At 35.9% G+C, this 72,089-nt stretch overlaps 2 protein-coding genes, 1 long non-coding RNA gene and 1 other non-coding gene across 5 annotated transcripts in view; 2 read left to right on the forward strand and 2 right to left on the reverse strand.

Annotated features, from left to right (window-relative positions):
* The first annotated feature begins 22,253 nt into the window (after positions 1–22,253).
* Positions 22,254–22,360, forward strand: LOC128282966 (small nucleolar RNA R71). Its single transcript, XR_008273313.1, has one exon. It is a non-coding gene; the product is annotated as a small nucleolar RNA R71 (small nucleolar RNA).
* Positions 22,361–29,114: 6,754 nt separating this feature from the next.
* On the reverse strand, positions 29,115–48,821 carry LOC128281689 (LEAF RUST 10 DISEASE-RESISTANCE LOCUS RECEPTOR-LIKE PROTEIN KINASE-like 1.2). 2 transcript variants are annotated; one of them, XM_053019843.1, is made up of 4 exons: positions 47,935–48,816; positions 33,843–33,878; positions 33,542–33,701; positions 29,115–29,352 (listed from the first exon to the last, which is right to left on the reverse strand). In XM_053019843.1, the coding sequence occupies exons 1-4, from the start codon at positions 48,668–48,670 to the stop codon at positions 29,295–29,297; spliced, it is 990 nt and encodes a 329-aa protein (XP_052875803.1). In that variant the 5' UTR covers positions 48,671–48,816; the 3' UTR covers positions 29,115–29,294. The 2 variants fall into 2 exon arrangements, with proteins under 2 accessions (XP_052875803.1, XP_052875802.1); XM_053019842.1 differs by lacking the exon at positions 29,115–29,352 and having other exon boundaries at positions 33,049–33,701; positions 47,935–48,821.
* A 255-nt stretch (positions 48,822–49,076) lies between these two features.
* LOC108473250 (uncharacterized) lies at positions 49,077–49,640 on the forward strand. Its single transcript, XM_017774771.1, has one exon. The coding sequence runs from the start codon at positions 49,077–49,079 to the stop codon at positions 49,638–49,640; it is 564 nt and encodes a 187-aa protein (XP_017630260.1).
* Positions 49,641–71,417: 21,777 nt separating this feature from the next.
* The window catches only part of LOC108454784 (uncharacterized), a 16,621-nt gene continuing 15,949 nt past the window's right edge, over positions 71,418–72,089 (reverse strand). The window contains exon 5 of the long non-coding RNA XR_008271715.1: positions 71,418–71,620. This is a non-coding gene — a long non-coding RNA (uncharacterized LOC108454784). The remainder of the gene's footprint in view (positions 71,621–72,089) is intronic.

Raw genomic sequence — 72,089 nt, forward strand, 5'->3', positions numbered from 1 at the left:
CCAAAATCATATTTGTGTTCTAGTTATTTCTGAGTTAAAAGATTTGATTCTTCGAGAAGCACATGATAGCACATTTGATTTACACCCCAAAGGAACAAAAATGTACCAGAATTTGCGGAAGTTGTACTGGTGGCTAGGGATGAAAATAGATATAGTTGAGTATGTTAGTAAGTGTTTGACTTGTCAACGGGTAAAGGCAGAGCATCAGGTTCCTGTTGGATTATTACAACCTATTAATATTCCCAAGTGGAAATAGGACTGTATTACGATGGAATTTGTGACGAGGCTACCATTATCAGTAAGTAAGAAAAATGCCATTTGGGTGATTGTTGATCGGCTTACAAAGTTGGCTCATTTTATAGCAGTTAGGACTGATTGGTCACTTCAGAAGCTTGCTAAGGTTTATATTTGAGAGATTGTGAGATTACATGGTATTCTTTTATCTATAATTTCTGATCAGGATCCACGGTTCACATCGAGGTTTTGGAAACAGCTACATGAGTCTTTGGATACTTGACTTAATTTTAGTATAACTTTCCATCTGCAAACTGACGAACAGTCTGAACGGGTGATTCAGATTCTAGAAGACATGCTACGAGCTTATATCATTGATTTTGAATCAGGTTGGGAATGTTATTTACCGTTGGAAAAGTTTTTCTATAATAATAGTTTCCAATCAAGTATTCAAATTGTAAAACCCCTCACCAGTATCCGACGCTGGGATAGGGCTCGAGGTGTTACCGAGATTTTTCATTCATAAACATATTAAATCAAGTCTCTAAGTTGCGCTCTAATTTAAAAATTTTCAAATATATATATCTTTTCCCTTAAACAGGCTTACGAGACCTACAACATGTCTAGAGGCGGCGCAAGACAAAACCGAGAACGTTTGATAAACTTTGGGCACCTTGGAAAATTTTCCTTATCTTAAAGTGTTACACGCCCGTGTAGATGGGTCAGGTGGACTCACACGCCCCTGTGACTTAGGGCACACCCATGTCCTTCGACCGTGTGCAACACTGACTTATCAACACGATCGCGACACAAGCTCGTGCTGCCTTCCCGTGGGCAACACTTCTTTTAGACACGGCAAGGACACACGCCCGTGTGGCCTACTCGTGTGCATTTTTTATTTAAAATTTTAAGTGCAAGGGACACACGGCCATAGCCCACACCCATGGGATGGAACTGTGTGTCACACACGGCCTAGACACATGCCCGTATGTTCGACCATGTAAACCCTAATAGGCTATTTTCCAAGCCTTAAGTCACCTCTTCCTACGCCTTATACCTAGTGGTTACCAAGTTCTAAGGAAAACATAATTATACACTTGTAAATAATCTTGATAAAACTAGTTATATGGAAACCTCATATCATTGGTTTCATACATGAAAGGATTATTTCCCAATTAGTGTTTATGGGTTTCCATGTCACTATAATTTGTCCAAAATTGGCTCGTTCATGTAACTCATTGCCAATTGGTAACAACCCATCACTTGTAAATAAAACCATACAAAAATTCGTAGGTCATAGCTTGCTTCAATTAAGAAAATTTTCATGGCCATATACAAAAAGATAAACATATTTTTACATGCCTTCATTTGGCAAATCAAATGACACATATAACAAAATACAAAAAAATCCTATACATGCCATTGAACAAAATAAAAATGTCTTTTTACCAAAGCTTGACTAATTGATAGTGTGTCGACTCTCCAATCGTCTTCATGTACTTATGAGTCCTCGAGCTCTGTGAGACAGGGAAAAAAAAAGGGGTAACCATTTACATGCTTAGTAAGCTCGAGTAATTATCATACATCCATATTTAATGGGACATCTGTTGGCGGCGGGAGTCAACCATCCGAGCGAGAGTTCAGAGTAAACTTACCGAGTAATTATCATACATCCATATTTAAATCATGAAATCATCAATTATGAAATGATTCCCTATCACATGTACTCAATCAATGAGTTAGTCACATAACAAAGCATCATGTAATTTGTGTAGATGAACTCATCATTCATCATCTTATTGACATACATCATATTAATCACGTTGAGTTTCTAGGAAATCTCGATGGAACACCCACTATCTGTCAATTCTTACGAATGATCATCTCACATATATGTACTCCCGCGAACCCACATCTTATGGCAGGATTACCAGTCCAAGGTAAATCCCCCATATCATGAACTCATAAGGTGATGTCGGGATTACCAGTCCAGGATAAATCCCTTTTAGACATACACCGTTACTGAGCTTAGATCTTAATTACCAGTCCAGGCTAAATTCAAACCCTAATTGGATTACCCATCCGGGCTAAATCCATAATGCACACATATTCTTCAAGACGCTCGATCATTCAAGGAACACCCCTCGAGCTAGATCCTTTTCATAATTGAGATCAACGGATTACTTGTCCAGGCTAAATCCTTACTGCAACACATGCAGGATCTCAAATCACATGTAATTACGGGTTACCATCGAATTCCCTTTGTCAACCTCAACAGAGACATTTTTCGCATGTTACCATCAAATATGCATTTCTATGATATTTCATGCCAATAATAAATGCAATCATCACGCATTCATAAATCATACAATTATGCATATTAGGGGTTTACTTTAAGTTATCTGAACTTACCTTGTATTTGTTTCGGAGTTGTGTTTCAATTATTCCGAAACTTTGCGTTTACCTCAATCGACCTCCGAAATCTGTTCCTCGGGGTCTATAACAACAAAATCATATCATTAATACCCCACATTATACATCACAAGTCTAATTCTCACCCTCGGCCCAAATGACCATTTTGCCCCTAACATTTGATATTTTTACGATTTAGTCCTTAAGCTCGTATAATGAAACACATGCAGTTTCTACCTTACCCAAGCCTATCCGAACACTTTTCCTTCTTATGGTAGCCCTCATTTTCCATTATTTTCACACTTCTACCACACATTTTGCAACCTTTGCAAAATGGTCCCTACAAGGGTTTTTCATGAAAATCACCTAGGAAAAGATGTTTAACACATATTCATTTTTCATTTTCCTCTGTAATCCATCAAAATACAAGTGACTCATACATGGGTAAATTTTTAAACATGAACCTTAGCATGAAATATGGGTACATATGGAGAGAGCAAGCTACTGAGATTTCAAAAATACAAAGAACATTAAAAACGAGGCTTGGGAGCACTTACTATTGAGCTTGGAAAGCTTGAAAACCCTAGCTATGGAAACCCTAGAAATTTTGACAGCATGAAGAAGGAGAATGGCTGATTTTTGGTTCATTTTTCCTATTTTATTTCACTTAAATGCCAAATGACCAAAATGCCCTTAAGCCCTTTCTTTGAAATTTCATCCATGCAAGCCCATTTTGTCCAAAAATTTAGAAATTGGGTAAATTTCTCCCCAAGACCTTCTATTTTGTAATCTAAAGCAATTTCATGCAAATTTATTTTAGAATTCAAGTTTTGCAATTTATTCAATTTAGTCCCTAATTTTCCAATTGGGCACTTACTCAAAGAATTCCTTCATGAAACTTTAACACATGCATATACTCATATTATAGGCCTTATAATAATCATAAAATAAATATTTTGATGTCAGATTTGTGGTTTCGAAACCACTATTCTGACTAGGCCCTATTTCGGGATGTTACATTTCTTCCCCGTTAAGAACTTTCGTCCTTAAAAGTCTTACCAGTAAACAGGTTCGGATCTTGGCTTCTCATGGTTTCTTCCGATTCCCATGTAGCCTCTTCTACACCATGTCGATGCCACAAAACTTTTACTAAGGTCACATCTTTATTCCTCAACTGTTTAACCTTACGAGCCAATATCTTAACCGGTTCCTCTCCATAAGTCATGTCCGATTAAATTTCAATCTCAGTCTGAAAAATCACATGAGAGGGGTCTGATCGGTATCACCTTGACATAGATACATGGAACACATCGTGAATCCTTTCCAGTTCAGGTGGCAATGCCAAGCAATAGGCTAACGATCCAACTTTTTCAATGATCTCGTACGATCCGATAAATCACGGACTCAGTTTGCCTTTCCGGCCAAATCTCAACACCTTTTTACATGGAGACACTTTCAAGAAACTCTATCTCCAACTTGAAACTCAATTTCCTTTCTTTTCAGATCAGCATATGACTTTTGCCTATCCTACGCCGCTTTTAAACAGTCTTGTATCACTTTAACTTTCTCTTCAATTTCCTTAATCAAATCAACTCCATGAATCTGATTTTCCTTAAGTTTCATCTAGTACAATGGAGTTCGACACTTTCTACCATAAAAGGCATCTTAAGGCACCATCTTCAAACTTGTTTGAAAATTATTGTCGTAGGCAAATTCTACCAACGGTAAGTATTTTTCCCAGCTACCCTAAAATTCAAGGATGTAACATCGCAACATATCCTCGAGAATCTGAATCATCCGCTCAGACTGACCATCAGTCTGAGGGTGAAAAGTTGTGCTAAAACTCAACTTTGTACCCAAGGCTTCTTGTAATTTCTTCCAGAATCTTGAAGTGAACCTCGGGTCTCTGATCGCGTGATTTCGTGATAGGTTTTAAATATTTATGTTTAATCGTTCTTGAAACTAACTATTATCGCGATGTAGGCAAGTGTACCTATCGAACAGTAGTATAGTTTTAGCAAGACTGGATTGTCGAACCCAAAGGAGCTAAAAGTACTAGTAATGACTGTATTTTTATTATCTAGCCTAAGAATAAAGAGGTTTTTTTTTTTTAACTAACTAATTATCTAAACTAAGAATTCACAGAGAATGGAATTGGGGAATTGCTTTTGAGAAAATTGATTGAATTAAGACAATACCTAAGGAAAAATCCACCTAGACTGTACTCGTTATTCTGGCTCCGAATCGGATGATTTATTCATTTAACTTATTCCGTAGAGATCCCTAAGTTATGTTATTATCCCTATTCAAGACTAATAACGTCTAATCCCTAGATTGAATAATTGAGACCTTTCTCTAATTAACACCCTAGGGTTGCATTAACTTGATCTATGGATCCCCTTACTAGGTTTCACCCTAATCCGGCAAAATCTTGTCACCCTATGTCTAGGAACGCAAACAACTCTGCTTAATTATGACAAATGTACTCTTAGACAGGGTCTATTCCTCCTCTGAATAAAAGCTTATCTTGAATCAGTATCCTGGGATATCAAAACAAGAATTAAGAACACATAATTAAGAAGAAGTTAAATATTTATCATACAATTCAAAAAATAAAAACAAGATTCGTCTTAGGTTTCATTCCCCTTAGGTATTTAGGGATTTTAGTTCATAACTAAATAAGAAAACATCTCATAATAATAAAGAATACAAAACATAAAGAAAACCCAAAACTCCTGAGGGGGAAATTGAGGAGAGATCTTCAGTCTTGATGGTGAATTCGGCTTTTGCGATGGATCAATCGGCTTTCATGGAGTAATTTCTTACTCCCTATTCTGAGCCTCCTTTTTCATCCTCCTCTAGGGTGTATTTATAGGCTTTGGAATGCCTAAGAGCCCTCAAAATTAGCCTTTTCTGAATTGGACTCAACTTGGGCTCGCCAGGGACACGCCCGTGTGAATCGTGCTTCAAAACTACCAAATTGACACGGCCGTGTGATTTTCCCGTGTGAGGAGGTCTAGGCCGTATTGATTTTGTACTTTGGCCCATTTTCTCAGTTTTTGGCACGTTTCTCATTCCTTTTGCTCTCCTATGCTCTCCTAAGTATAAAACATGAAATTAAAGCATTAGGAGCATCGAATTCACCAATTCTAATAGAAAATCATCCATAAAATGCATTAACCATGGGGTAAAAATATGTATAAATTACGATTTATCAAATACCCCCACACTTAAGCATTTGCTTGTCCTCAAGAAAAATCCTCAACTCATAATCAAAATAAATTCTTCTTAACTTATAATTTCTATCGATAATATCTCAAAATAATCTATAGGTAATCATACATTGAGAATTCAACTAAAAGAACATAAAAGTTTCAAACATTCCAAGTTGAGTATTTAATCATGCAAACATAGGTGTCTCCCTTCATCTAAGTAATTACCTTTGATTTAGAATATCACAGAGTTTCACATCCTCACTAAAGATTCACTCAAATCACTCGAGGTGTTTAAGGACAATAAATGAAGCACTCAATAGTCAATAATGAAAAATCATTACCATAGGCTTGCATGAAAATCAAATCTCCACCACTATAATTTAAGATGATACATCAATCAAAAGGTCTTTAAAGGGTTGTAATGAGGCTTGGTTAGGGGGTGTGGTCCCAAGCTGAAAGAAAGGGCTAGAACCGAGATTGAATTGAAAAATTATCTAACTAGAAAAAAAGTTAATCATCACTTGCGTGCAACAGAGCTTTTTCTCAGAATATGGAATTACTAATGTGTATACATGGTTTTTTTTTTAAGAACAAGTTAAATAACATAGACTAACTATTAAGAACAAGACATAGCTAAGCAATTTATTCAACTCAAATCTTGACAAAAATAGGGATTAATTTAAGAGATTTCAAAAATAATGGGTTAAGGGTTAATATTAAGGGTAATATAAGAAATAGTGTTAGGCTCAAGGGGGTTTACTAGGGGTTAATCGTGGAAGTAGGCTTTTCATGGCATTAGTGGGTTAATCCTAAGTGCCTTAATCATTTTGACATATCAAATCAAATGGTGTGGTCTTGACATGCATAATCAAGAAAGTTCTAGAATAACAGTTCAATACTGACGCACTCAAAGCAATAATAAAAGTGAGCATGAAAGAATTAATAGATGCTCAAAAGGCTCAAAAATCTCACAAAAATTATGGCTTTTTGATGTTTAAAACTTTGTGAATTCCACCTCAAAGTAATACCTAAACTTTGGAGAAACAACCTAAGATTTTAAATTCTTAAAAATCAACTTATCATGCTTGATTCTCTAATGTCTTTAAAGTTTAAACAATCAATGCATAAATGCCTATGTTTTAACTCAAGATATATCAATTAAAATCATAAATCAAACAAAATTTATCCTAAATATGATATGAGAGCTTTCCAAGAGAATAAGGCAGTCATTCAGGGATTTTTCTGATAATGAAATAAATACCCGCCCACACTTAAGATGTACATTGCCCTCAACGTACAAGGATAGATATTAGAGTATAAAAATAAGATAGAGGGAGAAGTGAAACTTCCTGTATGATGAAATCCTCGAACTGGAGTTTTGGAGAGTAATTGGTTTGAGAGTGGAGGAGGATACTTGTAACACCCCGTACCCGAGACCGTCGCCGGAGTCGGACACGAGGGGTTAACGGGCTTAATCCACTTACTTGCACAGTTCATTTTAAAAATTTCCAGACAGCCGGCTAACTGTGTCACTGTCACCTTAAAAATCATATCTTGAGTTCCACAACTCAAAAATCAGTTTTGTGATTTTTTCCTGAAACTAGACTCATATATGCATCTACAAATTTTTTTCTAGAATTTTTGGTTCGGCCAATTAGTACAGTTTATTAGTTAAATTCCCCCATGTTACAGGGATCGACTACACTGACCTTTGCGCATTACAACTTGGATATCTCCCTGTACAGGGATTCAATACTGATGTCGTTTGTTTCTACAGAAACTAGACTCAAAAAGGAATCTGTACATATATGGAATTACTTCTAATTATCTCTGGTAAATTTATAATGAATTTCTAAATTCGGAACAGGGACTCCAGAAGCCGTTCTGGCCCTGTCTCACGAAATCTTAAATATCTCTTAACATACTATTCATATGATCATTTCGTTACTTTCCTATGAAAATAGACTCGTCAAGGTTCGTTTACATAATTTATTCACTATTTAATTCCATTCCTACTATTTTTAGTGATTTTTCACATCCACATCACTGCAGCTGTCAGCATCTGTCTTTAAGGTAGGCTTTACCTATTTCATAGTTTCCATGATTCAACTAGCCCTTTAACATAAATAGCACAAAATATGATCATGATTAACCATCCCAATGGCTAATCGTTTCCAAACATTTCCATACCTCTTAATGAACAACATACAATGATTATAATACCATGCCCAAAGTATACTTAAGCCATTTTCGCATGGCTATCCAAATTTACACAAAACCGAAAGGTACATGACCTACAACAAAAGGGTAGTCCTATACATGCCATTTCAAAGTCCAACCAAAAATATACTGAAAGGAGCTTTGATAGTGTGGGCGACTTCGACTTCAAAATCCGAGTCCGATAGCTGAAGAACCAAAATCTATAAAACAGAGAATCAAAGAAACGGAGTAAGCATTTAATGCTTAGTAAGTTTGAGTCATGAATTTAGATACAACCAAAGTATAGCATTCATGTAGCTAAACAGATAATTTCATATGCACAAATTCTCAATATCGACTTACTTCACATTACCAACCCTTATATTCATACACAAAGATCAACTTAGCTAAAGGCCGGTAGCTCATTTATCAACCGGCGAATACTTATTTGTAAGGGCTCAACTAATTCAAAGCACATATGAAACATACCTCATTGTTGGGATTTCACAAGCGTATTAACTGAAATTTTTACAGCAAGATCATTCATTTCGAATCACGTACCTTCTGAGTTTAACCGATATAGCTACTCGTTCAAATGCCTTCGGACATAGCCCGGTTATAGTAACTCGCACAAATGCCTTCGGACTTAACCCGGATTTAGTAACTCGCACAAATGCCTTGGATCTTAGTCCGGATTTAGTAACTCGCATACGAATGCCTTGGATCTTAGTCCGGATATAGTCACTTAGCACAAAGCCTTCGGGACTTAGCCCGGACATCATTCGAATAACCATGCACATTTATCAATAAATCATGACACATTCGTATTTCATTTTCATTAGCAAAACTCAAACACAAGGCACTTATCACACTTGCAATTTCGGCTCAATAGCCACACACAAAGATCATGATTTTGATTTGCTTAAAACATGATCTAATCAAATCATAATCTAAGTTCCATTACTCGAAAACTTACCTCGGATGTTGTCGAACGGCTTCAACGGCTATTCGATCACTTTTTCCTTTCCCTTATCCAACTGTGGTCCTCTAAGCTCTTGAGCTAATTCAAACAAATTTAACTTATTAAAGTCTCATTTTGCTAGCTTATGGCCGAATATGACAAGGAGTTTGATAGGTCATATGGCCACCTTTTAGCTCAAATACACAATGATCATACGCATTTTTAATCACATCAAGCAATTTAATACAATTCATTCGAACATCAAAAGAGAAGCTCAAGGTACTTAGCCCATATATACATTAGACATTAGAGTCACATATGTACGAAATCACGAATCGAATTCAACATACTAGCTAATATTTCCCTTAGCGAATTTTCTAAGTCAAGCTAAAGCCATCAATAAGCTACCTATGGCGAACATACCCATCAACTCATGTACTCATTCATGTGGCCGAACATACACATCTATGCTAAGGCCGATTGCAACACTTAATACATTCTACAAGTATGGTCACTTGTATTGACTAAACACCATTTGTTTCAAGTTCAAAACTTGGCTAATACACATATATACACTATTAAAGCATCCTCTCCTTTACATTAATTCAACACATACATTACCCATAATATACAAAATTATATTCGCCTTAGCACACAACTTGCTAGCCGATTCTTCTCCATCTAGCAACTAATGCACATACGAGCTCATTTGCTAGACTCTACTTCATCTAACAACAACCTTATTTCTCTTCTATTTCCTACCATGGCGAATGCATCACAACACCATATCATTTCGATTTTGGTCATGGTTAAACAAAGAACTTAATGTCTCATTCAAGGATGCTAAAAGGAGATTCAAGAGTCATCAATCCACCATCACATGCATCATTACAAGCTTCACTTTTAGCATGCAATTAACATCAACACAAATCCACCTTAGCGAATATCATCTCCATGACATAGTAAAGATTTGAACCATGGGCTAGTTAGAACTCAAGCTAACAAAAAAACATGCATGAATCTCATGGCACAACATCAAACTTACCTTCACCTAGCTACAAGCATGGTCGAATCTCTTCAACATTTCCTCCTTCTTTCCTTTGAATTTTCGGTCAAGAAGAATGAAAAAGGATGGACACATTTTTTTTTCTTTTTCTTTCTTCTATTCACGGCAATGGAGGGGGGGCAACCACACACATTTTTTTTCCTTTTTCCATTTCTTTATTACCCATACTCATTATTTTATTGTTCCTAACATACATCACTACATAACATGTTTGTGACATGTTTCCACTCATAGAATGGCCGGCCATTAGCTCAAATATTGGGCAATTTGACATGCAAACCCACCATTTCTACAACATGCATTATTAGGCCACTTTACATTTGCCTAGCACATTTCTAAATTTTCTCACATAAGTCCTTTTGACTAAATTCGCATGCAATTTACTAAATCGAAGCCTAAAACTTTCACACATTCATAATCACATATTTTAGACAATAAATATCATGTTCAAATAATTTGGTGACTCGGTTTAGCGGTCCCGAATCCGCTTCCCGACTAGGGTCACTTTAGGGCTGTCACAATACTCCGATGGTCATAAAGGTTCATTAGTCCATAAGTCCTGTGCCAAAAGAATATTATATCTAGTGGTAGCTATGGTCGTGGTTGATCAGGACATGGCAGTCGTGAAGAACCTTTTCGGGTGGAGTTGTTAGTTCCTATGCAATGATGAGCTTAAGAGCTCTATATAACTATGATAAAATCAGGAACTTTTTATGGGATATTAGGAGGAATAATTACTCATAAAGAAATAACCGAAATTGATAATTAAAAATAAAATTCTAAAATCTAATAAAAATAAAAAGTAGTTTTAATAAAAATTAAAAACATAAAATACTAAATAAATGTTTTTAAACATCTTCATCACTGGATGGTTCGCGAGGTGGGACTGGCGATGAGATGTGGAGGTGCTGACAAATCTGCTGTAGATTAGCATTAATGTTGTCAAATCATTGAAAACACTGTTGCTCGAATCGAGTGAGGTGCTCAGAGATGTCAGCATATGAAGCCGTCGCATGAACTGGACGAGAGGGTGGTGGTGGCTGAGTCGGTGGGTCCTCGTGGTGTGGAGGCACATCATCAGGAATGTCCTTATAGGCCTCCTCCTCGGTAGATTGGGCGAGACGATATTGGGGAGGGTAGATTCCTCAGAACCTCTCGATCATCCTCATGCTAAGCATGCTCAAGATGCCTTATGGAGACATCTGGCCGATGAGGTTAAGGGATGATTCTTAGGCCGCAGTGCTAAGGAGCCTGAAGTGTCGAGCCAACCGAGTAACATAGGGGCCAATGGAGATGACCCCCTTCCTATGCCGCTCCGTTTGGTGCTGAATCGTGAGGGCGATGAAATAGGCAAGGTCGATGACGTGCCTGTGCGACATGCACCATAAGAAGTAGGCATCGTGAGTGTTGACGATGCCAGTGCTCTCTCGCCTCCCTGTAATCGTGTGAGCCAAAATGGCTTGTAGGTACCTTAGGGATGGTGGGAGAACTGATTCCTTGGAGTGGCTAGGATTATAGGAGGCTGCGCTAGGGGCCAAAGTGTGCCAGCACTTCGAGGGAGAGAAATGTATGTGGCGAGTGAGAGCATGTAGTTCATTCTCCTCCTTGAACTCCTCCGTATATAAGCCCAATGCAGCACTGAACTCTGGACGGTTAGCTGGCGGATTAATCCTGTAACGCCCCGTGCCCGAGACCATTGTCGGAGTCGAACACGAGGTGTTAATAGACTTAATTCATTACTTAAACAGCTCATACAATTCATTTTAAAATTTCCAGACAAGCTGGCTAACTGCATCACAGTAGCTTTAAAAATCATATCTCGAGTTACGAAACTCGAAATCCAATTCCGTAAATTTTTCCTGAAACTAGACTCATATATCTATCTACTAATTTGTTTCTAGAATTTTTGGTCAGGCCAATTAGTACAGTTTATTAGTTAAAGTCTCCCCTGTTTCAGGGTTCGACTACTCTGCCCTCTGTGTATTACGAATCAGATATCTCCATCTACAGAGCTTCAATGACTATGATGTTTGTCTATAATAAAACTAGACTCAATAAGGAATCTGTACATATAAAGAATGACTTCTAATTATCTTTGTAAAATTTATGGTGAATTTACAAAGTTAGAACAAGGGATCCAGAAATAGCTCTGACCCTGTTTCACAAAAATTTAAACATCTCATAAAATATAACTCATATACCTGTTTTATTCCATCCATATGAAAATAGACTCATAATTATTCAATTCCATATATTATTCATCATATAATTGTATCTTTACTATTTTTAGTGATTTTTCAAACTCACGTCACTGCTGCTGTCTGAATCTATTTTATGGTAAATTTTACCTATTTCATGGTTTCCATGGATTAGCTAGCAATTTAGCATACATAACACCAAATATGATCATGATTAGCCATTCCAATGGCTAATCATTACCAAGCATTTCCATACCACTCAATAACCATATCATAAGACCATATATACAAAATGATTATAATGCTATACATGCCATACTCAAAATATACAAGCCATTATGCCAAGATGGTATACGGATAGTGTGAGCGAGCCTCCGACCGTTCCCGATTTCTGAGCTGTCTTGTCAAAACTACAAGGAATAAAAAGGAGGGAGTAAGCATAAATGCTTAGTAAGCTTACATGCAAATAGCAAGTAACATAACTATATAAGCAAACATAAAACATCATTTGCATAATCATCACCGAGACATTCATATCACATTTTCATTTATCATCTTACCATATTGTTGTTATATCGAGTTTTCAACCCGAGGGTTAAGTACATACCTGTTCAAAGTATCCATTCCACAACACTTACCAATACGTCCCTTTCATCTCGAGTATTCCTCCATTTGAGTAGAACTTTACCCATTGAACACATCGGAATATAATTCGGATACATGGAAAGTTTGCACATAAGTGCCACATATGTAGCCAAGCTACCATGTAACCCGCCCATAAGTGAACTCAGACTCAACTCAACGAGCTCGGGCGTTCGCATCCATAAGTGAACTCGGACTCAACTCAACGAGCTCGGATGCCTAGTTACATCTCTCGAACTCGGACTCAACTCAACGAGTTCGACATTCGCATCCATAAGTAAACTCGGACTCAACTCAACGAGTTCGGATGCTCAACCATCCTAGTGACATGTCACTTGTATCCTAATCTATTCCTAAGGTTCAAACGGGCTTTTTTCTCGATCTCACATCTTTTCCGTCTTCCACGGAATATCGGAACCGATACTCGGTGATAGTTCATACTCATCAAGTAATTCACATAATTACATATTATTCAACAATAACCACAAAACATAACGTTTCATGATAATAATAAGCATCATATCATATAAACAACATTAAATTCCTTAAAACAACAATTATGTTACTACATTTACACATGAACTTACCTCGTATGCGAAAATGGCTACTTTTACCATTTCGTCCACAACTTGGTATTTTCCCCATTTTAGCCCGAATTTCAGTTTTCCTTGGTAATCGAGCTTGGAAGCTTGAAAAACCCTAGCCATGGTTTCTCCTTGCTATATTCGGCCATGGGGTTGAAGATGAGCAAAATTGGCTTTTAATTTTGTATTTTAATTCATTTTACCCCTAAATGACCAAAATGCCCTTACTACTAAACTTTCCAAAAATTCCTTCCATGTCCTAATTTTGTCCATGAACTTAAAATTGGTCAAATTTCTATTTAAGACCTCCTCATTAATATTCCAAAACAATTTCATACTAGAAACTTCTAGAATGCAAGTTTTGCAAATTATTCGATTTAGTCCCTAATTTCAATTTAAGCACTTTATGCATAAAATTTCTTCACGAAATTTTCACACAATCATGCAATCATATCATAGACCTTAAAATAATCTTAAAATAATTATTTCTATCTCAGATTTTGTGGTCATGAAACTACTATTCCGACTAGGCCCAAAATCAGGATATTACAACTCTCCCCCCTTTAGGGATTTTCGTCCCCGAAAATCTTACCAGAAAAGTGGTCTTCACTTTTAATCTCATATTCGGTGCCAAAGAACTTTCACTTAGACTGTACCTCCAATACATCTCTTTAATTTCTCATATGATCTGAAAGCTTACAGTCTCAACTCTCAACTGTTCTTAAATTTTCAACCCTTCTCAGCTTCCCATGATATCATGACATAAAACCCGGATCTCAACTTGATTTAATGGAGACCGAATTCCAAGAAATCCAGCAATCAAAGAGACCGAAATTCCATGAATCTGATGAGTAGGAATTCATTCAATACAGATATGATTTATAGATCTCGCCAAACATTTAACAATAGAATACATCACATTTTCCTCTTTCCGCCATATAAATAATTCTGATATGGCCTCAAGAATAATCCTTCTCATTTCCATCCCAATATCAACACTGACAAGGATAATTTTGATAGATCCCAATGCTCGGCTTTAACCCCTTTAACAACTCCGATTTTATGTAACATCAGATGCTCTAAACTATCACATTACCTCACTGTCTTGAAACACATCACAATTCATACAACAATACATTACTGAAAGTCAGGAAGTCTTTACTCAATGTAGACTAGTCTAGTTCAGACGCTTCGGTTACCAATATTCTCATCTATCCGAACTCTGTCAACATGTAATAAACTTTTCAGCTTTCACAAGATGGAAATCTTATCATTCGTAGTGACTTAAACTAATATCCAACTCTTTCTAATAAATATACACTTCTCGTTCAAACTATTTACTCTTTTATCCGTACAAAATGAAATTCTATTATCAGACTTGGGAAAAATAATCCTGACATAATTGTCACATGAAATCTTTCAAATAAATAATTTACCATACTGACTGAAACTCGCACTTTTATCACCTATGCCTTTAATGATGTCAAATCCTTACACAGAAATTAGAAAAAATCCCAATACTAAAATCACCACATTACTAAGATCAAATTATAAGTATAGTCATATTTGACATGATTATCATGAGCTGAAGAACGCACTTCGAACACGAGTCATAATTGACAAATTATGGAACAAAGATAACAAGGAAACCGAATAAAGAAATCCAAGATAGAGAAATCCAGAATAAAAAAATCTAGAATAAAGAAACCCAAGATACGATACTATGCCGGAGAATCAAAAACCAAACTCATAGAGAAAATACAAAATACCCCGATAATTCTTCAAAGAAAGAAAATCCAGAAGAAAACATCATTTGATCCCACTGAAATCAAATATAACAAGATCAATATATCTTCCCATACATATATATCAGATGAAGCATCAAGTAGAAGAAACAGAATCATAATATCATACGTATTCTCTCATCAATTCTTATAAGACGAAATGAAATAGAATACCCGATGAAATAGAGCAATATAAATTATAAACCAGTCAGACTACCAATGCTTTCATCCAACACCGAATTAGAAGACATTCCCATATAACAAGAATTTCTTCAAGATCAATAGCCATAGAAATATTTCGAGAACGGGTAAACACATAGAACATCTCAAAAGAGATCGCTAATCTGTCCGGTCCATAATCGTCACACTCAGATAGTTCACATTTCAATTATCATTTCCCCAACTAGTTCTGCCGTCACCAATTTCATATTAAACGATTCACTAAAGAAGGCCAGTTCTGAATAAATTTCGATTTACACTTTTCTCGACCTTGCACCTGATTAATTCGGTTTGCCAAGGAGAATTCCTTTTCTAACTGGGACAGTGCATAACTCTAATCATTTTTACGTCAATCCGATACTTTACTAGCTCTGACTTTACTTATCAGCTCATTTTCAATCTCTAATCATACTTATAATTATTCTATCACTGTACTCTTTGGGTTCTCAACCGGAAACTTATTCAATACAAATCTCATGAAATTCCATTATAAGTACCACTTCGGTAAGGGGGGGTTGTAGGACCTCTGACTCGACTTTCTTATACATACACATATGACACAACTTCCATCATCATAGTAACATCATCAAAATCATGTCATTCATTCATGTTGGCTTACACCAATTTTCCTATTGTCCCATTTAGACAATATACTATGCATACATTCTATGTTTTCTAGACAGCTTTACTTATCCATTCATTTAATTAAATTAATTCATGCTCATGACATTATATAAGGCCAAACAAACATAGATATTTGCATCACAATCACAACTTTCATTTCGTGCATCATCATGTACATATCATTACAATCATATAATTCAGTCCAACAATTTAACATAGATAAGTTTATTTCATTATAATCCTTTATCTCATAAAAATTATATATCATTAACATTTATCAACATTCGACGTCCAAATCAAGACAAGGACATTTTCACTCGTATCATAATATTATGACCTTTATTCATACCTCTACTACTTTCTATTTATTCCGTTCATCTTATCAAGTAAGCCACATACACTACATCATATGAGCATTAAGCAAATATGAATATTTATCACAACATGAACTTTCATCTCACTTATTATCACATATGTATCATAAACCTTTATTCATACTTTTCTGAACCGAGACTTATCATAATTATAATTTTACTCAAATACCTTCACTTAACATTGAACATGGTCGGCGCAGCTCGGTTGGAGAGTACCCTATCTAAATAAGACGATACTCTACTCATACGCGTCAGAAGACATCACACTATCACAGATCAGTGGTATGTATAGCTAAACTTTTACACATGCTAGGTTAGTCCGAGAACCGACTAAACCTGCTCTGATACCACTAAATGTAACGCCCCGTACCCGAGACCATTGTCGGAGTCGAACACGAGGTGTTAATAGACTTAATTCATTACTTAAACAGCTCATACAATTCATTTTAAAATTTCCAGACAAGCTGGCTAACTGCATCACAGTCGCTTTAAAAATCATATCTCGAGTTACGAAACTCGAAATCCAATTCCGTAAATTTTTCCTGAAACTAGACTCATATATCTATCTACTAATTTGTTTCTAGAATTTTTGGTCAGGCCAATTAGTACAGTTTATTAGATAAAGTCTCCCCTGTTTTAGGGTTCGACTACTCTGACCTCTGTGTATTACGAATCAGATATCTCCATCTACAGAGCTTCAATGACTATGAAGTTTGTCTCTAATAAAACTAGACTCAATAAGGAATCTGTACATATAAAGAATGACTTCTAATTATCTTTTTAAAATTTATGGTGAATTTACAAAGTCAAAACAGGGGATCCAGAAATAGCTCTGACCCTGTTTCACAAAAATTTAAACATCTCATAAAATATAACTCATATACCTGTATTATTCCATCCATATGAAAATAGACTCATAATTCTTCAATTCCATATATTATTCATCATCTAATTGTATCTTTACTATTTTTAGTGATTTTTCAAACTCACGTCACTGCTGCTGTCTGAATCTATTTTATGGTAAATTTTACCTATTTCATGGTTTCCATGGATTAGCTAGCAATTTAGCATACATAACACCAAATATGATCATGATTAGCCATTCCAATGGCTAATCATTACCAAGCATTTCCATACCACTCAATAACCATATCATAAAACCATATATACAAAATGATTATAATGCTATACATGCCATACTCAAAATATACAAGCCATTATGCCAAGATGGTATACGGATAGTGTGAGCGAGCCTCCGACCGTTCCCGATTTCCGAGCTGGCTTGTCAAAACTACAAGGAATGAAAAGGAGGGAGTAAGCATAAATGCTTAGTAAGCTCACATGCAAATAGCAAGTAACATAACTATATAAGCAAACATAAAACATCATTTGCATAATCATCACCGAGACATTCATATCACATTTTCATTTATCATCTTACCATATTGTTGTTATATCGAGTTTTCAACCCGAGGGTTAAGTACATACCTGTTCAAAGTATCCATTTCACAACACTTACCAATACGTCCCTTTCATCTCGAGTATTCCTCCATTTGAGTAGAACTTTACCCGTTGAACACATCGAAATATAATTCGGATACATGGAAAGTTTGCACATAAGTGCCACATATGTAGCCAAGCTACCATGTAACCCGCCCATAAGTGAACCCGGACTCAACTCAACGAGCTCGGGCGTTCGCATCCATAAGTAAACTCGGACTCAACTCAACGAGCTCGGATGCCTAGTTACATCTCTCGAACTCGGACTCAACTCAACGAGTTTGACATTCGCATCCATAAGTGAACTCGGACTCAACTCAACGAGTTCGGATGCTCAACCATCCTAGTGACATGTCACTTGTATCCTAATCTATTCCTAAGGTTCAAACGGGCTTTTTTCCTCGATCTCACATCTTTTCCGTCTTCCACGGAATATCGGAACCGATACTCAGTGATAGTTCATACTCATCAAGTAATTCACATAATTACATATTATTCAAAAATAACCACAAAACATAACGTTTCATGATAATAATAAGCATCATATCATATAAACAACATTAAATTCCTTAAAACAACAATTATGTTACTACATTTACACATGAACTTACCTCGTATGCGAAAATGGCTACTTTTACCATTTCGTCCACAACTTGGTATTTTCCCATTTTAGCCCGAATTTCGCTTTTCCTTGGTAATCGAGCTTGGAAGCTTGAAAACCCTAGCCATGGTTTCTCCTTGCTATATTCGCCATGGGGTTGAAGATGAGCAAAATTGGCTTTTAATTTTGTATTTTAATTCATTTTACCCTAAATGACCAAAATGCCCTTACTACTAAACTTTCCAAAATTCCTTCCATGTCCTAATTTTGTCCATGAACTTAAAATTGGTCAAATTTCTATTTAAGACCTCCTCATTAATATTCCAAAACAATTTCATACTAGAAACTTCTAGAATGCAAGTTTTGCAAATTATTCGATTTAGTCCCTAATTTCAATTTAAGCACTTTATGCATAAAATTTCTTCACGAAATTTTCACACAATCATGCAATCATATCATAGACCTTAAAATAATCATAAAATAATTATTTCTATCTCAGATTTTGTGGTCATGAAACTACTATTCCGACTAGGCCCAAAATCAGGATATTACAAATCCACTTAGGCAAAATTGGACCGTGCCGGGATCATCATAGTTCGTCATTACGGTTTGAAGATGGAATGTTGAGCATAGTTCCATCGTGAGCTCGAGGTACGTTGGTTCGATGATCCCAAAGAACAGCTTCTAAGGGTCGGCGGTTAGGAGGGTCCGAATCGCATCAGCTAACTGAACTTGTTCTACAGCAGCCCAGTCGATGCAGCGACCCGCAATTAAAGGTCGGGCGCGAAGGACTTGGAAAAGTTCTTCTTGGGGCCCACAGGGGAACTGCATGAGAGGGTGACGAATTTTTGTGGTTGGACCCGTGGAAGATGACGCTCCCTTCCTCTTCTTCGAAGCAGGGACAGTGGCCTTCTTTTCTCGTGAAGACGACATTATAAACGCTAAGGGAGAGAGATTAAGCATCAAAAATGGAGTGGGTAGCGGTGCACGGGCATGGCAAGGAGGGCATGTGGACTTGCAGCGGCTAGAGTTAGGGTTTTTGAATGGGGAAAAAAGTGAATAGTGCAGGGTATTTATAGATTTTGGGGTGCACGGCCAGGTAACATGCCCGTGTTCCCCAATTTCAGCTTGTGTGATTCACGAATTTTGAATTTGGGCGCATCTGACATTTAGTACACACCTGTGTTCCTTGGGCGTATGGGTGCACACGGCCGTGTCGCACATCCGTGTCTAGCGTTGTTCGCTTCTACCACGCCCATTTATGAAAGCCTCATGCCATGTTAATTTGACAGGTTCGACCACGGGTGTTAGACACAGACGTGTTGTACGCTCGTGCTGTTTTAACAGGTTTGCCCACGGTTCTTCCACACTGGCATGTTGCACACCCGTGTTGTTTTGGTAGGCTTGACCACGGCCATGTCGCACGGCCGTGGCGTTTTATCACAGCCCGTGTTTGGGGAAATCTTAGCCCTATTTTCACAGGGCTCTAAGTACGCCCGTGCTCTTGGCCGTGTCCCTGTGGAAAACCTGTATTCAAGTGCTCCGTTAGTACGTTAGATGTTGAAGACTAAATTTTAAAGAAGTTATACAGTTAGTGCTCGGGTTGCCTCCCAAGAAGCGCTTATTTATATTCTAAGCTCGACTTACCTCTCTGTTGAATGATCATGGTGGTTTGGTGAGTTTATACTCCTCATTCCTGCTATTAATCTCATCAAAATAAGGTTTTAAACGGGTGTTGTTTACCTTAAAAGTGCCGAACTTGGGATGACTCACCTTAACTGTACCGAATGGGAAAATGCTGGGTACTATAAGAGGGATTTCTTCATTCGATGTAGTAGCGACAATGTGGGGATCTGCGGCATCTAATAAGACTCTATCTCCAACCTTAAGTTGATTTGGAAGGGGATTGAGCTCGTTCTGTCATAAATTCAGTTTGTCAGGTGTTCTCGGTTTTTGTGTCCGCCATTCATCTAGCTCCTCGATTTGTAGCCTTGGATCTTCATGAATGGGTCCTCTACTATTGCTTGAGAATGGTTCATGTACTTCCCTTAGACTCATTTCCTGTAAAGAAGGTTGCACCATATTGTCAGCTTTAGTAGAATGGTTTCGACGATCACCTTCAATTTCCATTGTGTTGCTAGAATTGCGAGCTTGAAGGGTGATTGTTTCATCTCCCACACGGAGTGTGAGTTCACCTGTGCCAACATCAATAATTGTTTTAGCATTTGCTGAAAAGGGCCTTCCTAGAATTAAAGGAGTGTTGCTATCCTCCTCTATGTCTAGAACAATGAAGTCAATGGGAAATATAAATTTATCAATTTTAACTAGCACATCTTCAATAATACCCCTAGGAAATCTTATAGTTTTATCTGCTAATTGAATGCTCATCCTAGTCTGTTTGGGTTTCCTAAGACCTAATTGCTTAAACATTTTGTAAGGCATGACGTTGATACTAGCCCCTAAATCAGCTAATGCGTTATTAACATCTAAACTACCAATTAAGCAAGGAATCGTAAAAATCCCTGGATCTTTTAGTTTGTTGGGTAGTTTATTTTGGAGAATAGCTGAGCAAACTACGTTTAGCTCCACATGCGATGTCTCGTCCAACTTTCGCTTATTTGCTAAAAGCTCCTTTAAAAATTTCATTGTGTTTGGCATCTGCGATGGAGCGTCAATAAACGTTAAGTTAATGTGTAATATTTTTAAGAGTTCAAGGAATTTACCAAATTGTTCATCTGAGCGGTCTTTCCTTATCGCATTAGGGTATGGCACACGAGGTTTATATTCGACATTCACTATTTTGTTTTTATTGTGATCTACCTCACCTTGACATTTGCTTACCACAATTTCTTGCCTCGGTTCTGGTTCAGGCTCAACAACTCCTTCTTCATCTTGAACATTAATCGCGTTGAGCTATTCGCTTGGGTTAGGTTCGGTATTACTTGGCAAACTACCTTGTGATCGTTCAGAGATTAGTTTAGAAAGCTGGCCTATCTGAGTTTTGAGCCCTTGGATCGACGCTTGTTGATTTTTAAGTGCTATCTCAGTGTTCTGGAAACGAGTTTTTGACACCGATATAAACTTTGAAAGCATCCCTTCAAGGTTCGGCTTCTTTTCCTATGGGTGGGGTGGTTGTTGGTAGCCTAGAGGTGGTTGTGGTCTTTGATTTCCTTGACTGCCCTACGAGAAATTGGGGTAGTTCCTCCAACCTGCATTGTAAGTGTTACTATATGGATTGTTTTGAGGTCTTGGATTATTACCCATGTAATTTAATTGCTCGTTATCCATGTTGTGGCCATAAGGTAGGTATTCCGAATGGCTTGTTCCACCTCCACTTGCTTCGTACTACATTACTTGGTGAACTTGTGAAGAACTAAGAAAACCATTAATTTTCTTATTCAAGAGTTCTACCTGATTAGAGAGCATGGTGACCGAATCGACGTTATAAACGCCGGCTATTTTCGTTGGCTTTGCCCTCATGACTTGCCATTGATAGTTATTCAGTGGCATCTCCTCTATAAACTCATAAGCATCTTTAGGTGTTTTATTATTGATGGTTCCGCTAGTAGCTGCGTCAACCATTTGTAGAGTCGAAGGATTCAGACCATTATGGAACATTTGAACCTGTAGCCAAAGCTGTAAACCATGGTGAGGGCACCTTTTCAAAAGGTCCTTGAATCTCTCACATGCATCGTAGAGTGTTTCTAAATCCATCTGCACAAAAGAAGAGATATCATTACGTAATTTAGCCATTTTAGCCGGCAGAAAATATTTTAGTAAAAAATTTTCGGTTATTTGTTCCCAAGTAGTAATTGACCTTCGCGGTAACGAGTTCAACCACTGTTTAGCTTTGTTTCTTAATGAAAAAAGAAACAACTGAATATGTATAGCATCATCAGAAACGCCATTTATTTTGAATGTATCGCAGAATTCTAGGAAGTTTGCTAAGTGAGCATTGGGATCCTCATCCTGCAAAACATCAAACTGAACAAATTGTTGTATCATTTGAATAGTGTTAGGTTTTAGTTCAAAAGTATTTGCAGCTACAGTAGGTCTAACTATTCTCGATTCAGTTCCTGTTAAAGAAGGTTTAGCATAATCATACATTGTGCGTGGAGCAGGATTTTGATTAACTGCAATTACAAGAGGTAGCTGATTGTCTTGGTTGTCAGCCATCTCATCGGTTGAGGGTTGAGTATCGTCCTCTTGCTCGTTCTCTGTGTATCTTAAGCTTCATCTTATTTCTCTTTGGTTTCTGCGAACTGTGTGATTGATTTCTTCCTCAAAAAGTAGTGGTCCTGACGGGTTTCTTCTAGTCATAAACTAAAAAAACCTGCCAAGAGAAGGAAAAAGTAAATTAATAAGTAATAATAATAATAAAATTAAATTGCAAGAAAATAAATGGCTAAAGTAATAAAAATTAAGCGTTCCTAATATCTTAGTTCCCCGGAAATGGAACCAAAAACTGGATCACGTGATTTCGTGATAGGTTTTAAATATTTATGCTTAATCGTTCTTAAAACTAACTATTATCGCGATGTAGGCAAGTGTACCTATCGAACAGTAGTATAGTTTTAGCAAGACCAGATTATTGAACCCAAAAGAACTAAAAATACTAGTAATAACTGTCTTTTTATTATCTAGCCTAAGAATAAAGAGGTTTTTGTTTTAACTAACTAATTGTCTAAACTAAGAATTCACAGAGAATGAAATTGGGGAATTGCTTTTGGGAAATTCGATTGAATTAAGACAATACCTAAGGAAAAATCCACCTAGACTGTACTCGTTATTCTGGCTCCGAATCGGATGATTTATTCATTTAACTTGTTCCGTAGAGATCCCTAAGTTATGTTATTATCCCTAATCAAGACTAATAACATTTAATCCCTAGATTGAATAATTGAGACCTTTCTCTAATTAACACCTTAGGGTTGCATTAACTTGATCTATGGATCCCCTTATTAGGTTTCACCCTAATCTGGCAAAATCTTGTCACCCTATGTCTAGGTGTGCAAACAACTCCGCTTAATTATGACAAATGTACTCTTAGAAAGGGTCTATTCCTCCTCTGAATAAAAGCTTATCTTGAATCAGTATCCTGGGATATCAAAACAAGAATTAAGAACACATAATTAATAATAAGTTAAATATTTATCATACAATTCAGAAAATAATAACAAGTTTCATCTTAGGTTTCATTCCCCTTAGGTATTTAGCGGTTTTAGTTTATAACTAAATAAGAAAACATCTCAGAATAATAAAGAATACAAAACATAAAGAAAACTCAAAACTCCTGAAGGGGAAATTAAGGAGAGATCTTCAGTCTTGATGGTGAATCCAGCTTCTGAGATGGATCAATCGGCTTTCTTGGAGTAATTCCTTACTCCTTATTCTGAGCCTCATTTTTCTTCCTTCTCTGGAATGTATTTATAGGCTTTAAAATGTCTAAGAGCCCTCAAAATTAGCCTTTTCCAAATTAGACTCAACTTGGGCTCGGCAGAGACACGCCCATGTGAATCATGCTTCGAAACTTCCAAATTGACATGGCCGTGTTATTTGCCCTTGTGAGGAGGTCCAAGCCGTGTTGATTTCGTACTTTGACCCATTTTCTCCATTTTTGGCCCGTTTCTCGTTCTTTTTACTGTCCTATGCTCTCCTAAGTATAAAACATAAAATTAAAGCATTAGGAGCATCGAATTCACCACTTCTAATAGAAAATCATCCATAAAATGCATTAAGCATGGGGTAAAAATATGTATAAATTACGGTTTGTCAGTCTCTGTCTGAAATAATCGACAGTGGTACCTCATATAATCTTACAATCTCAAAAATGTACAAGTCGGCCAATCTATCGAGGCAGTAATCTGCCCTCACTAGAATGAAATAAGCCGACTTCGTCAACTTATCCACTACAACCCATACCGCATCTTTCTTCTTCGAAGTTAATAGCAATCCTGTCACGAAATCCATAGTAACTCTATCCCACTTCCATTCGGGGACCTTCACAGGTTGTAGCAAACATGAAGACACTTGATGTTCAGCTTTAACTTGCTTACATACAAGGCAGTTTGATACAAATTCAGAAACATCTCTTTTCATGTTGTTCCACCAATACATCTTCTTTAAATCGTTGTACATCTTGGTGCTTCCCGGGTGAATTGACAAACGGCTATTATGTGCTTCTTGCAAAATTTTCCGAATAAGTTCATTGTTTTTGGGTACACAAACCCTATCTTTGAACATCAAGCATCCATCAGGACTGATTCAGAAATCTGACTCAACACCAGACTCACATTGAGTTCTTTTAGATTGCAAGTCATCATCATTATTTTAAGCATCATAGATTTCCTGAAGGAATGTCAGCCTAGCCTCTAGCTCAGCCAAGACTGAACCATCATCAAGTAATGTCAAACGAGCATCCATGGCCCTTAATGCAAACAAGGATTTTTTGCTCAATGAGTCAGCGACCACATTTGCCTTTCCCGGGTGATAGTCAATGATCAGTTCGTAATCCTTGATTAACTCTAGCCACCTCCGCTGCCTCAAATTTAATTCTTTTTGATTCATCAAATACTTCAAACTTTTGTGGTCAGTGAATATGCGGCAAGTCTCACCATATAAAAATGCGTCCAAATTTTCAAAGCAAAAATGATGGTGGTAAGTTCTAGGTCATGTGTAGGATAGTTCTTCTCATACGGCTTCAACTGTCGTGAAGCAAAGGCTATTACCTTTCCATCTTGCATAAGTACACAACCCAGTCCATTTGAGGATGCATTACTGTAGACTACAAATTCTTTTCTCGACTCAGGCAATACTAAAACAGGAGCTTCAGCTAACAATGTCTTTAAGTTAACAATGTCTTTAACTTCTCAAAACTTTGCTGACACTTCTTTGTCCATTCAAACTTAACGTCTTTCTATAGTAACTTCATCATCGAAGTTGCTGTCATAGAAAATCCTTTCACAAACCTCCGATAGTAATCAGCTAACCCAAAAACCTCCTAACCTCGGTTACATTCTTAGGTGGTTTCCATTCGACGATAGCAGAAATCTTACTTGGGTGGACTTGGATGCCTTCACCTGAAATAATATGACCCAAAAATCCAACTTCCTGAAGCCAAAATTCACTCTTTCTAAACTTAGCATACAACTGTTTTTCCCGCAAAGTCTGCAGCACAATTCTCAAGTGCTTTGCATGTTCTAACTCATCTTTGGAATAAATCAAGATGTCGTCAATGAACACAACGACAAACTTATCCAAATATGGCCAGAAGATCCTATTCATTAGATCCATAAATACGGCTGGTGCATTCGTTAATCCAAACAGCATGACGAGAAATTCATAATGACCGTACCTCATTTGAAAGCTATCTTAGGCACATCTGATTCTTTAACTCGCAGCTGATAATAGCCAGACCTCAAGTCTATCTTAGAGAACACGGTGGCTCCTCTTAACTGGTCAAACAAGTCATCTATCATTGGTAAAGGATACTTATTCTTGATAGTTATCTTGTTTAGTTGCCGATAATCAATACATAACATCATCAATCCATATTTCTTCTTTACAAACAATACGAGGGCACCCCAAGGTGAAAAACTTGGCCTTACGAATCCTTTATCTGTCAGCTCTTGCAGCTGTGCCTTCAACTCTTTCAGCTCAGTTGGTTCCATTCTGTACGGAGCAATAGAAATGGGAGCTATCCTTGGCATCAGCTCAATACCAAATTCTATTTCCCTATCAAGAGGTAATCCGGGTAATTCTTCTGGAAACACATCTGGTTACTCACATACTATACGCACAGACTCAATCTTCAACTCTGTTTCCTTAGTGTTCAATACAAATGCAAGATAGGCTTCATACCCTTTTTCTCATATATCTCTGAGCAACCATTGCCGTGATCAGAACTGTAGGCGTATCCAACTCTCTTGAATCAACCCGTAGAATCTCACCATCCGGGCATTTCAATTTAATATACTTACTACCATAATTTACAATTACATCATGCAGTGCTACCTAATCCATACCAAGTATTACATCAAATTCATCAAATGGTAACAACATAAGATTAGCCAGAAAACAATGATCCTGAATCGTCAAAGGACAATTCTTACAGACTTTATCAAACATGATTGATCTTCCTAGTGGATTCGACACTTTAATAATAAATTTCGTAGGCTCAATGAGTACGTTTATTCTAGATACCAAGCTCATGAAAATGTATGAATGCGTCGACCTGGGTCAATTAAAGCAATAACACTTGTATTAAAAAGGGAAAAAGTACCCGTAATAACATCAGGAACAGAGGCTTCCTCTCGAGCGTGTATCATATACGTTCTTGCCGGGGCTCGAACCTCTGATTTTGTAGCATCTTTAGTCACAACTCGACTGCCACTAGCACTCTCAAGGTATCTCGGAGGTCTACCTCAAGGAATAGGAGTACTCGATTTTGGAGTTACATCCACTTCTTTTTCGACTCATTTCGGGCAGTCTCTAAGAAAGTGATCAAAAGAACCACATTTAAAACATGCGCCACTCTCTGAAATGAAGTTTGTTGCAAATCTTACACTTCGGCTTTTGATCATCTACACTCCCCACACTAGTTACCATCGGGGAGGAAGACTTTTGACCTCGTCGTTTAGAGCTTCTCGCTCTACCTGAATGTCCCACTGATGAAGTGGAGTGTTCATGTTGGCTTCTGGCTTTCTTTATAGAGAGCGAGAGTGTTTTACCGCTAGACCTCTCTTTTAGCTTGTTTTCTTTCATTATTAAGTTCTTCGGCCTTCTTGGCTTGCTCGGCCAATGCGGCAAACTCCTATTTTTCCAAGATCCCAATCAACAACTTGATGTCCTCATTCAAGCCTTCCTCAAAGCGTTTACACATTTTCGATTCCATTTGGACCCATTCAGTTACGTACTGACTTAGTTGTACGAACTCTCTCTCGTATTTCGCTACAATCTTGTTCCCTTGTTTGAGTTCCAAGAACTTCTTTCGCTTCGAGTCCAAAAACCGCTAGCTAATATATTTCTTCCTAAACTCTGCTTGGAAGAAATCCCAAGTGATATTTTCCTTTGGCACTACTGAGGATATAGTCTTCCACCAATGATATGCAGTATCCTTCAAGAAGGATACGACACACTTTAAACACTCCTCAGGTGTGCACGATAAATCATCTAACACCCGTGTAGTGTTCTCAAGCCAAAAATTGTCTCTTTCAGCATCATCATCAACTTTAGCTCTGAATTCCTCAGCTCCATACTTCCTAAGCTTATCAATAGGGGCTTTACCAATTCTTACCGGTGCCATACCTCGTGGCACATCCTCATCAGGTTAGATAGGGGGCGAGGGAGGTCTTGGTATGTTGGGGCGATTTCTCAGGTAATCCCCAAACCATTTATCCATCACATCAAATAAGGCAGCTAGGGCCTCTTTCCGGCCTTCTGACATAAGCCTTCTACTACTACTAGATACAGCTCATTGTACAGAAGCTAGAGCATGGCTCTGGGCTCCCTTAGACTCATCTTGTGCTCAATTGGAAGACATTTACTATATTTAAAACAATTTGAACAGTTAGGAGACGTCACACTATCAATATTTGAATAATGGCATGTATAGCAAACCTCAATACTCTATACGGTAGTCCTAGAATCGACTAAACCATAGCTTTGATACCACTAAATGTAATACCCCTCACCCATATTCGATGCCAGGATAGGGCTTGAGGCGTTACCGGGATTTTTCGTTCATAAACATATTAAATCAAGTCTCTAAGTTACGCTCTAATTTAAGACTTTTCAAATATATATATATCCTTTCCCTTAAACAGGCTTATGAAACCTAACACATGTCTAGAGGCACCGCGGGACAAACCGAGAATGTTTGATAAACTTTGGGCACCTTGGAAAATTTTCCTTATCTTAAAGTGTTACACGCCTATGTAGATGGGTCGTGTGGACTCACACGCCCGTGTGACCTAGGACATGCCCATGTCCTTCGACCGTGTGCAACACTAACTTATCAACACGGTAGTGGCACACGCCCGTGCTGCCTTCCCGTGGGCAACACTGTCTTTTAGACACGGCAAGGACACACGTCCGTGTGGCCTATTCATATGCGTTTTTTATTTAAAATTTTAAGTGCAGGGGACACACAGCCATAGCCCACACCCATGGGATGGAACCGTGTGCCACACGCGGCCTCGACACACGCCTATGTGTCCGACTATGTGGACCCTATTAGGCTATTTTCCAAGCCTTAAGTCACCCCTTCCTACCCCTTATACCTAGTGGTTACCAAGTCCGAAGGAAAACATGATTATACACTTGTAATTTATCTTGATAAAACCAATAATATGGAAACCTCTTATCGTTGGTTTCATACATGAAAGGATTATTTCCCATTTAGTGTTTATGGGTTTCTATGTCACTATAATTCGTCCGAAATTGGCTCGTTCATGTAACTCATTGCCAATTGGTAACAACCCATCACTTGTAAATAGAACCATACAAAAATTCGTAGGTCATAGCCTACTTCAATTAAGCAAATTTTCATGGTCATATACAAAAAGATAAACATATTTTTACATGCCTTCATTGGCAAATCAAATGAAACATATAACAAAATACACAAAAATCCTATACATGCCATTGAACAAAATAAAAATGTCTTTTTACCAAAGCTTGACTAATTGATAGTGTGTCGACTCTCCAATCGTCTTCCAGTACTTATGAGTCCTCGAGCTCTGTGAAACAGGGAAAAAGAGAGGGATAAGCATTTACATGCTTAGTAAGCGCGAGTAATTGGAAAGTAAACTTACCAAGTAATTATCATACATCTATATTTAAATCATGAAATCATCAATTATGAAATGATTCCCTATCACATGTACTCAATCAATGAGTTATTCACATAACAAAGCACCATGTAATTTGTGTAGATGAACTCATCATTCATCATCTTATTGACATACATCATATTAATCCCATTGAGTTTCTAGGAAATCTCGATGGAACACCCATTATCCATCAATTCCTACGAATGATCATCTCACATATATGTACTCCCGTGAACCTCACATCTTATGGTAGGATAACCAGTCTTGGCTAAATCCCCCATATCATGAAGTCATAAGGTGATGTCGGGATTACCAGTCTAGGCTAAATCCCTTTTAGACATACACCTTTACTGAGCTCGGATCTGAATTACCAGTCCAGGCTAAATTCAGACCTTAATCGGATTACCTGTCCGGGCTAAACCTATAATGCTCACATATTCTTCGGGAGGCTCGATCATTCAAGGAAAACCCGTCCGGGATAGATCCTTTTCATAATTGAGATCAACGGATCACCCGTCCAGGTTAAATCCTTACTGCAACACATGCAGGATCTCAAATCACATATAATTACGGGTTACCATTGTGACAGCCCAAAATTGACCCTAGTCGGGATGTGGTTTCGGGACCACAAAACCGAGGCATAAAAATAATTTATAATTTATTTTGATGCCTATAATATGTGTTAATTCATGTGTGACATTTTTGATGTTTCGATTTAGAGTTATAAATGTGAATTTCACTAGAAAGGACCTAGTAGTAAACTTTGAAAGTATGATGGGGAAATGTGTGATGACTAGTTGATAATGCATGCAAAAATAAGGGATTTGCATGTCAAATTCCCCCCTAACATGAAGTGGCCGGCCATGACAAGAGAGTATGGGCTAAACATGTCATGAAACATGTTTTGTTGGTGCATTAGGGTGAAATAATAAACAAAGGTGTATGGGTGATAAAAGAATGAAAAAAAATGTGTGTGAGTGTGGTATTCCCCCCCTTGCCGTGAGTTGAGAAAGAAGGAAGAAAAAAATTGTTGTGTTCATCCTTTCTCATCTTTTTGGCCGAAAATCATAAGGAGGAAGAAAGGGATTTTTGCTCCATTTTTGGTTTAGAAGAGAACTAGAAGGAGATTTGGCCATACTTGTACCAAGATTAAGGTATGTATGAGGTTGTGTCATGAGATTCATGCATGTTTTAGTTGCTAACTTGATGTTCATGTTAGCCCATGGTTCAAATCCTTGTTGTGCCATGGAAATGGTATTTGGCCAAGGTTGATATTGTGTTAAAGCCATTGCATGCTAAATGTGAAGCTTGTTGATGATGCATGCAATGAGGGATTGACTACTCTTGAAATTTCTTTTAGCATTCTTGAGTAAGACATTGAATTCTTTGTTTAACCATGACCGAAGTTGAAAGGGTATGGTTGTGATGTATTCGCCATGGTGCATTCATGAGCATGATTTATGCTTGTTATATGATTGGTAAAATTTGTGTTTTGGATGGTTATGAGCACCTTGAGATTGACCTTGCACCTATATGTATAGATATGTTTGCACATGATGTATTGGTATGACATATATGCTATCTCAAATTATATATTTTCTTGTGATGATGTTTCGATTATAAAGTAAACGATAGATGTGTATTGAGCTACAATATGTAATGCATTAGCTACTAAATGTGTGCCATTCATGTGTGGTATTAAACATGTAGTTGGCCTCGACATCAACATGCATAATCGGCCCATGAAAGAGTACCTAAGATGTTGTGTATATTCGGCCATAGCTAAGCATGTTGATGGCTTTACATCGACTTAGAACAATCGGCCACATGAGTAAAATGAGTACTTGATGCTATATTATAATTATTGAGCTTAAGTATGTGGATGTAAGTGTGTGCGGTCTTATAAAGGCTAAGTACCTTGGATTCCCCTTTTGATATTCAAAACGATTAAATCAATTTATTTGTTAACATAAAGCTCAAGAGCAAAGGGGAACTAGCTCCAATAAAGGAAAGGAAAAGGTGATTGAATAGCCGTTGGAAGCGCTCGACAACCTCCAAGGTAAGTTTTCGAGTATCGGAACTTAGATTTTGATTCGATTGGATGAAGTAATAAGCAATCGAAATTGTGCCCTTGTATGTGGCCATTGAGCCGAAATGATATTTCTTATTAAGTGTTGTGCATAAAAGTTTTGTTATGAAATTGAAACAAAGATGTGTATGAATGTGCGAATTGTGATATCCGGGCTAAGCCCGAAGGCAAATGTGCAAATTGTGATATCCGGGCTAAGCCCGAAGGCAATTGTGCGAGTTATGATATCCGGGCTAAGCCCGAAGGCAATTGTGCGAGTTGTGATACCCGGGTTAAGTCCAGAAGGCATTTGTGCGGGTTACCATAACCGGGCTATGTCCCAAGGCGTTTGAACAGTAGCTATATCCGGTTAAACTCGAAGGTATGTGATTTGAGAATTATGAACTTGCTGTAAAATTTTCAGTTAATACGCTTGTGAAATTCCCAACAACAAGGTGCGTTTAGTGTGTGCTTTGCACATTGTGAGTAAGTGTGTATGAGTAATCGCTCCAATGATAAATGAGCTATCGGCCTTGACTAAGCCGTTATTTGTGTATGAATATAAGAGTTGGGATTGTGAAGTAAGCATGTCATTGAGAAATTGTGCATATGAATTATTGTTTAGCTACTTGAATGCTATGCTTTGGTTGTGTGTAAATTTGTGGCTCGAAACTTACTAAGCATAAATTGCTTACTCCGTTTCTTTGTTTCTCTGTCTTATAGATTTTGCTCGTTAGCGATCGGATTCGGGATCATTGAAGTGAAGTCATCCACACTATCAAAACCCCTTTTTGGTACTCTTTTAGTCGAACCTTGGATATGGCATGTATAGGACTACCCTTGGTTGTTTTCAAGTATCTTTGTGATGTATATGTGTACGGCCATGCGAAAATGGCTCGTAAAAGTGGAGTATGGCATTAGACCATTTGAAGTCGTGCTTATTGTAAATATATATATGGTTTCATGATGTGATTATGAATTGGAATGGGAGTGTTGGTCACATGATCAGCCATTGGAATGGCTAAATATGATCACATGTGGACCTATGTATGACAAGACTATAGTTGGACCATGGAAACCACAAAATAGGTAAAGTTTACCTTGAAAACAGATGCTGCCAGCTACAGTGACGTGGATGTGTAAAATCACTAAAAATAGTAGGAATGGTATTAAATAGTTAATAAATTATGTAATCGAACCTTGATGAATCTACTTTCATATGAAAGTAACGAAACGATCATATGAATAGTATACTAAGAGATATTAAAGTTCTCGTGAGATAGGGCCAGAACTGTTTCTGGATCCCCTGTCTCGACTTTGGAAATTTACCATAAATTACCCAGAAGGAATTAGAGGTCATGCCTTATATGTGCAGATTTCCTTTTGAGTCTAGTTTCATTAGAAACAAACAACATCAGTATTGAAGCCCTGTACAGAGAGATATTCAAGTTGTAACGTGTGAAGGTCAGTGTAGTCGACCCCTGCAACATGGGTGACTTTAACTAATAAAATGTACCAATTGGCCTGACCAAAAATTCTAGAAATAAATCCATGGATGGATATATGAGTCTAAATTCAGGGAAAATTTACAGAATCAGTTTCCGAGTTTTGAAACTCGAGATATGCTTTTTAAGGCGACAGTGATGTAGTTCTCCAGCCTGTCTGGAAATGTCAAATTGGTCGGTGCTATAAGTGGTTTTGGCTCGTTAACCCCTCGTGACCGACACCGGCAACGGTCTCGGGTTTGGGGTGTTACAATTTTATTGGTATCAGAGCCACGGTTTAGTCGATTCTAGGACTACCGTGATATGTTTGGTCGATTCTAGGACTATGTTGACATGGGAGGTTCTACTAATGCTTGATACCTCGTTCATAAAATCTTCCCCATTACTTTTCGATTTATTCAAAATCTTCACTGCTACATGTTGTCCATCAAGTAGTTTCCCTTTGTAAACATCTCCATAGCCACCTTTACCTAATTTATCTCGAAATGAATTGGTCATGCTCTTCACATCTGAATATTTATACCTTTTTGGAGTTAAGAATTCATGGCGGTTTAAGAATGCTTCAATCTTTTTATCTCCTTCTACTTTAATCTGCCAAATAAATCTTCTAACATTGAATGAGAATGTTCTTATAAAGCAAGCCAGGAGAATAATCAACACTACTGTCCCAGCAATAGAATACCCTACATTCAAAGAAAAGGTATATTTAAACTCTAGTGTACGTATCATAAGAGTGATACATATGAGTCAAAAGTTAAACCAAAAGTCAAATTTCATGTAAAATATTTTTATCACTAATCAAGAAAAAGCTTCTTGTACATTACCTACTACAAGTTTTATATGGGCGTGTGAATTTTTTCCTGCATCATGAACACAAAAATATAAATGAATATATTGTACAAATTGAAATATACTTAATTGGATACCGCAGATGATATTATTTTTAAGAATTTGAAATTATTTTATATTAAATTAGTATTAAAAATATGAAAATTGGTTAATAAATATATGTATTTGGTTTAATGTCTAAGGTTAAAAGTTTAATTCCCATTAGAAGATGTTATTAGCTTGAAAAAACCAAGTCTTTTCCTAATAAGATATCAGTGTGTTATATTGTCCATGGCTTTCTAAATTCTCTCTATTCTCTAAATCTTCTTCTTCTCAGAAGTCTAGTAAATGAGTTAACAATGAATTGCAATATAGTATGCTCTGTGCTTTCCATATAATGGATCCTGCACAACAGAAATATAGAAATTCTGATCAATGATAACAATATTGCTGAGGATAGCATATGCCTCTTGAATTAAGCATTTGTAGCTAAAAGGCAGTGCCTGTTTGAATAACCTAAGAGGAGAGGTCTGTGTTTTGGCATAGCATACTTACTACAAATTCTTCTTTCTTGCAGTCCCTATGTTTATCCTCACCCGTATTGGTATCACAGCCAGTAAGGTTATACAACTCATTTATTGAACTTTGTTAAAATAGTAAGATTTAGAGAAAATTCTCTTAATGGCTGATAAAATCTTATCGAGACCCTCAACTTCTTCTACTACTATTTGAATGCCTAATTTCCCTTTAAAATCTCATTCAACTAAAAAGATTTCATCTCTATATGAGATAGAATATCTTGATGAAAGAGATAAAGTTCAACCCACTGATCTCCCCACTGTAAATCCCTATGCAGCACACAAAAAGGCTCCGTTTTCCCCTATCAGGACTATTAGAACCTTGATACAGGGTTATTCTAAACAAGTAAGGGAATATATTCAAGACTCTAGGTTTGATAATTATCCCATAATTGTAGCTTCACCTGAACAGTTTGTTACTCTAGAGATCCCTGCAGAATTTCCAAGGGAGTGGACTCGAGCAGGATATACTCACATCCATTTTGGAGCTATTCGTCTAGCCTTAAACTATCATGGTACAGTTGGAAAAATTGTAGTAGTGAGAATAGCATTACTAGATTCTAGATATTTGGAATATCAAAATGCTTGTATTACTACTATTGAAGCAACTTTAAATTCAAGACTTGTGATGGTCACGCTTTTCCCAAATTTTACCATGGCATTAGCAAATCCCAACCTGACCACAGCTTTAAAAGTACAGATTCAGATTGCAGGAGCACCACAAGTGGCATCAGCTATAGCTGCTACTCTTCATTATCAAATTGTTTATAGGATTCAAGATCATGCCTTTAACCTATCAAGACATGGAACAAAAGACTCTTTGTTGATCTCTATGAACACAAATGACCAACCTCATTGTGTTCATGTTCCAAGAAAGATTCAAAGAAATGAACTTATTAAAATTCTCCCCAAAAAATGGGTTACTAGCTATGAACAACTGCTTGAACATAGCCAACCAATCCAATTGGAAAAAACCAAGATCATATCAAAGGGAGATAGAAGAACAGAGATAAAGTTTGATCATAGTCATTTTCACAGTCCTAAAGATTCCAATATTTTTCCTACACAATTAATGATGCAGCCAGTGGTAAGTCTAGCGAAAGAACATAATCGAGAAGATCTAGATTGTTGCTGTCCATTATGTGAACCTGGTCTAGAAAGAAATCTAATACAAAGCTTTTCTGGAGATGGAAAACCTTTGTATATGTTTAAAGAAGAAAAACTGGACATTGTCCTTGGGATCTTAGCTGCTCATGTGAATTATGTGTTGATGACAGAATGAGTGCCTGGATTGATGGTATGGACAATACTGCTTCAAAGCCAGGAAAGAAAAAGAACAAAAAATATACTCAATCTGAGTTCTACAGAAGATGGACAGAAGGAGATCCAGATATTGGTCCACTTGGTGAAGATAATGGTAAATTCATTTACCTTGTAGATTATTCAGCTGATAAATCTTTACCAAACAAAAAAGTTCCTCAGAACCTTGTAATTCTTCTCTTCCTCCTACAAAACCATCCTCTTCACCTCCTCCACAAAATCCAAATTTTTCAAGAAAACAAAAACCTTTTTCACAGCCTTATTACAAGAAAATTAATAAATGGATTAGAAAAAATCCTTTCCCTGAACAATCAGAAATTCCTACTGTCTATAAGATGCAATCTTCTTCAAAAGCATCATATGACAAAAAATTTCCACCTCTTGAAGAATATTCTGAGAAAAACTATACTCATGCACCAAAAATCCCTTCAAAAATCCAAACGGATATCTCAGGTGCACCAACAAAGATAGGTGTTGCAGAAGCTACACTTAATTGGGAGACAGAAAATGCCATTGCTCAAAATCATGCCTTGAAAAAGATTGATTCAAAGATCTCAGCTATTGAAGCAAAAGTAGATGACAACACCAGAATGGTCAGAGATCTTATTCATCTTTTACAAAAAAGACTAGATGTAGTGGCAAAAGAACTAGCAGCACCAAGACAAGATTTCTTTTCTCATCTTGCCCAGAGAGAAAAGGAAATCCAAAATTTAAAAGACCAAATCAGAATTCTTCAAGAAATAGAGAAAATTCCTGAGCCAGTTCAAAGCACAGAAACAATTAAGTTGTTTTCCTCCATAAGACAAAAATGCTCACTTCTAGCAGAATGACTATGAATTACTTTTCCAGAATTTCTAAAACGTACTAAGCCTAGTACGTATGAGATCTTTTTGGAAATTAAAAAGTAAGAAGTTGAGAAAAAGAAGAAAAAGGCTACTTAAGTAGCTAGTGAAAGTGAAGCATACCAGGCGGAAAAGAAACTTGGTAAGAGACCAGTTTTAAAAGAACCTCCACCAAAATCACCTCCTCCAAAGCAAGTTTCAAAGTCCTTGATGATTCAAGATGGACGTCAAAATCCTTTAACAACCTTTTTAAAGGATTACAAAAATTCTATAATCCTAAGAATCTCAGCCTTACAAAATCAAGAACAAGAATCAAGCACTGAAACTGATTCGTGGGAAAATTCAAGTACATTAGAAGAATCTGAATCCTCATCAGAAAGACAAACAGAAACAGAAGATGAAATTCTCCAAAAGGCCTTCCAAACAACTAAAGTGGAGGAACCAAGTGATGAAGAAATGCCAGAATCATCTTCTACACCACAAAGACATTATTCCACGCAAAAGACTTCCATTGGAAAAACCATTTTCACTCTTGATGATTTACCTCCAGAAAATTGGCCAGATAGAATCCATGAGTTCCATTGTTGGTTAGAAACTCGCAAGCTTACTAAAGATAAAAACTACAATATTCTTATGGAATTTGTTTCCAGATTTACTAGAATGTTGCGAGATTGGTGGGATGATATTGATCAGCAAAATCAAATGCAGTTTCTAGTCCTTTAAGATCTGGCTCAGCAAATCAAAATCATACATCAACATTTTGTAGCAAACCCTGAAGATTTGTTGACACTGAAAAGAAGAGAATTCTACAAGAGAAAGTGTTGTTCATATAGCAAAAAAGATTAAGCAAAGCACTTCAAAGTAATGACCAAATTATTTTGTGCTTTCGACTTAAATTCAAACCTTAAGCCAGTTATTCTTTCATCTCTTCCTGATCCACTTCAAGTTGCAGTTAACCAAGCCCTCCAGCGACAAAATAAATACATTCTCCAATTAACAGTTGGAGAACTTCAACAAGAAGTCTTTATTGCTCTAGAAGACATCTACAACAAAAGAAAGATAGTCAATGACTATCTCCATTGCAACGAACCCCATCTGAAGTACAAATGTGCAAAAGACAAATTATGTAACTGCCACACTAAGAAAAAGAAACATTTCAAAAAACATTCTTTTTCAAAAAATACTTCAAGATGGAAAGGAAAGAAATGGCCCCAATGGAGATATCTCAAGAAAAAGCGAAGGACAACAACAAAATTTGATCGATGTTACATTTGCAATCAAAAAGGACATTTCTCAAAAGATTGTCCAAAGAATAAAAAGAAGGCTAAAAAGTTTGCACAAATGGTTCGACAATCAAGAATCAAGTTGCGGGAAGAAGATGATATAGAGTCTGTTTGCTCTATTGAAGATGAACCTTCAGACAGAACAATTTACGCTATTCCTGCTTATCTTGATGAATTCTTAGAACCAGAATCAGATTATTTAGACATTCAAATGATGCAGGCTCAAGTTTAAAGAACATCAAGTGATATAGTTCCAGTTCCTCAGGTACCAGTCAAAATCTATTTAGACAAGTATAGTAAACTCATTACTATAATTGCCTTTATAGATACTGGACCAGCTGAAACCATTATGAATTCAGATGTTTTACCTTTAGAATGGTGGAAACCTCATGTAAGGTACTTCAACTCTACTGCTGATCATCCTTTTACTGCCCATCTGATTAGTAAGCCTATTACTATTAGTTCTTCCTAGGCTATTGTGTCAAAACTACGGTACTGGGTTCAAAACTACCAGGAAAAGATATTGTAGTAGGTTTTGACCTCTACATAAAAGCCCAACATTTGAGAATACTCCCTAAAGGAATCAGATTTAAAAATCTTTTCCAACCTTTTGTGAAAATACCTAAACTTTTTTCCATTCAATCTGAAAAAATCCTTCAAAACATTCAGGAATTAAAAACCCGATTATGCTCAAATTCTCACTCAAAATTCCTGAAAAAATGCCCAAATCCTTTGTGGAAAAACCCAAAATTATTCATTAACCTGCCATTCAAAAAAGATGAAGATATCAATCCAACAAAGGCTAGCCATACAGGAATGAATCCAGATCATTTATTGCTAGCAGAACAATAATGTAAGGAACTACAACAGCAAGATTTGATTGAACCATCAAATTCCTAATGGGCATGTGGAGCTTACTATGTGAACAAAAGATCCGAACGAATTAGAGGAAATTTAAGATTGGTAATAAATTATCAACCTCTTAACCATTTCCTCCAAGATGACAAGTTCCCTCTGCCAAATAGAAATTCACTTTTTTCAAGCTTGGCCAAGTTAAAAGTTTTCTCCAAGTTTGATCTCAAACCTGATGATAGGCCAAAAATAGGATTTTGTATTCCCAACAGACATTTTCAATGGAAAGTAATGCCATTTGGCTTAAAAACGGCTCCTTCACTCTTCCAAAAAGCAAATTTTCCAACCTCTTATGGAAAATGCTTTGGTCTACATTGATGATATCTTGCTTTATAGCTCAGATGAAGAATCTCATGCTCAACTTCTTGAAAACTTCAAGTCCCTTATTTCTAAATATAGGATAAAGCTTTCAGAGAATAAGACGCAGATAAACAAATCAGAAATTGAATTTTTGGTAATAGAGTTGAAAGATGGGCAATATTCTCTAGGTCCTCATATTGCTCAAGAACTTCTTAATTTTCCATCTAAAAACCTGTCCTTAAAACAGGTACAACAATTCTTAGGAATTGTTAATTACCTTAGAGATTTTATTCTTAAGGTTTCTAAGTATATTAACCCCCTGAGAAAAATGCTTAAGAAGGAACCTCCCTCATAGTCATCCTCTCAAATAAGAGCTGTTCAAAGATTAAAAGAATTGACACAAAATTTGCCACCACTCCAAATTCCTTCTGATAGGAAAAGGATCTTACAGACAAATGCTAGTGACAAATATTAGAGTGCAATTTTATTTGAGGAAAGAAATGGCAAGAGACACCTCTGTAGTTGTAAAATTAGAAGATTCTCAAAAGCAGAAATTCATTACCACTCTACTTTCAAGGAAATTCTAGCAGTAAAAAAAAAGTATTACAAAATTCAAATTTCATCTTGTTGGATATCATTTTCTTGTTGAAATGGACATGTCTTCTTTTCATCAAATGCTCAAATTTAAACAAAAAATAGTCCCTCATCCTTAGATTCTTCAATGGGCTAAATGGTTCTCATAATTCAAATTCGACACCAAGTACATAAAAGAAAAGGAAAATGTTCTTGTTGATTTCCTTTCTAGGCCCAAAACTGAAGTTTTTGCTTACAAAAGAGTTTTTTGGCCTAGACCCATTATGATGTATAGACCATCCTCTTCATCTTCTACATTTCCTACATCCCATCCTGTTGCTCCAAACCTCGATCCAAAATTCCCAGCAGAAGTCATGACCCTTGTTGAACAAAGAAACTTTCATCCAAAGACCAAAGAAATGATGTTTCAATGTCAAATTCAAGTCTTTAAAAATTTTAGAGGACTTATCCTTAAACCATGAGGTGTGCATCCTGACTATCCCTTTATCCATCCAATTGAATTTTTAGAACAATCTGATAAGTTAAAATGGTTCTTGTGGTACCTCACTCATCTTTACCACGTTGTCATACAATTCCTAATTCCTGATCTTCAATATTACTTGACAAAGGTAATTAGAGGAAACATTGAACCTGAACACCAAAATGTCTTTACTTTTTTATGTTTGTTTCATCCTCTGACACAATGGTCAAATATGATTAATCAGTATTGTCAAGAGAACAAGGGAAATTACATGATCATTATCTTTTATAAACCCTAATATTTAGTTCAATGTGGAAGATCAACTTAGTTAGGATCCTTTCCTACTGCATAGATTCACAAGGTCTTTGATGATGATATTAGAAGATCTGACTACCATTATAGGAGTATACAAAAATTCCTTTGTCAGCTTAATAGAATCATTCCATTTGAGATATGGCCTCCTCTAGATATCGATACTCCTTGGGACACATGGCCTATAAAGTATAAACCTTATCATAAAAGAATCTTAAAAGTCATTCAAGACTATTATGAAAGTATCCCAAATCCTTCAGAATGGTCTCAAGAGTACCCGTGGTATTGTAGTCAAATCAATCTTTCCAAAGTGAATACTTATCAAGAAAAAGAAGATAATGAGGATATGGATGAAGACATGGACATGACGGCAAATAGTGAAGATTCCATGGATAGTGCACAATATCCCCACTCAAATGCTAACAACTGAAAGTATTAAGCTTATACCTAGCTACTTTATGTTAATAGCTTTAATAATAATGTTTGTACTAGTAGTGGTTGTATTACTATTGCACTTTATGTCAATAACTTTAATAATAATGTTTGTACTAGTAGTGGTTGTATTACTGTTTCCTTTATGATTTATACTGTGACAGCCCTAATTTGACCCTAGTCGGAAAGTGGTTTCGGGACCACAAAACCGAGTCACAAAAATAATTAATTGTTATATTCTATGCTTATTATATGTGTACATGCATATGTGAAAGTTTCATGCTTTAATTTTGTCATTTGTATATGAAATTATTAAATGGAACTTATGTGAGAAAAATGTAAAAGATGATAGGTAATTTTTAAAGGTGGTCTAATAATATATGTATTGAAAAGAATGGTTTTGCATGTCAAATTACCCATTTTTGATAGTGGCCGGCCATGTTGTTAGTTAGTATAAAATATATGAATTTTCTATTAGCATTATTTTTAATTAGATGGTTTTAATTTATAGAATAGTAATAATTAAAGGTAGAAAATGGGTAAAGAAAACAAAGTATTCATCCTTGTTTCTTCCTAGCCGATTTTAAAGAAGGAAAAGAGCAAACCATTCGGTGATCTTGAACTTTAAATAAGGTAAGTAATTCATGTTAATTCTTGGATTTTTAGCATATTTTGAGTTAGTTATTTAGTTCTTTACTTAACCCATGACAAAATTTTGAGTTGTGTGGTGTCTTGAGCATTCGGCCATGGGAGAAATTGAAGGGGATAGATTGTTGTTCTTATGGTTAAATGAAGTTTGAACTAGTTAATACTTAATTGTTAGTATTTATATATGAAATAGATAAACTTGGACTTGTTGAGTTACTTGAATAAATTCGGCCTTGTAAATGATTTTAAGGGTATAAATCTTGAATAATGCTATGCATAGGTTTAAGCTTTGATAGTACTTATATAAGTATAATTAGTTCAATTTTGATAATATGGTATGAAGTGATAAGTAATTATATAATGGTAGATTAAGATAAACAACATTCAGCTATGAATTTTTGTGTTAAATTTTTTTTAATGTTGATGTTAAATTGAAAATGGATGTTAGTTGAGTTATGAAAATTGCTTAATAATGAAAAGAACATGAGCTTAATGCTTAAGTAGCATTCGGCTTTGGAGTAAGTTAATTTAGTTAGGAAATGAATTCCAAGATAGTAAATTATGTGTTAAGAGAGGAATTTAGGTTGTATATATATATATATATATATATATATATATATATATATATATATATATATATATTCGTGATTATATTGAATCTAAGAGACTATGTTAGTTATTTGGGAGTTTCGGCCATAGTATTATAGTGAATATTATTTTGAACAAGGGTTTTAATTATAATAGATTGGTGTAAATGTTTTGAGTGAGGTAACACTAATAAGATGAATTGAGAAATGATTTCTCAAATGTCTAAAATGATATTCGGCTTAGGCATGTAAGCATGTCTAGTCGGTGTTGAATGTTTTAATTAGGGAAGGTTATAAATTGAGTTTAGCGTTAAATGAAACATTTGATCAGATACATAGTGCCGAATGTGTTTGAATGTGAATTACCAAATACATAAACTTGATAATGCTATAATGGTAGACTTAGTTGGACTTTGGCATTTTGAGTGATGCATTTGATTCTTGTGTTAATCTGAGATAATATGTGTATTTTTTTTATGAAATTAAGTGATGGTTATGTAATTCGAAAATGCAAGGTAATACGCTAGTAATATTTTCGATTGTGCATGAGTAGAGCATATGTATGATGTTTAAATAGCTAGTTAATAAAATCATTTGTACTTAATGGCACGATATACATGTATTAAATCGAATTGTTAAATTGATAAGAAATTAAATAGATCTATTTGTTTGAATCAAGCTCAAGAGCTAAGAGGGTTTAAATCAGATAAGGGAAAGGAGAAAGCAGTCGAGTAGATTACCCGCAACTGTTCAAAATATCCGAGGTAAGTCTTAAGTAGTTTCCTTTAGCATATAATTGACGATGCCATTATAAGAGTATAGTAGGTAAATTGTGATCTTTGGCTTGCACTTGAATTAAGATGTATAATAGATAATGCATGTATATGACTTATAGTTTGATGGTCACTTTGAATTTAAGATTAAATGATGAAGAGAATGAGTGATATGAGATATAAACATTGAGCTGAAATGTGAATGATGATGTGCGTATCGAGTTTATATTCGAATGTAATATATGATTATTAAATGATAAGATGACTGAGATGTGTTAAAATATGATCAAATATATATGAGATTGGAAATATATCCGGACATGAGGTCCGCAGGCTATATGCTGGAAAAATATCCGGACATGAGATTCGCAGGCTATATGCTAGAAATATATCCGGACTTGAGGTCCGCAGGCTACGTGCTGGAAAAATATCCGGGTTAAAAACCCGCAGGCTTATGCTAGTAATGTATTTCGAGCTCTAAGATTTGACAAAAACGATGCCAGTAAGTTAAGTAAGATTGCGACTTCGAATGTCAGTGGTAAACATCGTTGCATAAGTATTATATATTTTACACGTTAAGGTTCGTGTTATGTGCTCATATTTGAATTGATTTCTAAGTGATTTACTAATATTAAAGAACGATATATATATATATATATATATATATATATATATGTGTGTGTGTGTGTGTGTGTGTGTGTGTGTGTGTGTGAATGAATTCGGTATTTGAGGATAAGAAAACAATATAATTGGTTATTGTAAGTCATCATATGAAAGAACGTAATTAAAGGTATTAGTATAATCTTTGTAAATAGTGAAATATGTGCAAGGAGTTTCTTGTGTATACATACATATATATTCAGCCAATGGGTTTTGTAACTAATGTGCTGGTGTATATTTGGTCAAGTGAATTACAATTAGAATACAAGTTTTGTGATTCTCAATGTTCAATTTTAATGACAAGCTTTAATAGTATAAATTGCTTAAAACTTACTAAGCCTCGAAAGCTTACTCAAATTCTTATTTCTTTGTTTTATAGATTGTTGACTCTGGCCGCCGACTCGGAGATCGTCAGCAATTCTTCATACTATCGATCTTTTTGGTACAGTTATATTTTGGACTCGATATGGCATGTATAGATTAGGCTGTTGACGAATAGGTTTTGAAATTGTAAATATTTTGGCTATATGAAAATGGCATTTATAACTCAAGGTTCAGTATGTATTCAGCTAAATTTCTGCTTTTATTGTTAATTTTGTGAATGAAAAATTAAATGTTTAGCTCAATAATACCTTATAGCCTAAACCGGCGATCGGACTTAGGCTTGAGGTGTTACATATACTGTTTGCTATTTTGTTATATTACATCTCCTTCAGCTATAAAAAGAAGATGTTATCAACTTGTAAAAATCAAGTCTTTTCCTAATAAGATATCAGTGTGTTATACAAAGAGTTATTTAAAATAATAATTATGATATTAGTAATAAATTCCTTAAAATTAAAAGTATATTAATAATAAATTTATATAAAATTAAAAGTTGGTTAAAGGGTTTAGGAAGTTGATTTCCTGACCACTTCATTAGATTTTTATCAATTAATTCCTTTAACCATTAATTGTTAAAGAATAATGGCTGCCATTTTCTCCCATTTTTGCGTTGCATAGCAAAATTTGATATTTTCTATTTCAAATCATTAAAATCATAAAAAATTAAATATAGAAAAGTGCAAACAATATAGAAAATTATATGAATGAAAAAATATATATAAAAATAAAAATAAAGAAAAATGCAGGAAAGAAATTAAAATCAATTAGAATAAAAATTCATAAAATATAAAATTATATAAATTACAATTAAAAATTTTGTTAAAATTATGAAAAAAAGTATTTAAAAACCATAGAAAATTATTACAATATTAAAAATTATTAAAATTTGCAAAATATTATAAACACATAATAATTATAAAACAAATTAAAAATATATGAAAAAAGTTATAAAACCATAATATTTTATTTGCACACTACCCATTGTTAACAACACAACACTTACTAAAAATTATAAAACATTATTTGATTCCTGAAATTATTTATTGTACTCATCTACCGTATACCTTCCAAAAGCTTGAACCCTATCTTCAATGACATGAGAATGTTTTGATATACAAACTAAGGTGGGGAAATGGTTTGATAGGGCAAGTAATAACTGTAACTATACATGAAATTGCAAATAATTTTATAGAGTTTTTTGTAATTTTATATTATTTTCGAATAATTTTTTTGTATTTTCTATAACTTTCAATAATTTTTATAATTTCCATAGTTTCTAAATAAATTTTTTTGTAATTATTTTATATTTTATAACTTTTTGTATTTTTATTTTTAAATAATTTTTATACTTTTTATGATTTCAAATAGAAATACAAGTTTTCCTCTCATGTGGTACAATCTTAGTGTCACATATAGCAAAAATATCCCAAAATGAAAGAAAACAATAGTTGTGGATTAAAATTTTAACATTCAAGGACTTAATTGGGTGATTTTTATTTAATAGTTTATTTTATTTTATTTTTGAATTAAGGAACTTCTTTACCCTTTAACATGCAAATTTTGATATAAAATAATTAAATAAGTCAGAGAAAAATGTATAGAATTCATAACAATAATAATTTAAACTTTTATCTTTGATTAACTTACCGATTGTAAATCCTGTCTTCTAAACAAGAAAAAAAAGGAGGAAAAATTAAAATGTTGAGCATATTTATGTATTATATTTAGCATATAACATTTATTCCAAATACAATTGGTGAATATTTTAGTATATGAATTAACAATAAACTAATTTAATTGATTATATTTAATTATTCATGACTTATTTTTCAGTAAAAAGAAAGAAAATTATCGCTTATTTTAAAGGTGTCTTATTTTTTTACAAAAGTTTTACTCACATTTCTAATTTCAATTTAAAATTATATTATTCTTTATTTTACGTATAATATTATAATACATATATAATAATTTTTTATGTTATTATAATAATAACAACCAAACGAGGCATAAATATTTATGAGGTTTGTTCCTTCAATATACAAAATATTATGTTGATGGCCCAAAATTTGCATCATTACGTAACTATTTACTTATTTACACATTATTATACATAATATTTATTTCTTTAAAAGAACATTTCTTCTCAATCAATAAAGAAAAACTTATAAACGATTTTGTGTAATATAATTATTACTTTGATATTAATATGTAAAGAATTGTGTAGAAAGTAGATCTGGGTGACCGCCCTAAACATCCATCTGAAAATTAAGAGAATTTAAATAAAAATATAGACTCGAAAAATGGGTTTAGACAAAAAATAATGCTCATTTAGAAAACAGGTCAGAACTCTAGTAAGGCATTTTTAGCCCAGGTCTGACCCGAATTCACAAAAGGATAAAAAAAAAGCTGCTATTTTTTTTTGTTTTACTGCTATTTTCTTATTTTTTTTCTCTATTTTGCTATCATTTCACTATTATATTGCTATTATTTTATTGTTATTGTTTGGATATTTATAACACTTGTTCTATTGTTAATTTTATTGTTATTTTAGAGGCATTTGCTTATTAAGTTGCATCTATCTTAATGTTATTTAAGTATACATATTTTTAAAAAATTAATTTTTGGGAATATTTATTTTAATGTTTTAGTATTTTTAATATATTATATATATTTAAAATTATATAAAAATAAATATGAGCAGACTAGATCTGGATTTTAACATTTTTATTAAGGTCGGACCTGGATAAAATTTTAAGTCCATTTTTCGATACAAACCGGACCCAGTTCTAACAAACGAACCTAATTTTTTTGTTGGGCCAGATCCATAAACACCTCTAGTAGAAAATTTTACTTTCATTATGAAATCACAATATTTCTACCAAATGCAAATTTTATTTTCAAATTATAATTAAAGAACTTTTTAATATATATTCCAATTTTAATTCATGCAAAGAAGCATAATTCAGAATAATAATGAATTAATATAATTAATATATATCAATTAGTTTGATAATTTAGATATAGTGTTAATATAAAACTATAAAATTTATATATGGCAAATTAATTTTTCACTAGTCAAAATTTATTTTTTTCAATAGCCAATAATTGATCATAATAACTTTTAGATAAGATATAAATAGTTTACATATAATATATTATATTATAAAAAGTATTATTTATAAAATTTTAAATATAAAATATAAAGTTACTTATATTTTAAATAATTAAAATTTCTATTTAAAACAAAAGCAGTATACCTTTTTATTTTTTATAATAAAACATAAAATAATTCAATATAAAATTTAATTTTTGTACTCCATGTTCTATTTACTATTTATGTTTGAGAGTAATGGCTACACTTCTCGATGATTGATATTTTAAAAACTTGAATTCGTATTTTCTCTTTGTTAGTAGAATATAATTTTATCACCGCACGTAACACTTGTGAATAAAATTTGACTTTTTATTTATAAATTCATTTAATAAAAGTATTTCCATAAAATCAAAATTTTATTTATTTATCAAGTAAATTTTTAATAAATTATTTTATTAAAATTAAAACTATTATTTATAAATATGATAAATTTTATAATAATAAATAATATTTAAAATGACAAATTCAATAAAATAATGTCCAATAAATTAGTGAAAAGTTTTTAAATTCATATTTTTATATGTTATAGGTTATATATATATTAATTATAAAAAAGTTAACAAAAAAAAGCCTAGTTTTTACAGTTTAATCCCATTTTTGTTGTTTTTTACTATTTTTCTCAAATTATTTTCTCAAATTTTTACTATTTAATTTGAATGTATATATATGGAGTAAATTTGCTTAAAATTAATTTTTTTATCAAAAGTTTGGATTATTATTTATTGACTGAAAATTATTTTCAATTAAATTATTATGAAAAAAGGTAAATAAAAAAATTATTGAGATCCGACTCGTTCCGGACCGGATCAATGAAGAGATATAATAACATTGACTGAGAAAAGAACATACCCCGAGCACAACTGGAAGGGCGAGGCCTATCCTGGCAAAAGCACTTGAAATTGTTGGTATTATCATCGAATCCACACTTTCCACCACTCACCTCGCAAACGCTACACTTGCTCGATTTCCATTCCAAAATAAACCCTCGGTTCAATATACCTTCAACACCGGTTTCATTGCCGGGAAGATCCACCGGCGCCGGCAACACCACAGTCTTATTACAATACTTTGATGCATAACTCAGCTGAGAATCATCATAACTATACTGCGACAAAGTTACATTAGTTCCATATTTAGCGTCACAAATAACCTTATAAAAACCAAGAGATCTGGGCAACTCCGAGACTGATACGCAATCGAAGAACAAACTCATGTTTACTTGGCTTGGTGGGAGAAAAAATCGGTCTTCGGGAATGGATATGCTTCGAATTGAATTGCTGCAAACATCGTCGCCGTCGAAAGGATCGGCTCTTGAGATGTGAAAAGATTGGTTCTGGTAAAAGATATTATGGATGATATAGTCGCCATCATTCGGCAAGCTAACGATGGGGTTGATGTTGTTTTTGCAGGAGATGTTGAATCCAGGATAACCACATCGAGATTCCTCCATGAAGAATGGGAAGTTTATGCTGAGATTACCACACTTTCTTGTCTCGTTACAGATTCTGAAGTTTTCATCTGTCGCATAGGGTTTTCTTAAAATGAAGAAGAAAAAGAAGAAGAAAATAAGAATATCTCTATTCATCAATGGAAGGAAGGGTAATATGAAGCAGATGAATAACGAAAATAGCCCAATCTCACCAAGTTTTGGTCGCAACAAAGAGTCATGATTCTTCAGCCTTATGCACTAGATGCTTGGACCACCCTTCAAAGTTCCAAGGCTGACTTTGACCAGTTCCAATGCTGACTTTGATTAACTGGAATACTAGATGAGGTAACACGATTGCTAAAGGAGTTATTTATTATGATTTAAAGATAAATTTGACTAACTAAAAATAATGCCGAATTCTCTCTATGAAAATGTTGATCCTGGACAATCCACTGTGGAGGAGATGATCCCCAAGAAAGTTAGATCCAAGGACAAGGAGGAAGAAATGAGTAATGACATGTTGATCGAGTTGCCCCCAGATCAACCTACTTCTTAGAGAGACATGTTCATCGGCCAATCTTCAAATGGAGATTTCACTGTGGATGGAAAGGAAGTTATTGATTTCTTGGAAGGGGACATTCAGAGATCCGTTGTGAATGACGTGCCTTCAATTACTTTTTGGGATCAAATTCATCAAATCCTTATTCAGGGTATGGATAACATTGTGATCTTAAAACTACTAGGTCGTAACATTGGTTTTTCAGTTTTGCAGAACGAAATTTACAGCATGTGGAGACCTTCAGGCCCTATTCACATGATGGACATTGAAAACGGATATTTTCTAGTCAAAATCCATAACAAACTAGATTGTGATAAGGCTCTCTCTGAAGGACCGTGGACTATTTTCGGCCAATATTTGACTGTTCAGCCTTGGACGATGGCTTTTGACCCTACGCAGGCTTACCCAAGTGTAGTGATGGCATGGATTAGACTCCTTGCTCTTCTTAGTTATCTATACAACCGTAAAATCATTACAGAAATTGGAGAACTTGTGGGCAAAGTGGTAAAGTTAGATATGAATACCAATAGCAGGACGAGGGGACAGTTCGCTAGAATGGCGGTGTAATATCCTGATTTTGGGCCTAGTCGGAATAGCGGTTTCGTGACCACAAAATCTGAGATAGAAATAATTATTTTATGATTATTTTGAGGTCTATGATATGATTGCATGATTGTGTGAAAATTTCATGAAGAAATTTTATGCATAAAGTGCTTAAATTGAAATTAGGGACTAAATCGAATAATTTGTAAAACTTGCATTCTAGAAGTTTCTAGTATGAAATTATTTTGAAATATTAATTAGGAGGTATTAAATAGAAATTTTACCAATTTCTAAGTCTATGGACAAAAATTGGACATGGATGGAATTTTTGGAAAGTTTAGTAGTAAGGGCATTTTGGTCATTTAGGGGTAAAATGAATTAAAATACAAAATTAAAAGCCAATTTTGCTCATCTTCAACCCCATGGCCGAATATAGCAAGGAGAAACCATGGCTAGGGTTTTTCAAGCTTCCAAGCTCGATTGTAAGTCCGTTCTAGCCTCGTTTTTAATGATTTTTACGTTTTTGGAGTCCCGGTAGCTCGATTAAGCTTATGCTAGCAATAATTCAACCTAGGGTTCTTATTTGGAAAAATACCATAGGTGAAATTTGTGTATTTTGGTGTTTTATGATAGAATATGAGGTTTTAAATTATGTTAGACAACTTGTACTACTCGGTTTTAAGTGAAAAGCGAGCAAAAGGGCTTAATCGGTAAAAATACCTAATAGTCATAAGTACATGTTAGAGTGAGAATTTGATGTTTCCATAGAAGGGAAAAATGATCAGCATGTCATAAAACATAAGAAAATAGGCTGAAGTTTAATTTACGAGGTTTGGGGCAAAAGTGTAAATATGCAAAAGTTTAGGGGCAAAGCGTAATTTTGCCAAAATATGATTTTGGGTCAATTTGAATAATGTGAGTCCTAATTAGACTATATTTTAAATGATAGAGCAAGGAAAACTGAAATTGAGCTAAAATGGAAAAATACCAAGTTGTGGACGAAATGGTAAAAGTAGCCATTTTAGCATACGAGGTAAGTTCATGTGTAAATAATGTAGCATAATTGTTATTTTTAAGTTATTGATGTTAATTATATGATATGCTGATTTTTTTATCGTGAAATATTATGCTCGTGGTTAATGTTGAGTAATATGCAAATTATGTTTACTACTTGATAAATATGAATTGCTACCGAGTATTGGTTCTGATATTCCATGGAAGACGGCAATGTGAGATCGAGAAAAAAAGCCCGTTTGAACCTTAGGAATAGATTAGGATACAAGTGACATGTCACTAGGATGGTTGAGCATCCGAACTCGTTGAGTTGAGTCCGAGTTCACTTATGGATGCGAATGTCTGAACTCGTTGAGTTGAGTCCGAGTTCGTGAAATGTAACTAGGCATCCAAACTCGTTGAGTTGAGTCCGAGTTCACTTATGGATGCGAATGTCCGAAATCGTTGAGTTGAGTCCGAGTTCGTGAAATGTAACTAGGTATCCGAACTCGTTGAGTTGAGTCCGAGTTCACTTATGGATGCGAACGGCCGAGCTCGTTGAGTTGAGTCCGAGTTCACTTAGGGGCGGGTTACATGATTTCTTAATTACATATGAGGCACTTATGTGCAAATTATCCGTGTATCCGAGTTGTATTCTGATGTGTTCAACGGGTGAAATTTCTAGTGAAATGAAAGAACACTTAAGATGCAAGCGACGTTTTGGTAAGTGTTGTGAAATGGACACTTTGGACAGGTATGTTCTTATCCCTCGGGTTGATAATAGATACAACAACGATAAGGTAGTAAGATGATGAATGATGTTTAGAAATATGATACATGTTTTGGTGATACCATGCTAAAGTTGTTTGGTATATTTGTATTGTTATGTTACTTGTTATTTACATATGAACTTACTAAGCATTTATGCTTACTCCTCCTCTATATTTAATGTAGTTTTGAACAAGCCAGCTCGAATCGGACGGGTCAAGTTTCGATCACACTATCCAAAGGACTTTCATCTGGGTAAATGGCTTGTAAAACTTAAGTATGGCATGTATAGCAATATATTTATTTTGTGTAAATAATTTTATGATATGGCCATGATTGGTTGAGAAAATGTTTGATATTGATAAGTCATGGTGATGGTTAAATTTAGATCATGTTTGATATCATGGAAGTTTAATAGGTTATCTAGTTCATAACAACTCATGAAAAGATGAAATTTGCCTTAAAATGTAGAATATTGCTGCAGCAATGACATGAATTTGAAAATCACTAAAATAGTATAAATGGAATTAAATGATGAGAAAGTTATGAAATTTAAGCTTAATGAGTCTATTTTCATATGGATAAAAAAACAGGCATATAAATTATACTTTATGAGATATTTGAAACCTTGTGAAACAGGGCAGAGTGATTTCTGGATCCTCTATTCTGACTTTAAAATTCATAATAAATTGTAAAAATTAATTAGAAGTCATTCTTTATATTTACAGATTCCTTATTGAGTCTAGTTTTAATAAAAACAAACCTCGTAGTCATTGAAATTCTGTATAGAGAGATATCTAATTCGTAATACACAGATGTCAGAGCAGTCAAACCCTGAAACAGGGGAGACTTTAACTAATAAACTGTACTAATTGGCCTGATAAAAAATTCTATAAAAAAATTAGTAAATATATATATGAGTCTAAATTTATGTAAAATTTACGGATCTTGATTTCGAGTTTCGTAACTCGAGATATGATTTTTCTTGTAACTGTGACGCGAGTAGCTAGAAAGCTGTGAATGTAGAAACAAAAGATTTGAAGTTCTTATTTTGATAAATTATGTTCGGTAACTCCTCAAGCTCGACTCCGGCGACGGTTTCGGGCGTGGGGGCGTTACAGGCGGTCTATGTCAATTTAGAAAAGCCTTTGGTGTCTCAAATCTTGGTAAATAGCCAAACTCAAATGGTAGAATATGAGTCCCTTTCTACTATCTGTTTCATTGTGGAGGGTATGAGCATGTGGAAAACATGTGCAATTTCAAAATTCTAGAATCTACGGTGGTGGTGAACATGGACTCGCCTAAAACAGTACCAGAAATTAAAAAATAGAACGTTGAAGGATCGGAAAAGAAAGATGGCAACTATGGACCGTGGATGGTTGTAGAAAGGAAATCAAGGCGCAAATTAAGGGATAATCTACAGAAATTAACCGAAATTCAGAAGAAGGATAAAGTAGGCTCCCGTTTCAGTGGCATTGCTAATGGGGATTTGATTAACGAATTTCAAGTAGGGAAATGGTAGATTTACGGAGGTATAAAGGGAAAGAAATCTTAAATGAAGGTCAACGCAAGACAACTTCTGGATTTCAAAATAAAGGGTAGGTTGAAATCAATAAGAAAATTTTCAAGGGTAATTTTAAAAAGTTGGGCCTTAATTTTATTCGAGGCCTGAATAAAAAAAAGAATAAGGAGCCTTTTTTGGGACCAAGTTCGGCCTACATGATCATTAATGGAAATGTGCAGAATTCAGAGGAACTTACCTCTGGATTGGCCTGGGGGTTTCTTCGCCTAGGCAGGCCTGGGGTAGGTTGGATCATGAAGCCCAGGTTGAAGGGAACCAGCAAGGCTCGTTTGCTCCCAACAGCAGCAGTCGTTCCCTAGCAGCGCTGGAAGTTGCACCTAAGTAGGTCATAGACCGGGTAATTTTTCTTGACAAAAGGGAGACTTCTGTGTTCCAGAGTACACCAAGTTTAAAGGAGGCAGTCAGAGGAGAAGAGGTGGTCGAAGTTGGCAATATCGTTTCTGGAAAACACACAGTTGTGGTTTTCTTTGAAAATAAAGAATCCCCATCCATGAACAATCCCTTGGGTCTGATAGGGATTCTTGATTCGGGAAAGGAAATGAAGTCCAGATCGAATAAGTAAAATAAAAGATTTCATGGGAGTAATGTGAGGTTCAAAAATGTTGGCTCTCATCGTGTCTCCTTAAAAAAATCTATAGAGAATCTTGCTGAGAGCATTTCATGTATCTCAAAGGAAAATTTGGGTACTGGTTTACTTACCAAAAACGATGAGCAAATGGAAGGGTGTATAACCCCTAAACAGTAAGGCTGTTGAAGTTTTATTGGTTTGTCCCTTTTGTTTTTTTTTTAATTTTTATTTAGGTTTTACTTTTTGGTCTTTTATTATTTTTATAGTCTTATTATATTATTTTGCTAATGCCTAATTTAAAAATTTTCTCGTGGTTTTAGAATATTGTCCTAATATTGTTTGCCTGGTTGAATCGAGAGTAAGCGGTAAAAAAGCCAATTTTATTATTGAGCAATTGGGCTTTAATTATTCTTATCGGCATGAAGCCGTTGGATTTTCAGGTGGCATCTGGGTGAAATGGAAAGATTCTCTTCAAATTCAAATTATTAGTAGCCACCCTCAATTCATTTATCTTCGTGTTGATAATTTTATTTTCAATAAGTATTTTCTAATTACTTTTGATATGGTAGCCCTGGCAGGATGAAACGCAAGCTTCTTTAGGAAGGGTTAAAATCTGTCTCTCTAGCCCAGCCCACTCCTTGGCTTATCATGGGAGATTTTAACGCTATCCTACGCAAGCTTCTTTGGGAAGGGTTAAAATCTGTCTCCCTAGCCCAGCCCATTCCTTGGCTTATCATAGGAGATTTTAACGCTGCCTTATCTTCTGTGGATAAGAGAAGTACCTCTAATCCAGAAAAATGTTGTGAATTATTTGGAAATTTCGTTGATTCTTATGCTTTACAGGACTTAGGTTTTAGTGGACCTTCCTTTACTTGGCAACAAAATGGTACTTTTATAAGATTAGATCGAGTCTTAACAAATGACGATTGGATGTTAATGTTTCCGCAGTGCTCAGTGCAACACCTCACTCGTATTAAGTCTGATCATCAGCCATTATTACTTTCCACTAGCCCGATTCATGACGTTTCTAAAGGACAACTTTTCAGATTCTTAGTGGGATAGACGTAACACAATACTTTTCCTACATTCGTAAAAGAAAGTTGATTTTTGCAGATAATATGGTTGATTCCCTTAATAATTTTACCTCTTCTATTAAAATCTGGAACAATAATGTGTATGGTTTTTTGGGTGCACGTAAGTGCCATCTTATGCGATCGCTTAATAATATTCAAAAGGTCATTGATCATTGTCCATCTAGTCAGTTAGCTTAGAAAGATTTAGAAATTCGTGATGAGTTGGAAAATGTTCTTGATCATGAAGATTTACTCTAGAGACAAATGACACGTTGTGATTGACTTCATTTGGGGGATCGAAACACGAAATTTCATCATAGTTGCGATCAGAGAAGGAAATTCAACCGTATTTCTACCTTACGCATGGATGATGGGGATTGGTGTTCTAATCAAGATACCTTGCACTCCAAGGCGGTGGAATTCTTTGAAAGGTTGTATGGAGAGACTCCTCCAACTTTAAGAGGTACGCCTAGTTTTGGTTTTCCTAACCTTAATCCTTCAGAGGTTTCTTTTTTAGAAGCAGATATTACTGATGAGGAAATCAAAAGGGCGTTATTCGATATGGCACTATTGAAAGCACTTGGAAGCGATGGATACCATGCTCTCTTCTTTCAAAGCCAGTGGGATACTATTGGTAGGGATGTGTATCAATGGGTCAAAGAGGTCTTTACTGGAAGAAAGATTATGCATGAGCTGAATAACAAGCTGATTGTTTCAATTCCCCAAAAATAGAATCCTGAGGATTTCAGCCAATTTCGACCCATCAGCTTATGTTCTGTGCTTTACAAACTGATTATGAAAGTGATCGCTAACAGGTTTAAGGTGGTTTTTCCTAAGTTAATCTCACAAGAGCAAGCTGGATTCATTGTTGGTCGAAACATATCGGATAACATTATTCTTGCACAAGAAGTTATTCATTCCATGCAGTGTAAACAAAAAGGGAAAAATTGGATGGCCGTAAAGTTAGACTTAGAAAAAGCCTATGACAGAGTTAGTTCGGAATTCATCGCTTCTTCATTAAGTGCGACCGGAATCCCTAACTCTCTGCGTAAAGTGATTATGTTAGCAATATCATCCTCTTCTATGCAGATCCTCTAGAATGCAGTGCCTATTCATAAGTTTAAATTGGTTAGAGGAATCCTTCAAGGATGTCTTCTATCGCCATATTTGTTTGTTCTTTGCATGGATTGGTTGAGGCATATTATTCGAATAGAAATGGAGAACGGTAATTGGGAACCTATTCAGCTATCTCGTAATGGCCGTGCAATCTCTTATTTATTTTTTATAAATGACCTAGTTATCTTTTGTAAAGCTCATCTGGACCAAGCACGGCTGTTAGATTCCATCCTTAATCAGTTTTGTGAGATATTGGGGCATAAAATTAATGTTAAGAAGAGTAATATCTTCTTTTCCAAGATTATTTCAGGTGATGTTCATAATCAAATTACTCAAATGTTTGGTTTTCAGGATGTTCAAAATTTAGGTAAGCATTTAAGTGTTCCCCTCTTTCACAAGAGGGTTCAAAAATACGTTCAGCTTCATTGTGGATAATGTAAGGCAAAAACTTCAGAGTTGGGATGCTAGGATGTCATCTATGGCAGGAAGAATCACCTTGGCGCAATCAGTGCTTCTCTCCATTCTCAACTTCTTTATGTAGTCTATGATGATTCCGGAGGTGTCTGCTCAGAAATTGAGAAATTGGCCAGACATTTTATTTGTGGCCGCACTGATGGTAATTCTAAAATGTCTTTAGTAGGTTGGGACTCTATTTTTCAGCCTTGGGCTAGAAGTGGCCATGGATGTCTTTTCTAATGAAAATTAGATTTAGTCTTGTCTCCAAGAGTGATGCACTTTGGGTCGTGTCCTTCGATCCAAGAATAGTTAGAAAGAACAACTCTCAGATTCGATTAGCAGGAATCAATGCTCCCACTTATGGAGAGATCACTCTAAGATATGGCCATTATTTCGTAAAAACTTAATTTGGTCTCTTGGAGATGGATTTACTATTAGGTGCTGCAAGGACACTTTGTAACACCCCTTACCAATACCCAAGACCGGGACAAATTACGAGGCATTACCGGACACATACTCAGACATTTCGGAAAGACAAGTTGTAAAATTTCATTTCCAAATTCAAACCAATTGAACAAAATCATATTGTCCCTATTATGGGCCTACGGGGCCCAAACCGTGCATTATTAGCGGTCAAGGACTAAACCGGGAACTATAGAAAAATTTAGTAAATGCCTAGGGCTATGCCTCACACGCCCGTGTAGAGGCAAAGCACATGTCTGTGTGTTTGGGGACACGCCCGTGCCCCTCACCCGTGTTGAATTATTTGATTTATTTTCCATTTCAAACCTATAAGAGTTTTTACACGGGAAAGCACATGCCCTTGTCCCTGGCCTGTGTCCCTCACACAGCCTAGACATGTCCGTGTCATCGCCCGTGTCCAAAAACCCGAACATTCTATTTATGATGTCATCACTCATTTGGGGGCACACGGCCAAAACACATGCTCGTGTGCTAGGCCGTGTCCTCCACACAATTGAGACACACAGTCGTGTCTCCGCCTGTGTATTTACTGCCATGCAAACTGACCTATTATTCTAGGTGCAAAGGGACACACGGCTATACCACACGCCCATGGGGCTGGCCATGTGTCACACACGACCTAGACACATACCCGTGTGTCTACCTGTGTGGACCATTTTGGAGGCTATTTTCTAAGCCTTTGGTCACCGTCAACCAACCATACATACCACTATGGTCTTTGGACATTTATCAAGGTACAGTTGTACCCTTAAACTTTCTTGGCCAAGGTCATACACGTTACTACATGTCTCATTTTAAACTATGATCATAATACCCTCTTTGTTTTAGGGTTACTCTTTCTATAATCACATTTTATAACTCATGTCCTTTATGACCTAAACCATTCTCAATTTTTTTGGCCATCATTTTCTTGTTCATTCATGGTATAACACATTTGGCATTCACATGAAGTATTCACACATAAACATGCACATTTAGTAGGTTTATAACCTACATCAAAATGAGCCATACCTCATGGCCATATACAGAACGATGTAAGCATATCATTCAAGCCCTTACATTGGCTGGCCAAAAGACACATATAACAAAATAACCAAAAATCATATACATGCCATTATAACAAAATAAAAGTTTCGATATACCAAAATAAGACAAGTTGATAGTGTTGACAAAGCTCCGACAGTCTTCCAACCTTTACGAGTCCTCGAGCTCTGAAAAATAAGGGAAGAGAAAGAGAGGTAAGCATTTACATGCTTAGTAAGTCCAGATAACTAAAAAGTAAACTTACCGGTAAATTAGCATACAACCATATTAGGCAATAATTCCAACAATTATGAAATAGTTTCCCTATCACATGAACTCAATCATCAAGTTAGTCTCATATCAATACATCATGTCATTAGTCTTAGATGAGCTCATTAATTCAATATTTCCATTCTTTATTTCTCAGGTTAATCCCGTTGAATTTCTCGAAAATCTCAATGGATAGCCTAATTACTGTCAAGTCATGCAAGTGATCATCTCATGTACGCACTCCTGCGAACCTTACATCTTACGTCGGGACTACCAGTCCAAGCTAAATCCTCCGTAGTATCAACTCATAGAGCATTGTCGGGAGTTCCAGTCCAGGCTAAATCTCTTTCAACGACAATTGCTCTCATAAACTTGGATCTGAATTGCCAGTCCAAGCTAAATTCAATCCTCAATCGGATTACCTGTCTGGGCTAAATCCTTATTACACCCATATCCTTCGGGAGGCTCGATCACTCAAGGAACACCCGCCTGGGCTGGATCCTTTCTATATTAAGATCAGCGAATTACCCGTTCGGGCTAAATCCTTCTCTGCAACATATGCAGGATCTCAAGTCATGTAAGCCATAATTTAACCATCGGATTTCCCTTTTTATTTCAACCGGGACATTTATCATCTGTTCATTTACACTAGCATGTCTTATGGATTATCATACAATGAATATTTAATTATCATACATTCAAGAATATGCATTTTTAAGTATATTAAGAGTTTACTTTGGGTTATACGAACTTACCTGGTAGTCGTTTCGGATTCGTGTCTCGGTTATTCCGAAACCTTTTGTTTTCTACGGTCGACCTCCGGAATTGGTTCCTCGAGGTCGATATCAATAAAATTAGACTACTAATACATAGCATTTTTCTTTTTAGGATTAAAACTCACCCCCGAGCAAAATATAAAATGAATATTTTGCCCCTAACCTTTCACAATATTTACAATTTAGTCCTTGGGCTCGTATAATGAAATGCATCTAATTCTTTGGCTACCCAAGCCTAGCCGAATGTTATTCACACTTATAGCATCCCATGTTTTTCCTTCATTCTATATTTTTCTATCCATTCTCACAACTTTTACAATTTAGTCTTTTAAGCCATTTCCATGAAAAACCATTTAGTAAAAGTTGGTTACCATCCTTTAAACTCTCATATTCCTTCATAACTCATCAAAACACAAACATCTCATTCATGTGTAATTTTCTAAACATGAACCTTAGCATGAGATATGGGTAGAAATAGAAAGAGCATGTTACAAGAACATCAAAAATACGAAGAATATTAAAAACAGGGCTAGGATTGACTTACTATCAAGCTTGAAATGTTGGAAAAACCTAGCTACTGAGACCCTTAGAATTTTGGCAGCATGGAGAAGAAAATGAGCTGATTTTAGCTTGATTTTTCCCTTTTTATTTAGTTTATTACCAAATGACCAAAATGTCCTTCCTTATTAAACTTTCAAAATTTTCCATGATGCCCATTTTTGTCCAAAAACTTAGAAATTGGGTAAATTACTCTTTAAGGACCTCTAATTAATATTCCAAAGCAATTTCATACAAATTGCTTCTAGAATCCAAGTTTTGCAATCTATTCAAATTGGTCTCTAATTTCCAATTGGACACCTTGCACATAGAATTTCTTCATGAAACTTTAACACATGCTTATTCTCATATCCTAAAACTCATAATGATCATAAAATAATTATTTTAACATCAGATTTGTGGTCCCAAAACCACTATTCTAACTAGGCCCTAATTCGGGATGTTACATTTCTCCCCCTTAGGGACTTTCGTCCTCAAAAGTCTTACTAGTAAACAGGTTCGGATATTGACTTCTCATAGTTTCTTCGAGCTCCCATGTAGCCTCTTCCACTCCGTGTCGATGCCATAAAACTTTCACCAAGGTTATATTCTTATTCCTCAACTGTTTGACTTCTCGACCCAAAATCTTGACTCGTTCTTCACCATAAGTCATGTCCAGTCTAATTTCAACTTCTGTAGGTGAAATCACATGGGAGGGGTCTGATCGATATCATTACAACATGGATACATGAAATACATCATGAATCTTTTCCAATTCAACTGACAATGCTAAACAGTAGGCTAATGGTCTAAGTCTTTCAGTTATCTCATATGGTCCGATAAATCGCGGACTCAGTTTTCCTTTCCGACCAAATCTCAATACCTTTTTCCATGGAGACACTTTAAAAAATACTTTAACTCCAATTTGAAACTCGATTTCTTTCCTTTTCAAATCATCATATGACTTTTTCCTATTTGATGTCGCTTTTAAGCAATCCCGTATCACTTTAACCTTTTCTTCAGTTTCCTTGATTATATCAACTCCATGAATCTGACTTCCTTGAATTCTGTCCAATACAGCGGAATTCGACACTTCCTGCCATACAAGGCCTCATAGGGTGCCATTTTCAAACTCATCTAGAAACTATTGTTGTACGCGAATTCCACCAATGGTAAGTATTTTTCCCAACTACCTTAAAATTCAAGGACGCAACACCTTAACATGTCCTCAAGAATCTAAATCATTTGCTCAGATTGACCATCAGTCTGCTGGTGAAAAGTCGTACTAAAATTCAACTTTGTACCCAAGGCTTCTTGTAGCTTCTTCCAAAATCTCGAAGTAAATCTTGGGTCCCTATCTGAGATAATCGATATCGGTACCCCATGTAATCTCATAATTTTAGATACATACAAGTCAGCCAATTTTTCAAGAGAATAATCTGTCCGTACCGGAATAAAGTAAGCCAACTTCTTCAGTCTATCAATCACAACCCAAACAGCATCTTTCTTTTTCAATGTTAATGGTAATTCAGTCACAAAATCCATAGTAATCCTGTCCCATTTCCATTCGGGGACCATCACAGGCTGTAACAAACCTGAAGGTACTTGGTGTTTAGCCTTGACTTGCTGGCATATAATGTATTTCGATACGAATTCAGAGATGTATCTTTTCATGCCATTCTACCAGTACATTTTCTTCAAATCATTATACATCTTGGTACTTCCCAGATGAATAGACAAACAGCTATCATGTGCCTCTTGTAGAATTTTCCAATAAGCTCCTCGTCTCTTGGTACACAGATCCTATCTCTGAACTTCAAGCGACCATCGAAACCAATCCAAAAATCTGATTCAGTGCCTGACTTGTATTGAGTTCTCTTGGCTTGCAAATCACTATCATTGACCTGGGCTGCACAAATTTCTTGTAGAAATGTTAGTCTGGCTCTTAACTCTGCCAAAACCTAGCCATCATCTAACAAGGTCAACTGCGTGTTCAAGGCTCTTAAAGCAAACAAGGATTTTCTGCTTAGTGCATCTGCAACCACGTTCGCCTTTCCCAGGTGGTAGTCAATGATCAATTCATAATCTTTAATCAACTCTAACCATCTCCGTTGTCTCAGATTCAATTCTTTTGAGTCATCAAATATTTCAAACTCTCGTGATCAGTGAATACACGGCGCGTCTCACCATACAAATGGTTTCTCCAAATCTTCAGGGCAAATACAATGGCTTTAACTTCCGTTAGCAATGTCCTTAACTTCTCAAAGCTCTGCTGACACTTTTTCGAACATTCAAACTTAACATTTTTTTGCAGCAACCTCGTCAAAAGAGTTGCAATCATCAAAAATCCTTTCACAAAATGTCGATAGTAACCTACTAAGCCCAAGAAGCTTCTAACCTCGATTACGTTCTTCGGCGACTTCCACTCGGCAATGGCAGAAATTTGTTTGGATTTACTCGGATGCCATCACCCGACACAATGTGACCCAAGAATCTGACCTCTCGATGCCAGAACTCGCTTTTGCTGAACTTAGCATACAATTTCTTGTCTCACAAAGTCTGTAAAATAGTCCTCAGTTGTTCAGCATGCTCGGACTCATTACAAGAATAGATCAAAATATGGTCAATGAATACCACAAGAAACTTGTCCAAGTATGGTCAGAAAACACGATTCATTAAGTCCATAAATGCAGTTAGGGCATTCGTTAGACCAAAAGGCATGACCAGGAACTCGAAATGACCATACCTCATCCTGAAAGTGGTCTTAGGCACATCCAACTCTTTAACTCGTAACTGGTAGTAATTGGATCTTAGATCTATTTTTGAAAATACAGTGGCTCCTCTCAATTGATCAAACAAATCATCAACCCTCGGCAACAGATACTTGTTCTTGATAGTTACCTTGTTAAGTTGTCGGTAGTCTATACAGCCTCATCGAATCATCTTTCTTCTTTACAAATAATACTGAAGGACCCCAAAGCGAAAGACTTGGTCTTGCAAAACCTTTATCCTTCAGTTCTTGCAACTGTGCTTTTAACTCTTTCAGTTCGGTTGGTGTCATCCTATACGGAGCAATAGAAATAGGAGCTGTCCCAGGCACTAGCTCAATACCAAGCTCTACTTCTCTAACGGGAGGTAATTCAGGTAGCTCTTCTGGAAACACATCCGAATACTCGTATACTATCGGTACCGATTCCAACTTTAACTCAGATTCTTTAGTATTCAACACGAAAGAAAAGTAGGCTTCATATCCTTTTCTCATATACCTTTGAGCAATCATTGAGGTAATCACAACTGGCGGAGTATCCAACTCACTTGAATCAATCCAAAGAATCTCACCATCTGAGCATTTCAATTCGATATACTTGCTACCAAAATTTACAATCACATCATGCAAAAATAACCAATCCATGCCAAGTATTACATCAAACTCATCGAATGGCAATAACATAAGGTTAGTCAGAAAATAATGACCTTGAATCATCAAGAGACAATTCTTACAGACTTTATCAACTAAGACTGACTTGCTTAGAGGGTTTGACATTTTAATCACAAATTTTGTAGGTTCTACAGACATGTTCATGCTATAAACCAATTTTATGCAAATGTATGAATTGGTTGACCCTAGATCAATTAAGGCAATGACACGAGTATTATAGATAGAAAATATACCTGTGGTGACATCGGGAGTAGAGGCTTCCTCTTGAGCGTGTATTGCATATGTTCTTGCCAAGGTTTGAGCCTCTGATTTTGCAGTAATATCCTTAGCATCAGTTCGACTGCCACTTGCACTACTGGATGTCTTGGGGGTCTACCTCGAGAAATAGGAGCATTCAGCTATGAGGCTAATTCAACCTCATTATTAGCTCACTCCGGGCAATCTCTGAGAAAATGGTCAAGAGACCCACATCTAAAACACGCACTGCTCTTCATTCGGCACTCCCCGAAGTGGAATTTGTTGTAGCTTTTACACTTCAGCTTTTGTTCATCTACGCTTCCCACACTAGTTACCATGAGGGTAGGAGACTTTAGGTTATATTGTTTAGAGCTTCTTACTCTACTCGAATATCCTACCGACGAAGTGGAGCGTTCTTGTTGACTTCTCTATTTCTTTGTGGAGAAGTAGTGTGCTCTGCCGTTAGACCTCTTACTCAAAACTCGAGCTTCCCTCTTAGCTTGCTTTCTTTCATTATTTAACTCTTCGGCCTTTTCGGCCCGATCAACTACTGCGACAAATTCTCATATCTCAAGGATCCTAATCAGAAATTTAATTTCCTCATTCAAGCCTTCCTCGAAGCACTTACACATTTCTATCTCTGATTTAACCCACTCTATTGCATACTGACTTAACCTTATGAATTCCTTTTCGTACTCTGACACGGTCTTATTTCCTTGTTTGAGTTTCAGAAACTCCTTTCGCTTCAAGTCTAAAAACCTTTGACTGGTGTATTTCTTTTTAAACTCAGCTTGGAAGAACTCCCATGTAATGTCTTCCTTTGGTACCACTGAGGATACTGTCTTCCACCTGTGGTATGCAGTATCTTTCAGAAGAGATATAGCACACTTCAAGCATTCCTCAGATGTACATGACAATTCATCTAAAACTCGTACAATATTCTTGAGCCAGAACTCAGCTCGTTCAACATCATCCTTAACTTTAGCCCTAAACTCTTCAGCCCCGCATTTTCTAAGTTTATCCAATAGGGCCTTACCAATTTCTCACTGGTTCAAACAACCCTTGGTTCTTCATCAGGTCGGTTAGCAGGTGGAGGTGGACGTGGTATTTCAGGGCAATTTCTTAGGTATTCCCCAAACCACTCATCCATCATATCGAAAAAGCATGTTCTCGCCTCTTTTCGGCCTTCAGACATAGGCCTTCTACTATTACTAGAAACAACTCATTGTACGAAAGCTGGAGCATGGCTTTCAGCTCTTTCGGACTCATCTTGGGCTTGATTAGAAGGCATTTACTATATTCAAATACAATTAAAAAGTTAGGAGATGCCACACTATCAAAATTTGTATCATGGCATGTATAGCTAAACTCGTTACATGCTATATTAGTTTAAAAATTGACTAAACTGTAGCTCTAATACCACTAAATGTAACACCCCTTACCCGTACTCGAGACTGGGACAAAGTGTGAGGCATTACTAGACACATACTCGAACATTTCGAAAAGACGAGTTATAAATTCCATTTCCAAATTCAAACCAATTGAACAAAATCATATTGTCTATATTATGGGCCTACAGGGCCAAAACCGTGCATTATTAGCAGTCAGGGACCAAACCGGGAACTATAGAAAATTTTAGTAAAATGCCTAGGGCTATGCCTCACACGCCTGTGTGGAGGCAAAGCACACGCCCATGTGTTTGGGGACATGTCTGTGCCCCTCACCCGTGTTGAATTATTTGATTTATTTTTCATTTCGAACCTACATGGGTTTTCATACGGCCAAGCACACGCTCGTGTCCCTCACACAGCCTAGACACGCCCGTGTCATCGCCTGTGTCCAAGAACCCAGACATTCTGTTTATGACGACATAACTTATTTGGGGGAACACGGCCAAAGCACATGCCTGTGTGCTAGGTCGTGTCCTCCACAAGGTTGATAGACACAGCTGTGTCTCCGCCCGTGTGTTTACTACCATGCAAACTGACCTATAATTCTACATGCAGGGGACACACAACCATACCACACACCCATGGGGCTGGCCATGTGTCACACACGACCTAGACACATGCCCGTGTGTCTACCAGTGTGGACCATTTTGGAGGCTATTTTTTAAGCCTTTGGTCACCCTCAACCAACCATACATACGACTTAGTAAAAGTTGTTTACCATCCTTTAAACTCTCATATTCCTTCATAACTCATCAAAACGCAAACATCTCATGCATGGGTAATTTTCTAAACATGAACCCTAGCATAAGATATGGGTAGAAATAGAAAGAGCATGTTAAGAGGACCTCAAAAATACGAAGAACATTAAAAACGGGGCTAGGATTAACTTACTATCAAGCTTGAAATGTTGGAAACCCTAGCTATGGAGACCCTTAGAATTTCGGTAGCATGGAGAAGAAAATGAGTTTATTTTAGCTTGATTTTTCCCTTTTTATTTAGTTTATTACTAAATGACCAAAATGCCCTTCCTTGCTAAACTTCCAAAATTTTCCATACATGCTCATTTTTGTCCAAAAACTTAGAAATTGGCTAAATTACTCTTTAAGGACCTCTAATTAATATTCCAAAGCAATTTCATACAAATTGCTTCTAGAATTCAAGTTTTGCAATTTATTCAAATTGGTCCCTAAATTCCAATTGGACACCTTGCACATAAAATTTCTTCATAAAACTTTAACACATGCTTATTCTCATATCCTAGACCTCATAATTATCATAAATAATTATTTCAATGTCAGATTTGTGGTCCTAAAACCACTATTTTGACTAGGCCCTAATTCGAGATGCTACACCCTTGGATTCCAAGTATGGGTGCTCTAATTTCTAAAATTCCATGTTTTACTAATCTTGATTGATTGTCGTGTTAGGGAATTTGTCAAATCAGATGGAAGCTAGAATTTGGATCTGTTTCGTGTTTGGCTACCTGAAGAAGTAATTTGGAGGATTATTAGTATTCCCCCCTCCCCTCCCCTCCCCCCGCGCATTCAGTTTTTGGACCTAATAGGGTAATTTGGGCTCGGTCAACTTCAAGAACTTTTTTCGATTCGAAGTGCTTATTGAGCCTTAAAATAGCTTGATTGGAATCCTCAAGCTGAGCATGGAAGTCTGTTTGAAAATATCTGGGACAACAGCGAGTTAGAGTTTTTCTCTGGTTGGCTTCTCAGCAAAGACTCCTTACTAATTCGGAGCGTGTAAGAAAGGGGATTGGGCACAGTTCTTCTTGTGCTATGTGTGGATATGCAATTGAAGATATGTCTCATGTTCTCCATGATTGTTCCTTTGTAAAGGATGTGTGGATGCTTGTTCTTCCAGAACAACTTAAACAAAGGTTCTTTTCTTCTTTTTTCCCTAATTGGTTTTCTCTTAATCTTTGTTTTCATGAAAGATTACAGGGTAGTGGACTCTCTTAGCCATGTTTATTTGGATTAATTGTATGGCTCATCTGGAAAAATAGAAATCTTTTTTATCTTCTAGAATCACTCTTGGACAACAAATGATATGGTTAAGAGCATTAGTTGCTGAGCGCGACAATATGAAGCACGCATGGGAACCAACAAAAGGAGCAAACAAAGTTCAAATACTGCAAATCTCTCAGATAATACGTGGGCCATTCTATCAATGGACAGAGCTGTGGCCAGAGATTCTGGATATGCTGCTACAGGAGGCATAGCTCAAAACTATGAAGGAAATTGGATTGTAGGCTTCACCCGATTTTGAGGAGTATGTTCTCCGTTTGAAGCTGAAGTCTGGGGCATTCTTAATGGAATTCTCATTTTACTTAACAAGGGATACAGGCAAATTTTATTCCTGACTGATAATCATGAAGTTGCTCAAACCTTGCCTGACTTGGATTTGGAAGATTATGGGATTACTGTTCTCAGAATGACTCAACGCATTATGAAGGCAGAAGGAGTGTGGAAGATTAAACATATTCCAAGAACTCGAAATTTGGTGGCGGATTGTCTTGCTAAACTTAGTCTGAATTGGAAATCTAGATTACAAGTTTTTAATGAGGCTCCCAAGGAAATAATTGATTTGTTACAAGAAGATAAAGATAATGGTTGTCTTATGTAGTTGATTTTATTCAATTTCTTTTCATAAGAAAAAGAATAAGATAAATTCAACTAAAATGAAAAAAAAAATGTTTTAAAACAAACATTTCGGATGGAATTTGTTATATCCTTCCACAACTTAGACATGTGTCCATAGCACAAACAACATTATCTCTCCATTTGATTGCACTTGAAAAAGCACCCCACTTAGCTATCCGTCTTAGCTAGAGAAGTATCAACATTCTATCCTCATGACCATCCGCTCTACAGGCCTTCATGACAAGCCCTTTCGCTCCTCCAAGATGAGATAAACACCAAGATTTTAGGTGTGAACACTCTTCAAATGTGAACATACCCTTAAGGTAATAAGGATCCACCTGGGGATAATAACCTCATATTGATCGAAGAATTAACAAAATGATTCTCACAATGGACATTCTTCACATATTGCATGAAGAAAACCTTCTTCATAACTTGTCACGTCATGTTAGTGGATAAGAGAACCTCTCTTATAAAAGCCATTTTGATGATAAAGAAGGAATCAACCTTTTGGTCCCTTAAAGTTACTTTGCGCAATTACCCTCTCTTTCAGCAATTAGCCTATCCTCTTGTTCCTTTTCGACTCTCCTCCTTTTTTTAGGTTACCACATGTTCCTTCTTACTTTCCTCCCTTGTTGTATATTATATCAACAATTGGTGCAGTGAACATGAACCTTACAATGACTTCCTCTTAGAATGATGCTATTACTCTTAACCCTCCAAAGACAGCCCACTCCTCTACTCTAGCGACCATCACCAACCCCGCCAATATCAAGCTTCTTTCAAACCAAACCCATCTTCCTACCACTTAAACAACAATTCGACCACCTGTCAACCTTTTTTGAGGCTTTCACCCAAGTTATGGTTTCTCTCAATGCCCCTTTCCCTACCTCTTTAGTCAACCCAACTATCGTCCTTCCACCAGCTTCCTTAGGCACTCAACCACCCTCTGCCAGCTCTTCCCAGGACCCCAAAGAGTCACCTTTTGCAAAAAGCCTTTGCTTACTTTGCAACCCTTCCATCTTAGTCGACTATTATTGTAATCCTTGCTGATCAAACTTCCTAATAACAGCAAGACTCTAGCCATATTCATTGTTGAAGTAACTATAACTTCATTTGCACATATAATAAACAAGTTATACAAGTTACAAGTTTCTAAATTTTTCAATATGCAGGGGTGATGCAGCGATCGTGAAGGAGACATATCATAGATTGAAGGCAAAAGCATGACGTCACGACTTTGATTGGGGTGAATTGCAACCTTGAAAATAGGAGGCTGACGTTGCGGCTTCAATAGGGAAACATCGCTACTGAAAATAAATAATATTACCACTTAACTTTAAGGACAAATCACTTGTACTTAACTATTCATTCAATTAGCAAAAATTATCAAATCAAATTTCAATATAATACTATATTTGTAACACCCCTATCCCGTAACCGTCGCCGGAATAGGTAAGGGGCATTACCGGACTTGTAACTCATGTCAGAACAGTAAAATTTTGAACTTTTTCTTGAAATAAAGATCATTCATTTAAATAAGTACTAAGCACAGCCAGGGATAAAATTTAAACTTCTCTAAGTAAACATTCAAAAGATGCCATTTTCACATGGCTTATATACACATAATAAGCATCAAATATAATGGTTAATTATTTTTATGACTCGGTTTTGTGGTCCCGAAACCACTTTCCGACTAGGGTCACTTTAGGGGTGTCACAACTCTCCCCCCCTTTAGGGATTTTCGTCCCCGAAAATTTCTACCGATGCATAGTTTAGGATAACGTCCTCTTATTGAATTATTCGAAATTATTACGGATACTCATTAAGCATATATAGCTCTTACAATGCCATATCCTAGATATGGTCTTACATATTCTCACATATCGAGCCGATGCCATGTCCCAGACATGGTCTTACACACTATCTCAAATCAATGCCTTCATCCTAGACGAGGTCTTACATGAATTCCACTTCACACACTTAGTGCCCACTGACCGATCTCGCACTCATAGTGCTCGGTTAAAGGGATTTACACACACACAGTGCCTCCAATCATTCACACACATAGTGCTCTTATTCATTCGTTATTACACATTGAAATGACTTAACCAAGTCTATAAACATCATGTATGTACACTTTTTAAACATATCATCTCATTTAAATTTGAATTCGTATAGTAATGAACACTTAAACTTTGCTCAAATTACCAAGACGAAGCCTACTAGGCACGAAGGTCGAATACAGTCACCAAAGATAATTGCTCTTCGGGACCTAGCTGGATATAACACCAAAGACGAATGCTCTTCGGACTTAGCCCGGATTTATCACTAGCACGAATGCTCCTCAGGACTTAGCCCGGATATATCACTAGCACGAATGCTCCTCGGGACTTAACCCGGATATATCACTAGCACGAATGCTCTTCGGGACTTAGCCCGAATATATCACTCTCAATTCTCATGTACATATACACATATAGCAATACACATTAGTATATCATTTACATTACTTGAATACAAACACAACATGCTTATCGACCATTCAACTTCCAGTTCCATAGCCACATACAAAAATCACATTTATAGTCATAACACTCTTTCAAAATTGCATCATTTATACCCCTATAATTCAATCCAAATCGAAATTCAAATACGAGTACATGATATGTACCTGGTCAACTTAATAATTTAGGCATATCTAAGTGAAGTTATATCGCAAATTCTCATAGTCAGAAGCTTGCTACAGCTCGATCGGGATCAAGATTCATTACAATACATCAAACACATTTTAATAGCCAAAAATTATCACACTATCATTTTATCACTTTATGGCATGTATAAATAGACTCACGCGTGCTACGTTAGTCCTAGAATCGACTAAACCGTAACTCTGATACCAATAAAATGTAACACCCCTATCCCGTAACCGTCGCCGGAATAGGTAAGGGGCATTACCGGACTTGTAACTCATGTCAGAACAGTAAAATTTTGAACTTTTTCTTGAAATAAAGATCATTCATTTAAATAAGTACTAAGCACAGCCAGGGATAAAATTTAAACTTCTCTAAGTAAACATTCAAAAGATGTCATTTTCGCATGGCTTATATACATATAATAAGCATCAAATATAATGGTTAATTATTTTTATGACTCGGTTTTGTGGTCCCGAAACCACTTTTCGACTAGGGTCACTTTAGGGGTGTCACAATATTTGACTCGTAAATATTAAATAATAATATTTACGGACTCACTCATCAAATTTGTGGTCCCAAAACTATGTTTCTGATGCCATTGAAAAATGGGTTCTTTTAACTCTCCCCTCTCAATTTCGCCCTCGAAATTTTTACCTGTGAGAAAAATTAGGGTACTGTGAATCTCATGTGTATTTTTTCAGCTTATATATCCTTTTCATTATTGTAACGATACTATATTACTTTATCATCGATCTGAAATTCGAAAACTTTTTCTCTACAATTCAGCATATGATTCTACTGATCTAAGACGACTTTCAAAAAGTCTTATATAATCCTAATTTTATCGCCTGTCTCACGAATCAGATCAGACCCTAATATTTCTTTCACTTATCTCTAACTAGTACAACAAATTTTTGCATTTATGTTCGTATAAAACCTCGTATGGTACCATTTAATACTTAATCGATAACTATCATTATATACAAACTTTGCTAATGGTAGAAATTTTCTTTAACTATTTTCAAATTCAATTATACAATACTACAATTTGACTTCTAGTATCTAAATCATCAATTCTAATTGTCTGTCAGTTTGAGGAGGAAATATTGTACTGACATTCAGTTTCATACCTAGAGTTTCATGCAATCTATCTTAATATCTAAAGGTAAATCTCGAGTCTTGGTCAAAATGATAAATAATGACATATCATGTAATTTGACAATCCATAGTACCCCGTTTCTTTTCCCATTCTACAATCATTAAGACTATAGTAAACTTGATTGCACCAAACGTTCGGCTTTGTCTTGTGGGCATATCTGACATTTGACCACTTATTCTGAAATTTTCTTTTTTCATTTCCTGACCATCAGTGTAAATTTTCTCGATGTGCATAATGATTTTCAAAAGCAAAGATTTTTGTCATTACCTGTAACACCCTGAACCCGACCTAGACGTTATGGCCGAATCCAGAGACGTCACAAAGAAGGGTTTTGGAAAACAGATTCATTATGATAAATTATTCCAGTTTTATAACCTATATTTGTTTATATCTATTTTCAAAAACGTTATTTAATTAATTTATTCGCCAAATGGTAAATTACAACGAAAGTCATAAGAAACATTATTTTTGGAAAACCCATTTGTAAATTTTGGGAAAACCTTTGTTTAAGTAAAAAACCATGTTTTTATGATATCCGTCGCAAATAAAATGTAAAAATGAAAATTCAAATCCCAAAATAAAATCAAACAGTCTGGAGAGTCCAATTATTACAAAACTCCCAAAAATAATCCTTAAATTAAATAAAAATCAATACTTAAGTCAGTTTACGAACTCGTGGTCACCATGAGGCTCCGTCACACCGATCCGCCTAAGTTTGTGGATTACCTGAACAGAACAGATAAACAAATGTGAGCTTTCGTAAACTCAGTGTATAGCCTACAGAAATAGAAATGCATTACATGCAGAATTTTATATATAGTCAAATACAGATTCGGAATTTCGTCCATTTTAGATACAGATAATAGAATCAAATAAGCAGTGCAGATATACAAAATCCTACCCCCATCCTCTACACACCATCTGTGACCATCCTCACACCATGTGGGGTTAAAAACACCCACCCGGCCCTGCATACCATATAGTGTCGATTCGACACATTACAGATAATATGCAACCAAGCTGCCAGAATATAGGCGAAGTGTCACCGTACAGATCACTTCCTCCACATACACAGAACCTATCTTAATCATAGATACAGCAATAACAGATACAGTAATATCATGCATAACATGCTCATATATAGATGTCAATATATACTTAACAAAATAATCAAACATGCCTAGCAGTGTTCTAA

The sequence above is a fragment of the Gossypium arboreum genome, chromosome 10 (assembly GCF_025698485.1).
Source record: "Gossypium arboreum isolate Shixiya-1 chromosome 10, ASM2569848v2, whole genome shotgun sequence".
Classification (NCBI taxonomy): Eukaryota; Viridiplantae; Streptophyta; class Magnoliopsida; order Malvales; family Malvaceae; genus Gossypium; species Gossypium arboreum.

Coding starts and splice junctions, on each gene's coding strand:
- LOC128281689 (XM_053019842.1), bottom strand. CDS start 48,670: ATGAATAGAGATATTCTTATTTTCTTCTTCTTTTTCTTCTTCATTTTA. Junction 33,879..47,934: donor CCCTTCCAGTTGTGCTCGGG/GTATGTTCTTTT, acceptor TTCATGATGCAG/GAAAAAATTCACACGCCCAT. Junction 33,702..33,842: donor CCATATAAAACTTGTAGTAG/GTAATGTACAAG, acceptor CTTTGAATGTAG/GGTATTCTATTGCTGGGACA.
- LOC108473250 (XM_017774771.1), top strand. CDS start 49,077: ATGTTCATCGGCCAATCTTCAAATGGAGATTTCACTGTGGATGGAAAG.